Below are 72,089 nucleotides of genomic sequence, written 5' to 3' on the forward strand. Positions count from 1 at the left end.
ACCTGAGAAGATGTATAGAGGAAGCAAGCGTACCAGACTGAATGACAAAAGGTAGAAACACACTGCTACAGAAGGACACGGAGAAAGGAACCGTCCCTAGCAACTATATGCCAATCACGTGCTTACAAACTATGTGGAAGATACTGACAGCACAACTGAGGGAACAAATCTACCACTCCCTGAATAACCGTGGACTCATCCCCGAGGAGCAGAACGGATGCCAAAAAGGAAAAAGCGGAACAAATGACCTGTTATATATAGGTCAAAAGATCCTAAAGGAAGTAAAAAGGAGGAGAAAGAATTTAGCATGGCATGGATCGACTACAAAAAAGCGTATAACAGTATCCTCCAACCATGGATATTAGAATGCAAAAAAATGTATAAAATACCAAACAGGATCACCAACGTAATAGAAAATGCAATGAACACATGGAGGCTGGACTTGGCAGCTGATTGACACCACATAACAGAAATTAACCTACAAAGAGTCATCTTCCAAGGAGACACACTATCACCAGTACTGTTTATCATAGCCATGCTGCCCTTGAGCAATATGCTGAGAATGTGCCAAGCCTGATACAAGTTCCCCAATACAGAGGGGAAAAATTAACCACCTGATGTACATGGACGATCTAAAACTTTTTGCAAGGGCCGACAAGGACCAGGAGACACTAATTAACACTATCATGATCTTCAGCCAAGATATCCAAATGGAATTTCGAATGGAAAAGTGCGCACAACTAAGTATAAGAAAGAGAAAATTGGAAACGACAGAAGGCATGGAACTACCCAACCAAACAGAAATGAGGGCACTAGGGGAACAAGACGACTATACATACTTGGGAATTCTGGAAGCGACACAATCAGAGCAACAGAAATGAAAGAGTAAATTGGAAAAGAAATACCTCATGAGAACAAGAAACCTCGTGGAAACTAAATTATATAGCAGAAACCTAATAAAAGGTATAGATACGTGGTCAGTATCACAAGTAAGACACTCTGTACCATTTATAGGGTGAACAAAAGCAGAACTGAGGCAACTCGACCATAAAACCAGGAAATTCATGACCATGCATAATGCACTACACGTAAAGGACGATATTGACAGCCTCTACGCGAAAAGGAACGACGGCGGGAGAGGACTGATCTGTATAGAAGACTGTGTGAATGGCACAAAAAAGAACTGGAAAAATACATAATGCAAAACACCGAAAGGATAATTATGTCAGCGAGAGACACTGAAAAGAAACAGAAAGAAAGACAAATGACAGAACGAGAAAAGAGAAGTGGGAAGAAAAACAACTCCATGGAAGATTCAGAAGAATGACAAAATATGAGAATTAGGAAAACACCTGGACATTGATGCGAAAAGGGCACATAAACCGAGATAAACAAGATAACTCGATACGAAGCAACCATATGAAAGCAAGGTTCGATTAAACACAAGAAAACAGAAAATGCACCCGCTGTGGACAAAGAGACGAAACGATAAACCATATAGTAAGTGAATGCAGCAAACTTTCCTAAAAGGAATAGAAAAACAGGCATGGCACAGTGGGGAGGGCGGTACACGAGGAACTGTGCAAACCACTGCCTTTTGTGAGTGAAAACAAATGGTACCAGCATAAACCTGCAACAACACTCGAAAAGGAGAGCCGCAAAATTCTATGGGACATGGACATACAGACGGACAAACCCATCCAACCAAGAAACCCAGATGTCGTAGTAAATACCAAGAAAATAAAAGGCCTGTCAAATCTAGACTTTGCAGTCCCAGCTGACCACAGGGTTAGTACGAAAGAAAAGGAGAAACGAAGCAAATACACAGAGCTAGCCAGAGAGTTAAAAGGGATTTGGATGACGAAGAAAATCAAAATATTACCGATAATAATAGGAGCTCTAGGAACAATTCCGAAAAACTTCGAACAGGAATTGAAAGTAGAGGAATAACTGCAAAAGTACAACGACTAACGATAATGAAAACGACTGAATAATAAAGTACACCCTTGAATGCGGAGAATAATAGAATACAATATAACGAATAAGCGTTACAGGGAATGAAGAACACCGAAACATCATATCTACAAGTTCTACACCTCCCAATATGCGTCCTTCTATTGTTTCATCAACGTTTCACCCAATAAAAAACAAGGATACCACAGGGCAGAAAAAAGGTCAAAAAGGACTGAAAGACCGAGGAGCGAGCGCCAACTAGACCTCGGTTGGACAAGCGCAAAGAGAGCTGGGACCTTGGGGAGGCTTAATTGGTGTCTGGCATTGCGGTACCCTTTGCCAGGAAATCTCTCGTCACTACTCTGTCCTCGTCCCAGAAGACTGTGAGCATGACCTTGCCAGTGAAGGGCTTCACCCTTGCCTTCTTTGGAGGGCAAGTGTTTCCACTGCATTGACTGGGCTTTGGTCTCTGTATCATAGTGATGGACCCAGGTTTCATCCTGTGAAATTCGTCGTTTGAAAAACTTTGACTCAGCTTCTTGGCAAATCTCCAAAATCATACTTGAGCACTCGACGCGTTCTCGCTTCTGGAATGGTGTGAGCAACCTGGGGATCCTTCTGGCAGACACCTTATGCATATGTAAATGGGCATGAATGATAGTTTCCAAAGACCCTGTACTAATCTTGATATCTTGTGTTATTTGGCGTATAGTAATGCGCTGATCTCCCAAAATGGCAGCCTCAACTTGGTGGGCAGATGTATCATCAATGGCAGAAGGGTGGCGAACAGGCCTGGCAGCTGTTTCCACAGACTTTTGGTCATGTTTGCATTCACGATGCCAGCGTTTTACAAGGATTAATAATGGGGAATTATCACCATAAGTAGCTTTTATCTCAACAAAGGTCTCCTGTGGTAAGCGACCTTTCAAATACAAAAACCGGATCACTGCTCGACTTTCAACAGGCTCAATTTCACACCTTACTCAATTCAAACACCTGTAAAACAGAAACCGCAATGAGTTCGGAGCTGCAATTTGCTACATACACCGTAAAGATATACATCATTGCACATGCACACTTTCAGCATGCTCAGTGAACTGTAAGTGGATCAGGGACATTACTTATTGCAAATCACTCGTAAGAAAACACATCAGTAGGGATACTGTAACGTGTTTGAAATAAGTACATATGTTTTTTTATTCTACCGTTGGGATTTAAAATAAATATGGTTGAACAAAGAGGAGGTTAAGACTTTTCCTATCTACGTCATTTAAATTTTGGTAACGTAAGAGCTGACCCAATAAAGTAACGCCTGATAAGCTTCTTAATTAGTACAGTTGAAACGAAGCTATTATGCCGAATAAGTAATATCATCGACCTAATTATTTAAATATATTAAATTTGATATTATATTCTAATGACCGTAATTGAATCAATGTAGATATCCTTTGAAGTATGCTATATATAAAAATACGTATATATAATGTATAATACCGTGTATCCTTACGTATAAATACGTATATATAATAAATATAGTGTCTCCTTGGAAACACTATCCTATCATGGGCGTTAATATTTCTTGACCAAGACTGGTGTACACACATGGTTTTTATATTGCTTTTATCATTGGGAGATGTACAAAAAAAAAAACACCGACACGAACGCGACTGCTTTATATATTGTTTTAATACACTAATTATACAATACCTACTGACACTAGTAATTTATCCTTTTTAGGAACAATCAGAGCAGAGTGACAAGATTAACACCTGCCTATAGAGTCAAACCCGGCAATAGAAGCCATCTCTGGCTTCATTATCAATTAGTCTTCCGTTAACCGCGAAAGATATTGTTGAAATTTAAACAGTGTTTCTCAAATGCTTTTTAACGTCCGGCAGTTATATGGTGATCTTTATCTTATGATCTGGCATGAGAGCTAAATTGACTGACATTTTATCTAACTACGAGTGCTCAACGAGATGACACAAGTATCTTAAAAGACCTGACATAACAATTTACTATAATAAGTATTAAATACCTACATACACTTATGTTTCTTCCTTTAGAAATCATCAGTGCTGAGTGTCGCAATTCTCACTTAAGGATAGATTCGAACCCTATAGATTCGAATATATATATATATATATATATATATATATATATATATATATATATATATATATATATACACTTGTGCCCGATATTATTCATACCCCTCGGATCTTTGAGATTTCTATAAGAATATTGCTCAAACCAGAAGGTAGACAATATTAAAGGGATTCCAAACAATAAATCAAGCATAAGCATTTAATTTAAACTCAACAAATAAATAAATTATGCAAGTTTGAAACATTATACAAAGAAAAACAATAATGGCACTAGTTCAAAATTATTCATACCTCTCTTACTAATAGTCAATAGCATGTCCTTTATTCTAATAACTGCCTGTAACCGTTTTGGATATTTATCAACAAGGTTTTTACAAGCATCAACACTGATTTTTGACCATTCTTCAATGCAGTAGTTCTCCAAATCCCTCAAATTTCTAGGTTTCCGCTTTTTAACCTCAGTTTTCAATATGTGGCAGAAGTGTTCGATAGGGTTAAGGTCGGGACTCTGGCTAGGCCATTCCAAAACATTAATTTGATTATCTTCAAACCATTTCTTGACTATTTTGGCAGTATGTTTTGGATCATTATCCTGTTGAAGGACCCAGTTTGGTCCTAAATGGAGCTTCTCCGCATCCTGTCTAATGTTTTTCTGGAGTATTTCCAAATATTGCTCCTTCTTCATGGTTCCATCTATCTTGACCAAACTATCTGGACCACTAGCTGAAAAGGAGCCCCAAAACATTAGACTACCACCACCATGTTTCACCGTGGGTATGGTGTTCTTTGGGTTGTAAGCTTCTCCTTTCTTCCTCCAAACGTAAGAAGCATCCATATGGCCAAACAATTCCATTTTTGTTGCGTCAGTCCACAAAATACTTGAGAAAACGGACTATGGAGAATTCACATGGGTCTAGCAAAATTAAGACGTGCTGCAAGGTGGTTTCCGGTGTGCAATGGAGTCCTTCTTGGTCTTCTTCCTTTCAGACCATTTTCATGCAGAGTCCTTTGCAATGTTTGCCTTGATATTTTTATGCCAGAAGACTCCAGATTTTCTAAAATGTCCTTAGTAGTGGTGGTTGGATTTGCATTAACACTTCTTACAATATTCCTGGTGGCTCTAGCAGACAGTTTCCATTTCCTTCCTCTACAAATCAAGTTGTTTGTTGTGTGGTGGCTCTGGAATTTTTTGATGATGCTCTGTACTGTTGCTATAGGGACCTCAAATTTTTTGGAAATTGACTTGTAACCTAAACCATCCTTATGTGAATTCACAATTTTTGTCCTAAGATCATTACTAAGCTCTTTTTTCTTCCCCATTCTAATAATTTTTATTCTTTTATTGGTTTTCAGTTGATATCATTTTAATTTCTAAAAAATGCAAAAAAAAGAAATGAAATTAATCAAAGGTTGTATAAAAGCATTCAAAATAAGAATCAAACAGGAAACAAACAGTCAGAAACTCGATTAATACTGAAAAAATAAGGGGGTATGATTATTTTTGAACATTGCAGATTTTATAAATAGCTGTATATTTCTTTTATTACAAGTATCCCGAGATTTTAAAATGACGAAAATGATCAGAAGAGGTTTATTAAGAATATGTATCAATATGGACGTAAACAATAAATTCTTACAAAGTTACACCTAATAAACTCAATTTTCAAGGGGGGTATGAATAATATCGGGCACAAGTGTATATATGTATATTATTATAGTCTTCGCAAAAGTGTATATGTCAATGCCCATATATATGCGTCTATGGGACGGAATTATATGAAAATTTGTAAGCATTTTAAAAATTGTAACATACACTAGGTAAAGCAATTTGCTTTTTTGAAATATGACGCCATACAACAATTGTTGTTCCAAGGATAATAAAGCCAAACGTCTTTCAGAGGGTCGGGCTTAACGTTAAGTTCTTTTTATGCTATTTTCTTTGATGTTTATACGGCAGATAAAGCGCGTCTCAACGTTTTTATTTGCGACAGAACTCCCAATGACAACTCATCCAATTGAGGAGCAATTTGCATTGACTAGCACGGTCCATAGATTTGTGACAATGTAAATATATTTTATAGGGGTATCTGAAATCAGTTTCTTTCAACGATCGTCCGATATCTTTGCTCACCTACAAACAAAGAAATCCGTTGAGATGTAACCGACGAACCCACCGATATACTTGAAAGTGTTTACCGAACCTTCAGTGTTCGTTAACTCAGTTTATCGAAATGAATGGAAGATATCCTACTGATATCAAATTTACATCTGCGAAACAAAAGGTATGAGTAATGTGTGAGTCGCAGTTTTAATGATTACATGCATACGTGCAAAATTTCTATTTTAATTGTGAATTCAAATAAGCAAACCTATGCTATTTTAAAAATTCCATGACAATTGTTACAAAAGGCTTTGTATTTTCCAGGCAATAACATTTGCGGTAATTTGGGTAAATTTTATATAGAGTGTTCTGGAAAGAAGCTTCAGTTTTTCTCCTAAGGATTTCTCCACTGTCTCTTTATCTATCGCCGTAACTCTCTGTTTCTCTCTGTATATATGTATATATATATATATATATATATACACATATACATATACATATATATATACATATATATATATATATTTATAAATATGTACTTTGTTGTATATGTATACATCTGTATGTATATATATGTATGCATATATATATGTATAGGTAGACATATGTATGTATATGTATACGTAGGTATATATATATATGTGTGTATATGTGTATATATGTGCATGTGTATGCATATATGTATATGTACATATGTAAATGTATACACATATATGTGGCTATACTTGTATATATGTATATGCATATATATATATATATATATATATATATATTATGTATATGTAATTTCTACCTACGAAATATCAAAAAAACTTTCTAGATATCACTTAACTAGCGAAACCTATATTGTCAATGAAAAAATCAGTAGAACATTTCCTGAAAGAGCTCATTTTAGAACATGTGATAAAGGTGGGGGGTAAGCATCGAATTGATAGAGAAATTGTCAGAACACCATTTTCCTAGCAGGAAACAAATATTTACGAAGCATTAAGTCTTGGAAAAGCGAAGAGTTCGAAAGAAAATCCGTTTACAAGAATCAAACGAGATAGCGTTATCACCACTCTGAACAATATCTAAAGAACAAATTCAAGAACGTTGTTTTAGTGATGAATGCAAAACGACGCTGGATTGAGCAAGCGGATGGTCGTCGGGTTGGATGTTGATTGTCCCCCAGTCGCATGACGGATCTGTTTTAGGTATAATGTTCTGGGCAGAAATCAAAGTCAATGAGATTATTGTGTTATTTATGGCGCAACAAGGGAACGACGGGTAAAAATTGATTCTAAGAGTTTCTGCCTGCTTGTTACGGAATCTTCATTCCCTGGCTAAAAAACTAATCCATTATGGAGAGAAAATAGTTAGTATTTCAGCAGGATAATGCACCTGCGAACAAGTCCCGTTACACTGAGTTGGTAAGGCAATTACGGTTTTACAGAAACCAGATTGATAGTTTCGCTTCCCAACGGTAATGGCTTTAACTCAATCGAAATTTTTTGGGCATCATTAAGCAGTAATGTATGCAGATTGAAAGCAAATTTACACCATTGGGTGCTGACTGTAATGCGGTTGTGAAAGCCTGTATAAAAACTAAGCCGTGTGAATTCCAAAAACTTACTACTGTATTCAAAAGCATTATATTAAACGCCTCAAAAAGAGTAGACTATATTGATTCGTATGTGAATAGCATTGCAAATGTTTTCTTTGTTTTATTTGGTGGTTTATAGAGGGCACTATTCATTTGGATTTTGTATTTGTAAAATTAAAGCATTTGAAACAGCAAAAATAATCTATTTTTACATATACATGATTGTGCCAAAAATATTTATCGTATAAAAAGTAAGCTCAATCAAACTGTATTGGTGTCAATAAATATGTTTAGGGGTTAATGACTAAGTATATGATAGTATGTATCACAAGTAGGCTTTGACAAGAAAACTTTCAAGATTGAAAATATATTTGAGGAGGTATATAGACAACTAAGGGTTTTCATAATCGAGCCGTATATATATATATATATATATATATATATATATATATATATATATATATATATATATATACAGTCACGCTTGGTCTTCCACGTTAGATTTTATATCATCTAACATCAAATTGCAGACAGAAAGCATAGTATTTTTTTTTTAAATGCGCACTAATGTATCGATGGTTTTGCCACTCCTCAAATATGCCTTGTTTACTCGTATATAAGCATTATTGGTGCCACCAAATGAAAATTATTAATTTAATTTTGACAGATTTCATAGTATTGATATATTTTAAAAAACTTATTATATATATATATATATATATATATATATATATATATTTAATTGCTAATCTGAATGTTGTTGTTGCTGTTATTATTATTATTATTATTATTATTATTATTATTATTATTATTATTATTATTATTATTTTTATTATTATTATTATTATTATTATTATTATCATTATTACCTGGGACAGGAATGTAAGAGAGAATGAGAGTGAAAAGAAGAGCAATTATGCCCCATTGGCGTTGGGGATAGGGGGTAAACACGCGGTTAAAACACAAATAATCCCGGTCGTAATTGGAACACTAGGAGTAGTATCAAGTCGTCTGGAAGGAGAATTGAAAAAAAACTAAAAATCCCAGATGTTTTAGGCGGCCCTCGGACCTCTGCAATTATAGGTACCACCAACATCCTTAGGAAAACCCTTGGTCTTTGAAGCTCCTTTTTTTAAGCCGGGATTTAGGGGAATCATCTGGAAATGAATCCCATCCATTTCCAGAGAGATGTTCATAAACGAAATCAGAATTATTATTATTATTATTATTATTATTATTATTATTATTATTATTATTATTATTATTTTTATCATCATTAATATTATTATTATTATTATTATTATTATTATTATTATTATTATAATAATAATAATAATAATAATAATAATAATAATAATAATAATATATTCGACCAAATGTTACGCTTCATATCACAAAAGATAAAAAATTAAACACATTCAACATTCGGATTTTTAAAACACAAACTCACAGTTTTTTTTTTGTTTGTTTGTTTATTTTTAACAATTCTTTTTAGCATATTTTATAAACATAGAGAGAGAGAAGAGGGAGTTGTAGGCAATATATATATATATATATATATATATATATGGGGGCGTCTGTGTGTTTATATATGTATGTATATATGCATATATATATTTATATATATATATATATATATATATATACATGTATATGTACACTATGATAAAATTCGTTCTTCAATTACTTACTGATTGTTTACAATTTCGTCATTATTGGATGTTTACCAGATTTCTGGCAGATATTAAAGAGACTTCGCCAAATAAATTACTAATTTTTTCAGTTTTTCTTCCGTAAATATAAATCGCATTAATATTGTGATTTGCCAACTTCTAAGAAAAGTTCTGGTTTCTGATGAGAAAAAATTCAATCAAGGTTGTCGTAAAGACTTCCAATTATATTGGCATTAGAAAGCATACCTCTGAATAGTATCTGGTATGCCCGCAAGCAATGCTTCAGTGTAGTGTAAGAGAAAACGACGAGCTATTTGAAAAGAGATGAGACTTCATTTAAATTTACCGCAGTCGTATATGCTAATAACAATCCAGTAACTATCAGACTACACTTTCGAAAAAAACGGCATGGTAAATAAAAAGCGTAAAATAACCCTCGCTAGCGTACACGTAACAAGCTTAATCGTTTAATGTTTTGCTCGTGAATACACAATTTGAGGCGTTCAGAAGTTGGAGAAATTTTTGGTTTCTGATGTGAAAAAAATCAATCACGGTGGTCCCAGAGACTTCCAATGATATTGGCATTACGAAGCACGCCTCCTAAAATAGTATGTACTGATATTTCCTACATAAGTACGATGGATTTCCAGATTGTTTCTAGTCATCAAACAGTGGCTGGTTATGTTAGCATGCTACACAACACATATTTGATGACTGGTTGAGTCGTTGTTTAGTGGGGATTGAGAGATAATCACTATACAACCCATCTTGACGTTTCTGCAAGAAAATGGGGGCCATCACTTGCGACATCCCGCATGTTCATCGTATTTGAACCCGATTGAAAAATCTTAGGGATGGATGGAAATAGTTTTCTTTTTTTTTATCGATATCCCAAACAATATTCAATAAATAATGAAATTCATGAGGTTATCTTCAAAAGCTGGAACAGCATCCATTACACCTTCAGAGACACGCTGTTTTCTCGCATACCGAAGAAATATTTTAGGCCAACAAAACTAGAGGAAGTACGACTAATTATTAAATTTGCTTGTTCACTGTATTTATGCACTTCTGTACAATTTCTTAGATGTTATTCTCATTCTCGTTGTCTGAAAATTTACTTAACGTGTGAAATACTTCATTTTATAAAAATGTAAATTTTGGAAGTAAATATTTCGAATGAAGTTTTTTTTTTTCCATAAAATATTTGGCCGTAGTATTGATAAGCTGAAGTGAAAGGATTTAAATATCTATCTTTAAAAATAGCTTCTTCTAAAGGTTTTCTACATGTCTTAAATGTTTTCAGTAATATATATATATATATATATTTATATATATATATATATATATATATATATATATATATATTGTTGATTGTTATTAATTTTATCGTCTGGAATGTGTATGCATATTAATTTATGTGTACACACACACATACACACATATATGTGTGTGTGGGTGTGTGGGTGTACAAATAACATGATAGGCAATCAAATAATAAAACTGAACGAATTTTATAGTTGTTTTAAAATAGAGGGGGGTTAAGTTAATGTATGTTTTATACGGATTGTATTTTGTTTGATATGAATTCTTCCCAATCCTCAGCTTACAAAGCTGTCTTACTAGCCTATCAAACTGCCGGTAGCCTCGATCGCTCTGATTTAGCTGTCAGACGGTGAATCAGACAGCTATAATGTTCTTGGTAACCATCAGGGGTCGCCAACATCTAATGACGCTCAATATTATCACCACGGGCAATTACGATGCCCCTTTTGTAAACATATATTTCCACCAGCTCAATTTTCTTAGCAAAGGGTGGATGAAACTTCGCTTGGTTTTGTGACGTATATTGTGTATAAAATGGTGGCTTCATATTCAGTTAGTTTGCCGGCACCCTATTTGTACAAAAAAGTGAGTTAACTTTTATTTGCTTGGTCAGTCAGCTTGACGCTGAAGATGTAACTGTTCATCCAAAGATATCACATTGATACCACAAGCGATAAATGCATGCAGAGCAAATATATTTTTGTGACCTTGAAGAAATGTATATTAATATAATTTTACCCCTCCCATTTTTTTTGCTTATAAGATCGTTGTCATACACAATAATCGGTATTTTATTTTATCTTTCTAACTTCTCTATTTTGGTAGGATGCAACCATACTAACACTAGTTATTCGAAGCAGTGGTCGTTTACATCAGGAAGGAATATGGTCGTGTAGAAACAATAGCATAAAACCCTAACTACGCATTCATTAATGTTTGCGTCTTTGCATCTAAGTTGCGAGTTGAGCTCTCGGATCTGCTTCGGTAAGCTCTTTCTTTTCTAAACAAAAATATATTTGCAAGAGTACACATTCTGCCTGGCAGAAAATCGCTATTCTATTTCGACATAGGGTTGTTTATCAGTGAGAATATCGTGACATGCTTAGCGTCTGTCCGTTGTGAAGTTCTAAGAAGACGCTTCGAAACTCTTGCTCGTTCTTTGGTAAGCGTCTTCCTTTACTTTTCCTGTTCTATTCTCTCTTACTCCTGCTTTCGTATATAGGTCATGTTAGTCCCGGGTAATTACCGCTCCATTTTCCAAAAAACTTTGAAAAGAAAGGAGAAAAGGAAATTTGAATAAAAAAAACAAACTTTAACTTGATTTAACCATGCTAATTTAAATGTAATTTACGGTGTACTGGCCTTAACCCCACTTCTTGATTTCTTATGTCGCAATATTTTATTGAGATTATTTTGTAAAAAAGCGGAAAATACATGATCTATTTCTTGTTATTTACTTTTGTATTTTCCCTATCAATCAATATTTTTGGATGCGGGTTTTGCATATAGATTTTTTATCAGTAAACGCGATACATAAATAAAATCTACTCTCTAATAAGTCTCTGCATGATGGTAAGTATTTACTTTAACATTGCAGGCATTGGATTTTTGCACATTATGTTGCTATTGGTTCTAGTTTATTATTATGTTTTTGAAACTAGTTTTTATATCTTTTAAAATTGTGAACGTCTATGTAATGGTATATCTTATTTTACAATAACTTTGGATATTTTACAAATAGGGAGGAAATCTGCATTAAAGGCTAAAGAAACACGTACGCGATTTTCGATTAAATCAACAATCTATTGGGGAAATAAGGACATATGTATGTTACTTATTTTTTATTCTCTTATTTCGGAGGTGTATTCAATGTGTTTCTTTTTATAAATTGGAGACCTTAACACAATTATCTGCATAACAGATTTTTCCAAACAGCTTCTGGCGAACATGCAGCAGGCGTAATCATTTTGGTGGTAAATTTGATCGGCAGTTAGACTATTTGCAAAGATCGCCGCAAGAAGGGTCATCGACATAGAACAATTATTATTAGAGGCTAAGTAGCGTCAGTAAGTTTTCAGAGAAGCTGATAAAAATGTAATGGATAAATTATATGGCAAAGTAATTTTAAGAAAATAGCAAACAAGTAAAATAGATATTTGATTGTATATCCTAGGTGATGCAGAAAAATCATTTACTTATACGTTATGTTTTTTTATTATTAAATATAAACTTTGATACAGTACATTCTCGTATATTTAAATACAGCGAATTGATTGGTAGGAATCATGCAATAACATACATAAACTTTAAACCCTTACTGTAGCACCTACGATTTCCTAAGTAAAACAATTAATTATTATTATTATTGAGTTGAAGCGTTATGGTGATTGAACGAATTATATGATTGATCGAATCTTCACCAGCAGGCGTAAAAATGCATTGGATAATTTTCGTTTATGATTATTGCTTTTTTTCCTTCAGTTGTTTTTACTAGACTATTCTGTTCACTTAATATTAATAAGATACAATCTTTTATTTTACAGGCAAATTACTCTACTAGTTTCCAGTTGTTGATACGTTTTTCATCGCCATATTTTATACTCTCTTAACCATGTCGTATCGATATTATTATATCTCTACCATTATTGCATTATATTATCGCACGTTGAAAGGCAAAAATAATGTGCAGTTTCATGTAAGCGATTGTAACAATGGGATTTAAAAAATATTTGCGTTTTTTTATTGATCGCTTGAGAAATAGGAAAATGGGCTTAACCGTGTTACTGTTTTAAGGGTGCAAAAATAAATAAAAGGAAGTATACGATGCATTTTTTCATATCGATATTTCTTTATATGGAATAAAGATATTGCTTGCGGAAAAGTAATTGCTTAGCACATTTTTAGAAATACCATCTAAAAATGGTTATATTTAGTGTATCTATTGAATCAATTTGACCTATAAAATCCTACATCTTATTCCATTTACTTACTTTGTGTACATATATAAGGAAATTATTATTGCTTACTATTTTTTCTTCAAAAGTCTGTAATTCAAGTGGGTGAATATACAGAAATATTCACATAGATTATCAATATATATATATATATATATATATATATATATAAGATGTATTTAGATAATCCTCTATCTTTGAAAAAATGGCAATTGCATCACATTAACACCGCTTTGAAGATATTAATACGTTATAATGGATTCAGTACTTTAAAACAGTTTTTAACAATAGATGAATTAAGATTCGTGCATTATTGTTATAATATGTCACAAACATAAATGAATGGGAAGATATGAATTATATAAAAAATTCATTTTTAAAATAATTATACTAAATATAACACAAACTATATAGTGAATATAGTAATAGCATGTAGAATAATTAGGAATAATTTCAAGAACAAAGATAACTTTTAAATTAATATTAATAAGTCATATACGGAATTATGACAGTAATTCGAAAATTAATTTGTATTATATTATTAATTCGGTTTGCACGCTAACGTTACAAATTCTACAGGTAGCAACACCAATGAGAACGGTAAGAATTCATTAAAGGTTACTAATTGAAATCGTTATTTTATCTAATAGATACAGGTGTACTGCAATATTCACGAACATACCTTGTGTCATTTATTATAATATCACTAATCGCTCTTTTATGATTAGTAAATATTTAATATTAAAATACAGTAAATTTTAATGGATTATCGCTCAGGATTTATTTTGTTGTGACACAGGTAACTGTTTTTAATACCGTTTCTAAGCTGAGATTATGTTTCATGATATCGACCAATTGATTACCATATCGCTATGTTCACGTGCGTTCGATCTTAGCACCGTTTATCCGATAAAAACGGTGTGAATTCACATAAACCTAGACGATAAGTGTTAAGTAAGGTATGGTTTCCGGCTGCATGTATTTAGTGAGGAAGTCCATGTTTTCTAGATTCAGCAAAAATACGCATATCCCATGCAATTTATTTATGTACACATCCGTAATAACGGTTGACCGAAGAATGGAAAATTTGATTTCTATTTTTCAACTTGTTCATAAATGCTAGAATTGGCACCTTATACGTAGCTCGCAGTTAAAGGAGAAGAGAAGCCAAATAAGATACCTGTTAAACATGTAATAATATGATGTGGAAAAACCTGTATATCGTATAGCAACTGCATATTTCTACCTTTCTTCGTTTGCATGTAAGAAAAGAATGTGTTCCTTTATGCTCTTACAAAATATACTGAGAGGCCAGATTGCGAACTCGAGTGCTATGTTGTATTTGGAAAAGTATTTATTTGATTATATCACGTCTGCCGCTGTGTAACAATATATAACCAGACGCAATTACTAGTGATTTTCTCTAGTCTAATAATCTTAAATTTATCTTTGTGATCAAAATTATACTGCTTTCTAAGAATAATTTTCATCATCCATGTGTAATTGCCGAAGGATATTACATCGGCATATATATATATATATATATATATATATATATATATATATATATATATATATATATATATATATATATTCATACATATGCATATATATATACATATATATGCATATATATACATACATATATACATATATATATACATATATATATATATATATATATATATATATATATATATATAAACAAGGTAGTAAATAAAATTGAACACGGGGGCTTCCAAATAATAACATATTTAGGCGAATTAAGGCAAACCTGTTTGGAAAATCTACGTGGTCTGAAGTGAGTTTGTGAACATCAATTAAGTTATTGCCGCGTGTGTGACATGACTCGTCCATATTATTATTTTCTTTTAAATTTACTTTGGATCATGGAAATGATCTGCCTATACATTCCACGTCTAGATTTTTCAGTTCACTCGCACTCTTTCACATAAAGTGACATTTTTTGACTGAGGTAAATCTACGGGGTTACTTCCAGCAGAAGAAATATATATCGAGACCATTGTCGGTGTTCTCCCATGTCAGCTGGGTACTTTTTTGTATAGTAACCCTCAGAAAAAAATATGCCAATAAAATCAGAAAATCATAGACCTGTTAACGTAATAAGATACTTCTCATGGTTGACTAAATCACAGAAACATGTAAACGCTGGAGCGTCTGTTAATGAAAACTTGTTAAGTAATCGTTGCAAGATTTTGAGTCAGTTTGTATGGTTGCAAACTTCAAATACGAAGGAAAAATTGTCGTATTTCAATTAAATTTCGAAACTGACGATTCTTAAATGCAGTATTATATTTTCTGTGCAATTTCGTAATCAGCCAGAAGTAAATTAGAATACACACGTGTGCATATGTGTAATTGATATTTGATTATTCCAATATTCGTATTGTAGATTAAAAGAAACAATGCGACATGTAGATATTTCACTATACCTTTTAACGCTTTATAGAAAACATATAGGAATTAATAATATCCATCGCCACCAAGGTCATTTCAATTTTAAGGTTTGTCTTTAAAATGACAAATACTGTTGTTTTGAAAACCATTATTAAACCCAATAACGGCACATGCTTCATATCAAGTGATTCGATATGTACAGGAGGGGGGTAAGTGCAATGCGTTTGAAATTATTTTTTATATATCAAATATGAATTTCACTCATCACATCAAATGTCTTAGTCCTCATAAATATTATTCTGTCGACAGCGAAATAAATAGTATTTATGAGAATTTATTTTTATCGGAATGCACAGAAATGGGGCAATCATTTAGAACTAAATTTTCGTATGAGATTTTCGTCATCCGGGCAGCATTAAGATATGTATTATATGGATGGCAACCCACTGTCAGTTTGTCCCATAAACACGGCCAATATCCGATCAACATGGTAAATAATCTTACATCAATATATAAGTAGTGTTTAAATAAGTTCATTTCTTAATATAATATATTAAAGCAATAAAAATATGCCTAATGTAAATAAACCTTTTCCTTACAACTTCCCCTGAGCTGTGTTCATGTTATGTTCTATCTCCTCTGGGATCCTCTGACCACTCCGTTGTATCAGTTAAGATAATTAATGAAATGTAATAAGTATTAAGACGTACCTCTCCATCGTACTGTATATCGATGCTCTATGGCTTACTGGGATAGCTTCCGCGCATTCATATCTGACCTTCCTTTGCACTCCATGTTTAAATAGGATTTATCCTCTATAGTATCAGACGTTACCGAATGGTTAATTGTAGGCATTGACCGATCCATACGATCCAAAAAAATTCCAGCAAAAACCAAACAGAAAGCCATGGGTCTCCCGCTGAATTTGCTGCTGCCATCACGCACAGAAATCACTTTTTCCATAACCACCAACATAATAGATGTACTGAGACTAAAGCTGCTTTCAGCACTGCCAGCGACCACTGTAAAAGAGTAATAACACATGCAAGAGATGTATATGTTCAGTCTGTAAAATCCAAAGTAGCTGAGCAGCGGCTTGGTTCCCACCAGTTCTGGCAAATAGCAAACAGGATCTTGAACAGAAGCGTGCGTTCTTTTCCAAATATAATCAATGGACCTGAAGTCATCTCGTCAGCATCAGACAAAGCCAAACTATTTGCCAAGACGTTTGAAGCAAATTCTACCCTTTGCGACAATGACCATCAACTCCATGTATTTTCTCCTATAACAGACAAAACGCTATGAAGCATACACATATATGTGCGTAATGTCGCCAAGCTAATCAAGAATCTGGATTCCAGTGAACAATTGGCCCCGATGGCATTCCAGTTATAGTGCTGAAAAAGCTCCAACCAGAATTTGCCCCCATACTTACAAAACTGTTTAAGTGTTGCCTTAATTAGAATTGCTTTCCAACACCCTTGAAAACCTAATCAGCATGCCCTGTATTTAAGAATTCAGGTGAAAAGTAATTTCCCTCTAAGTACAGAACAACAAGTCTCTTATGTGTCATGGGTAAGTTGTTGGAATCTATATTAAACAAAGAAGTAGTCACCCACCTCAACAGAAACCACCTTCTTAGTTACAGGCAATAACGTTTCCGCTCTGCAAAGTATACAGCAAATGTGCTAACGGTTATATCACATAGGATTATTGAATCTCCTGACAAATAATTCCTGTCAAGGGCAATTGCTCTTGACATACCGAAGAGTTTCGATAAGGTAAGGAATAAGGTCCTACTTCGCAAGATGTCAAGCTACGGTATTACAGGAAATGTTTTCTCAATCATTAAATCATTTCTCTCTGATAGGTTCACAAGAGTAGTCGTTGATGGGCAGAAATCAGAGGTCCGCAGTATTAATGCTGGAGTCAATCAGTGGTCCATCCTGGGCCCAACCTTCTTCCTGATCTACATCAATGATCTCCTAAAACACATAATTACATCATTCGTTGATATCTATGCTGATGACACGACCATCTATGGCAACACATCAAAAGTCGTAAATGACTAAGTTATCCCTAATTCTTTCTCCTCTGATCTACAGCACGTGGTACAATGGGGGAAGAGGTAGCTGGTCACTTTTAATGCATCCAAACCCAAGCTTCTATATTTACATCATCAACGCTCTGATCCCCATTTGGCATCAATTGAAATGGATGGCTCTCGTCTTGAGGACGCTCCATGTTTTGAGAAGCTTCTGGGTTTGACCTTTACTCCTTATCTGAAATGGAACACATGCATCAAATCTATTGCCAGAGACGCTAGAAGAATGGTGGGATCCTTCTACCGCTCCAGAAGATATCTCACAACTGATGCAATTTCCTATCTGTATAAAAGCCAAGTACGTCCAACGATAGAATACTGCTGTAACATATGGGCAGTAGCTGCTAAAACAGCCTATCCTGCTTTTACAGTGTACAAAATAGACTTCGTGGCTTAGTGGAGGATGCCATTTTCTCTTCCCTGACACTTCTCTCCCACAGAAAAAAACGTTGCGAGCCTGTCTTTATTTTGTCTTTATTTCCATAGCAGGTGCTCGTCTGAGCTCCAATCCCTCGTCCCCCTCGCCAATCTCTCACGAGAAACACCCTTCTGGCTGAAACTACTGTCAACAATTTTCCCAACTCTTTATCTTTGCCTAAATCCAAACGTAGATTCCATGAGCTAAGCGTCTTTCTTAGAACTGCACGCCAGTGGAACTCTCTGCAGCTTGGCTGTTTCCCACCTGACTACAACTTGGAGGTCTTCAAGGCCAACATAAACACACTCCTGACACCCGCTCTTAAGTAGGACAAACTATCCAACCCCCAACACTAATGATTACTACAATACTATCTCATTGATTACTGTACACGCAATAACCCTTCTCCCTGAGTTTCCTTCGGGCCTTGATAAGGTGTGACCCACATGTAAAAAAAAAACAATATATGAAAATGCCCCTCGTAGACAGCGATACAATCTCCTGCACCGAGCAGATTGTAATGTATGCGTTATTAACATATATTCTCCACTATAAAACGTCAAATATCATTCAGGAAAAAATAACAACTTATTTTTTTACCCACAAGAAAAAACATTATGCTAACTCTACTTCTGTAACATCTCGCGGCATGGAATATTAAACTGACAAAATATACTTCCAAAAATTTTCAGCCTCATGTAAAAAAAACAGCATATATCTCCTAGAATATTATTTATTTAATACTTTACATTTACGAACAAATTGAATTGGTAGTAAACTCTCCTCTAATAATAGCTTTTATTTTATTCCAAGTATATAATTCTGATAAATATATGATTGGCATATTAAATGTTAAAACACGATATATACTAAACCATAACCTTTACTCTCTAACGAGTTTTTTACGCAAAATATTTGGAATCTATCCTAAACATTTTCCTTTTTTTTGCGAATACATATTGTTTTTGTTTTTTTTTCATAATTAACACTGCGGTCTTCTATACACATAAAATTTAAAATAGTTAAATATACTACTGTAAGATTGCGCATTGAATCTTTCTAAATATATACTATGATTATTGAATGTCGGTAAAATGAATAATTCTTGTCGCAAAAATGAATTATTAGGAAGCCATCAGAGATCTCATCAGAAATGCCCCTTGGGGAAATATGTTTTCTTTTCCCGCTAAAGAATCAGAAAATGAGATCACTGAATGGTTCAAAACGGTAATTGAAACGCATGTTCCGACACGGGAGAAGAGAAAGAAAATGGTGCAGTAAAGAGTGAGAACAGTCCCCTTAAATGTGAAATTGGCTCCGGATTGAAGCTCTTGTGTGAAAGTTCTCCCGGACAGCAGCGGATGACCTGACGAGAATTAATATATCACATACGAAAGCAAATTTTTTTTTTTTAATTATGCATAACTTGATGGTCGCAGGTGTAGGAAATTGCGAAAGCAATTCTAGTAATGTTTTGTCTTCATCCAAGGCCGGATGTGGCTTGAGGTCAGGGGATTGACCTATAAGGTATGTGAAAAAACATTATTCATACAATACTTAGGCGAATGTCATCCACAATTATGAAAGACATTTCGGGAACAACTTTTCCCAGTTGTATTTTTGAGTTTGAATAAGTTTGTTTGCTTCGAGAGAAGTCGCCAAGCTGAGTTCGCAATGCTTCTCACCCTGTCTGTTCCCGTCGCCACCTGTCAAAGCGGGGGAAATGAGAAAATTCGAGAGATTTCGAAAAGAATTATTGAAAACTTTTAAAACGAAACTGATTTTTTTGTGGACTGAAAACTAAAGTAGCAGAAAAAAAAACCGAAGTGTGATTTCTTTTTGTGAAGCTGATTTTTGTTCTTTGTGGGCTAGGTCGCGACACCGTGAGTTATAAAATTTTAAGTAACGACCGGTGCTACTAAACGGATGACATATTAAACCTAGATTAATGAAATGAGTTCGAAAACACCAGACAACTATTGAAGACTGAGAATATATGATCCGAGATCCTATCAATTTTGATTCCGTGACAAGGACAGGTCACAGAAATTCTATATCTCTCCCCACTCTCCTCAATTTTTTACTTCAACTTGTGCAGCAGCCATTGAACAAAATCAGTATACATATCGCAGATTTTACTGACACAAGTATTGTGCAAAAATACAAAATTATATGGAAGCTTGAATTAATTATAAGAAATAAATAGCTACAACTTAGAAAGTATATACGCAAACCCCAGAAAACGCATCGAAACACAGAAATAAGGAACTCGTGAATTCTTGAAAAGCTACGAACGTGTAGTAAATAATGGGCAATCTATCAATCCCCACACTTTCTAGCAATAATGAAGTTGCACGGCTTTCGGGAAGGCTTACCTGCTTGCCAGACGGTTTGAATCTAACCCAACATTAGACCAAGCAAAGAACGCTCTCCTTGACTTTCCTTTGCGGAGTGACACAACACTAGATGATCTGAAAGTAACCCCGTTTCATGTGCATTGTAACATAAGCACAAAGTCGCCACTTCTAGAGCAGATATTCTTATTGTAATCCCTGAACTTTTATATCATACACTGGGCAGAACAGGCAGAGTAGAGGATTAACCCTAGATATATCTACGGCGTTTGACAGGTTATGATATGATTATCTTCTCAGAAAAATAAGATCATACGGTATCACTAGACGAGTACTAAACATTATTTAATTCTTCTTATTTAAGAGAAGAATCTAATTTTCCCTCGACAGTCGCACATCTAAACAATATGAGATAATTGCGCGTGTACCGCAGGAGTCTATATTTGGGTCTTAGTTATTCCGTATATTTATGAATGATATTTTTTTGTGAGATGGACATATTTGTCTGATGCTCTATAACAGGCACAAGAGGAAATCAAATGAACTATATCTAATAAAATAGCCAAACACTAGAGGAAGGCCTCCGATCTGTAGTGGATAGGGACAAGAATGGATGTCCACATTCAATGTTGTCATGGCAAAGCTTGTCTCCTTTAATAATTACAAGAATCCTTCTCGTCCAGCAATAGGTATGATTAAAGATACAATACCATAAATGTACTTCTTCTAAACTCCTCGACTTTAGGTTCGCAGGAAACATGAGTTTGGATCAGATACATTGAGAGCATTGCCACCGGCGCTGCAAGGAATTTGGAGTCTCTCTACAGTACTAGAAGTTACTTACGCCGAAAGTATCCGTTTCCTATACAAATCCATCATTCATCCATCTATGAAACATTGATGTACCGTTTCGGCTGGTGTCCCTGCTACTAGTCTCTTGCTCCTGGAATGGGTTCAAAAGAGAGTCGCAAACCCGATAGCTCCTTATCTTTCATCCAAGCTTCAGCCACTGTCTCATGGACGAAATGTTTCATCTCTCTGACTGTTTTACTAGAATTTTAATGGTGAATGCTTTGACGAACTACAAGCCCTTGTGCACGTCGATGGAAATACCCCCGACAAATTCGTAAAGCAGTCAATTTCCATTAATATAGGTGAGCATTCTTGTATAATAGTTTCTAACCTAGAACATATAACTTTCTTTTGGTTCCTGTGTTCGCAACTTTAGTGACACACAGAAGTTAAAGTGCAATGTGAATATACCTCTTAGTGCTGGATTCCCTACATAATATCCCTGCATGTCCCATATTGTAGCTTCGTGCATCAAAGTTGCACTGTACCTTGTTTAGGTTAAAATGAAATAAAAAAAATGAAAATCAAATTTGGCTATCACAACTACGTAACCAATAATAATGAGAGCAGTTTATTTATGTAATATTACTAATTATTACACAATTATTCTTATCTTTTAAAACTCGCTGGTGATAAACTGGTGGCAATCGTCTATGTGTCCGATAGGAAGAAGTAAATATGCCCCATTGTGAAATTTCATTATAATATACAGCATAAGATCTTCCTCTATTTTATGAGACTTATTTTAAGTTAAAAATGAAAACCAACGGATTATTATTATTTCTTAAAAAAACAATGAGTATTTGTTCTGATTCGTAATTATAATCCTACCGAACGTTTTGTCGTCAAAAGTAGGATTACACTGATATTCTAGTGTTGTCTTGATACGTTTACAATGTGTTGCTAATATTCGACAATAACTAAGCAGAAAACTAGAAAGAGTAATAGAAGGCTGGTGTAACTTACTACTCTTTTGCATAATTCGGTGAAAATGTTCTTTTGGTTTGAAATTGATAAACGTTAGAGAAAAGAAAAGTGGCAAAAGTGTAAAGATTCAGAGGCAACGTTAAGTATTTGCACTAAACGTGAACATAACACTTGTAATTAATTTTTCCATCGCTGCACAGAAAAACCAATACGTCTAAAGCAAGGTTTCCTGACACGTATCTGACCGGATGTCAATAGTAGCTGTATTAGTAATCAATTAAATGCCATAAAATATAATTACATTTTCAGTGAACTTGCGATAGAGTTCAGCAATAATGGCACGGTAAAACTGTAGCGTAAATAAACATTCGTTGGATAGCAATTTTACATAGAAATTTCGATGCCAAGTATTGATGTCAATTTTCATTTAAAACTTTCCTAGTTTCAGAAAACTTTAAATAGTCTTATAAAGTAAAATCATATTTCATTTAAAATGGGTTTTGAATGGCCCAACAACATTATGAATTCGAACATAGATCATGTGTTTTTACCTATCAAGTTCATTATATATATATATATATATATATATATATATATATATACATATATATATATCAATATATATGATATATATACATATATATATCCATATATATGATATATATATATACGTATATATATATATATATATTTATATATATATATAGGGTGAACAGAAAGTCCTTGGACCAATTCAACTGTGGTTTATTAATAGAAAATTACAAAAATATAAATTAAACATGAATGAAAATTATAATTTAGGAAACCAAGAATAAATTCAAATTATTTATTTTCAATGTGATGTCCCTTCCTTTCGAGTAGACGTTCAATTTTCTGTCTGAAGTTACCAACCGAGGCACGCAGCGTTTCCTGAGGTGTTTTAGTCCATTCACTCAGAAGAGATGTCTTCAAAGCATCAACACTTGGATGAGCAACAGAACAGATCTTTGACTCCAACAAAGACCACACCGAAAAATCCATGGGATTCAAATCAGGCGATGCAGGAGGCCACATCTCCTTACTCCAGAATATTGGAAAATGACGTTGGCACTAGTCCTGAGTTTTTCTGGAGGTGTGGGATGGTGCTCCATCTTGTTGGAAGGTGAAAGGCTGATCTTTGAAGTGTTTCTTCATCTCTTCAAATGCTGGAACCAAAATATCGTTAATGTAGCGATCTGTGTTGATCTTAACCCCCTGCTCCACAAACACCAGAGGCGACTTCCAAGATTTGGAGACTGCAGCCCAAACCATTAGGGAAGTCGGCTTTTGTCGGCGAAAACTATTCTCACGGAGTCATCAATGTCTGCCGAAGATTTTGCGTAAACTCTGTCGTTCTAATTGTTAACAGTCGCTTCAATTGTGAAGAGTTTTTCATCAGAAAAAACGATCTCTCGCTCTGCCGTGCCAGCCTTCAGTTCTCCAAGAAGAAGCTTTGCTCTTTCAAGTCTCTTGTGCTTTTGGGCAGGTGTAAGTTACTTTCTCTTTCTCATCTTGTAGGGGGACAACTGGAGATCGTTTTTTACGATGGTTCTCATCGAGGTCACGCTCACATTAATGTTTTTAGCCATTTGTCTTGCATATCTCTTCGGGTTCCTCTTTACCCTCTCTCAGACAGCTTTAATCACCTTCTTTGTTCGAGCAGTGCGAGGTCTTCCACTCCTAGGACGGTCTTCAGATGTACCAAGTTCCTTAGATCTGTTCACAACATGGTACACGGTTGATTTAGCCACTTTCAAGAGCTTAATAATTTCTGAGTTTGTCCTTCCCGCGCAATGAAACTGAATTATGGCCTCTCGTTTGCTCATTTTTCTGAAAGTTTAAACAAAAGTATTTTAATATTTTTGTGAAAATAATTAGATCAATAGTTAGACTAAATACTTACTTTATTTGAAAAGAGAAAAAGTGGTTTTAACAATATTTAATTTTAAAAGTAAAAATGGTCCAAGGACTTTCTCTTCACCCTGTATATGTATATTAAAATAGACAGCGTCATAGTTTAAATATTATTTGTCTTAGAGCGATGACAGATATTAAATAAATCAAGAAATTCATATCCTTTACAACAAATATGGGAAACGTAATACGCATAACTTATATAGGCTCATTGTTTTTAAGACTCATGTAGATTAAAACGTTCGTCATAAGAAATCAGAGTTTGGAAAAGTAGTGGCACATAATATGGCATTAACCGGGATGAACAGTACGTTTTTTTTCTAAACCTTATTGTTAGTTAAATTGAATATGTAGGAAAGATGACAGCTATCTAATGTAGCCATCTCTCGAATCAATCAACACCACAGACGCGCCTGGACAAGTGAACATGCCTTTTCTTGGGGATAGCGGCGATCAGGCTGGCTTAGGCGTTGTGCGGGGCCATTTCGGTTATGTTTCCAGTCATGGTCCTCAGTTATTGTCTCAAGGATTCAGTGTTTCCTTATGTTTCATTTTTTTAATATAATCTTTGTGAATATGCAACTGCGCATTTTACTTCATTGATCGCACCCTACACATTCAAACACGATGACAATGACAGTGAGATATACCATACAAAGGAAACAATACATACATAACAACAGCATTGGCGACATCTATAACAACGAAATGTATTTTAACGTAACACATGTGTACGTATAATAATATGAGCTAATAAATGGGCAAAGAGTGAAAAAAAGAAGAAATCGAGTTGTCAATATTTTTCTATGAAGTCTTGTCCATTTTAACTGAATTTTTCTATTTTGCACATTATTATTAATATAGCATATAATATTAAGAGGAAACATTAATCTTAAAAACAGTAAGACCGCATTTGGCGAGGATATAACAAACGAATTGCAGGATTAAGGCAGACAAAAACAAGCAGATTTTTAATATTTTACGAAAAGAAAAATGTTAAAATGTGTCTTTTTGCTGTAAAGCGAATTGTTGAAAGGTACGAAGGCAAACGCTTCGTAAAAAGGAAATCTGAATTATGCCGCCGAAGACCATCCTTTTGAAGGACGACCATAGGCTTAAATTAACTGTTTTGAAGGGTCGAAAGAAAACTTATGTTGACCATAACAAAGCATTCGAAAATAAGGGCTTCAAATCCTCTTTCTAAATATACAGTATCGAGACGAATGAAAGAAATGGGATCTTCTATAAAAGGTGTGCAATTAAGCCATTTTTCACCTGAGAAGAATATCAGTTAGGAAGGGATTTTTCTCCTGTTATAGCAAGAAAGATACAGATTGCTTAAGAAATTATTTCTGGTTAGATGAATCGAAGTTTTGTCTCATTAGTGACGCTTTCGAACCGTGAATTCAAATGACGGGAGGTAAATTTTAGCCAAGTTGCATAAAAACGACTGTTAAACACGGAACATATGGATAATGGTATGGAGAACTGTTACCGCAGCTGAAGTTGGGGAATTTACTAAATGTGAATTGTCAATAAATGCAAAATAATAAATTCGGATATTAGACACAGGATTGTTACATCGTATCAAGAAGCTGCGGATATCCCAGAATATTATTGGTCAACATACTAATACTCCTGCACACTCTGCTCAAGTCACAAAAAATGGTTTTCTGATAATTCAATTGATGCGAAGTTTTGGCCAGGTCAAAGCCCGCTATGAAAATCCAATCGAGAATATGTGGTCCCTAATATATCGTGCATTGGCTGGAAAAAAAATTATCCAACAATGTCAAACTATAGGAAGCTGTGCAAAGCAAATAAAATAGCATCTCCTCTTCACAGTGTTCCACTTATGGTGAGAGAATGTCTTAAATGATTTACCTTATAAAGAAATCAAAAGGAAATGTGATTTGATACTAAGTATTTATTAAAGAACTATCTTGCCTTGTGTTATTAGTCTCGTTTAATTTTACTTGGGCAATTGTTATTTTTCAATATATATTTAAGTTAAATAAAATATATAAAATTTGTTTGATCTATTTGTTTGCTCAGGAGTGTATATGCATATATATATATATATATATATATATATATATATATATATATATACACACACCCACACACACACATATATATATATATATATATAAAGAGAGAGAAAAAAAGAGAGATATGTAAATACAGTGTATAGCAGACGTATTTGGTTCATTGTTTTTTCCTTCCATTACTGAAAGGATATGAAGTTAATTTGAATAAACTATCAAAAATTAAAACGGAAATGAAGATACACTTAGTTGACACATATTTATTACAAAAAAATTAAATCACCTATATGCAAAAATATTTAACACATTTACTAATATTTAGTTGTATATCATTTGTTCTTTTTACATAGTTGTTACTTACAAGCACTTGCTGGTAGTGACAGGCATTCTTCTTGGAAAACTTTTCTTTCATTTCTTGATATTCTTTGGATCCCTACGCTGGTCATTTAACTTCAAATGTTTTCACAGATCTTCCACTAATCACAGTATCTTTAAACTATTTAATAGTCATTATCTTGCTGAAATATTCAAGCAAAGCCAAATCTTTGATTAGATGTGTTGAGAAAATCTTTGTGTATTTCATCCATTCATTTTTTTCCTCTATGAATATAATTGCTGCAATGGCTTTTGCAGAAAAGCAGCCACAAAGCTCAACTCCCCGTTCGATATTTAGCAGTAGGAATGTTATTAGATAAATTATGTGCCCTTTTTCTCTATACACAAGTGTGCATATGTCTTTTCTTAATATAAATAACTGTGTGCAAAGAGGCTAAAGATTTACATTGATATTTATGAAAAATTTCAAACGTTCTTTCACATGCGTAAGACTTAACAATGGAGTTCTTTTAGATGATCTAGAATACAGGAATATGCGATTAAATTATATATTGAGTGTGTCTTTGTTTTCTTTCAGTATCTACTTCCTGCAAATCTTCTAAATTTCAGACCGAGTCAGAAATGGCTCTTTTTCACAATGGGAGTAATGTAACAAGTAATAACAAAAATTAATTTATTTTATCGACCATTCCTTAGACGATTTTAGTATTACAATCAGTTTATTTCTACAATGTTCATAATTGAAAAACTTATATTTTTTGCTTTTACACAAAATTTCTGACAATATTATAACCTCTTAAATGCGTTAAGATTTCAAGGAATGTAAGAAATTTTAATTGTCGCATGCGAAATACAGGAGGAAAACATTTAAAGAACATCCACAATGGTTGACATTTCTGAGTGGTCCTCCATCTCTACTGTGATGCTTTGCTAAAATTTAAATGCATTTTAAGACTTTGAGTGCCCGACTATTCTCAGTTGTAAGTGAGATAAAAAATATTATAATAAGCAGCCAGTGATGTAAGTGAGTGATGCTATTCTTACATATACAGAAACACATATAAATCAGCTTATTTTAGACTTGCTCTAAACTGTCCGAGCTCGTCTATTTTTTATCACTTGCAATAAATTGTATGCCGATGGGTAAGATGGTGATTTGCATATTTGATTTAAAACAGTCGTTATACTATAAAAGTCCGGTGAAGTTTTGTGATAAGATTTTTTGCATTTTAAGGTAGGCACATCGCACAAGATTTCTCATGAAATTTAAAAAAAAAACGTATGATTAGTTGCACAATTATATGCAATGAAGAATTCTTGCATCGTTGATTGAAACTTGTCTAGAAATCTGTAAATACAACGGCCGTCACCATGCTGATATTGATAAGATATTTCCAGGTAAAAGTACGGATATTATTTTAGAAGGTCGATGGATAACGTTTACCTTAAGACCCCGGGAAATTTACATTAATGTAGTGCCCGTTAGAAATTCACCAGACTGCAATTCGCACACGCATAAAATCACTTCCAGGTCCGATCTCAGCATGTTAACACATTACCTAAGAGCGTCCAGTTACCAAGCATAAATTTGAAGAAGTTGCAAAGAAGATCAGATGTTCTCTTATTAACACATTTTCGCTAAACAGGGAAAGCTAACAGCTAGATTAGAAGTATATCGTTCATACTCCGAATCTTACTTTTTCAAATACACAAGTATTTATTTTAAAAACATATATCTTTAACTCCCTATTTTTTGTGAAATGTCATTCTCATTACTTGTAGATTCGTTTTATAATCTTGACTATTTGTAATATATAGTAAATACAATATATTTTTCGTCAAATACTATTTTTAAATAAGAATAAATTCATCATTGTCTAAGGGTCAATTAACAGATTGTAATGCTGATTCGAGATATATGAGCATTAGTTCTTAGTGTAAATACATCGATAGAACTTTTCGACCGACCCACGTAATTATTTGGAACATTTTCAGATGTGTAAATGTTTATTTAAACATATATATATATATATATATATATATATATATATATATATATATATATATAACTACTTAATTTACTCACATAAAATTAATATACGAAAATCTGAGGATTCTTAGAGTGGATGAAACACCGAATATTCAGTGTAGCTTAATCGCCATACATATTTTATAAATTAGAATATATATATATATATATATATATATATATATATATGTATATATATATGTGTGTGGGGGTGTATGTATGTATATGTATGCACCTATCGCTCTCTCCATATATATATATACATATATATATATATATATATATATATATATATATTCATATTTAGAAAATAGACCTAGCGTCTAAAGAGCAGAGTTTATTTAAATGCACTAGTAAATGTATTAATACTATTAAAAGAAACTGTGTTCGTTTTACTATAAATATATAATAAGCTCGATAGGCATAGATACCCCACAGTATATTAATATTAAGAAAACCGATTCATAATTTTTAATTAAAAATCAATTTGAAAATGAAAACACACTAAACAATAGATTGCACGATATTTTCAGAAACGATGGTTTATTGAAATAGACAATACGTCTCCCATTGTGAATTATTCCATGGATTTCTGCGTTTTGATTATTATGGGCCATCTTCTTCCAATTACGGGTTTTACTTGTACAAATGGAAATTCTTTTAACTTTCTTGAAGTTTTACATTTGGATTTTACCGTCACTGGATTTTTTTTTAATCTTCCACCAGACTATCCATTAATGTGTTATCACCTTTTTCTTTATTATATTCCCTCTGCTTTACTTATTTTGTTTTCAAGTAAAATATCTGACTTATTTGTTGTTTCATTAAATACTTCTGCATGCAAAATCCGATCCTGCATTTTGCTATTTCCTACCCTCTGATTAGAAGGAGAGTATTTCTTAGACACTCCGCGGATTAAGGACTCTCCATTTATCTAGTGTTTTCTTTTCAGATTAAATATGTTTTTAACTCATTTTAAAGTGTTTTTTAACATATTTCATTAATTGTTTGCTCATATTATAAGCTATATTTCCTATTTGGTATTATCGAACTTTTATATCTGGCTGAGATAATTTCATAAATATTAATTCTTTAATATATATAATTTACTTTAATTTTACCATCTTGGATCATTTTGGTAAATTAAGTTGTAATTTTCATTATATATATATATATATATATATATATATATATATATATATAAACAGAGATGTGTGTGCCACAGACGATTTCTGATTGGTTAATCCAATAATCACATCTCCTAAAAAAGTATAGTTCTTATGCTCTTAACTTTACCATAAAATATTTTGGTCTTATTTATTGTCCATCTTGGAAGGGTTTAATTTTTTTCTAACTTGCGATTTACAACTTAAAAAATACGAAACTAACTTACAATCTAACAATCGAACCTCCGACATCACGGCCGCCATTATGAAACTAAACTAAAAAAATTTGGGGGGGGGGGCTAATTTGGCATAATAGTGTCCATTTAATAGTATTATCTTGAAAAATAAAAAATTAAGGTAAATTACCAAAAAAAAACCAAACAAGAACAACAAAAGTGTGCCGTAGTTTTATTGCGTTATTTTTATTAGCTTTTTTTATTTCATCGGTGAAGAAAATGGCCAATCGGAAATTTTGAAGGCCAAACTGCTTAAAAAAAAAGGCCAAATTCGCGAAATTTGGCCTCGCTATAAAAAAAAAAAAGGAAATCCCCCTACTTGAACTTTCTGTTTAATTTCGCTTGTAACGTTGATTTTTTTCTTTTTTCGCTATAAAAAAATAACTACTTGATGAAATTACGTGATTTTTCTGTAGGGTTTTGGTACTTGTGCAGTTTTCTATTGACATTAAAAAATGGAAATATTAAAAAAAAATATATTGTACGTACTCGTCATGGGATAAAGTTTTCCTACAGAAAAAAATCACGTACTTTCATCAAGTAGTTATTTTTTTATAGCGAAAAAAGAAAAAAAATCAACGCTACAAGCGAAATTAAACAGAAAGTTCAAGTAGGGGGATTTCCCTTTTTTTTTATAGCGAGGCCAAATTTCGCGAATTTGGCCTTTTTTTTAAAGCAGTTTGGCCTTCAAAATTTCTGTTTGGCCATTTTCTTCACCGATGAAATAAAACTGCAAATAAAAACAACGCAATAAAACTTTTAAAAATACGGCACACTTTTGTTGTTCTTGTTTGTTTGTTTTTTGGTAATTTTCCTTATTTTTTTATTTTTTCAAGATAATACTATTAAATGGACACTATTATGCCAAATTAGCCCCCCCCCAAAAAAAATGCACAAAAATTCGAGATTTAAGGTTTTGACGAGATAATTTAGCGAATTGTCCGGACTATTGCGAGATAACCATCCATTAGTTTTTCCTGAAATTTTGCCACAAATTGTATTTCATTACATAGATGTGCATAGTAACAACATTTTTTTGCCGAAAATTCCCGTTGCGTCTCCAGATTTCATCGGTGAAGAAAAAGGCCAAACAGAAATTTTGGAGGCCAAACCGCTTTAAAAAAAAGGCCAAATTCGCGAAATTTGGCCTCGCTATCGCTTTCTGTTTGGTTAAGAATCAAGATGGCTGAATTATTAATTACTCGCTTATAAGACTATCATTACACACAAACAATATAGATTTATTTTTGGGTAAAGTTCCCCCGGCTTTTCCTTTCACTTGAGTAAATAATGGTCTTTTGTTATACATATGGCGTACTATTATCCTTATATATATGATGTTTATGTTTATAACAACATCTTAATACGGCGCTGCTGATCCATAGTCGTTTCGACTGACGGATGCCACACACATGTTTAAGTGTCTGTGTGTGTCTGTGTGTCTGTGTGTATTTCCCTACGCTAAAACTCTGTCAATTTTAAGCCTAGAGATTCGAAATTTGATATACAGGGTACTGAGATTTAGGAAAATCGATGTGATAGGTTTTCGACGGAAATGTTGCGATTAAGTGGTCAATATTCAACGATTTGACCTTTGAGAACTCTACCAAACTCCTCCTACAATTTTGGGTCTAAACAGTAAACACGTGATATTTTAGATATAGATTCCTTGGACATGGATATAACTTATTAACTTTACTTGATCCCTAAACAATAAATGTTAAGAGGTCATAATAGGGGTCAAAGTTTAAAAAAATTGACCTTTTTTTTTCTCAGCAATAACCTCAAAACACCTGGGCAACGCCGGGCACCGATTGCTAGTATGTATATATATATATATATATATATATGTATATATATATATATACCCATATATATATATATATATATGTATACATATACACATATATATGTGTATATATATATATGTGTAAGAAATAGTGAAAATATTTTCTCTTACCCTTATTTTTTACCCTATGTTAGGTTTATGTTGTTGATTAACATGCAAACTATTAGCTTATTTGTCTTTATTTAAAAAAAAAATATTTCCAGGAATATATGCTTTACCACAACAAAATCCTAATTTTATTTAGGTTGCTTTACCCATCCTCTATCTTTTATGTTGGTACGGAGACTTTGTTTAAAGTAAATCTTTTATCAAATTATTGTTGAAGTCATATCGCCTATTTAAATAAAAAGCATCGTTTACGAATCGATCCTACAATCTATTTATTTTGTCTGTTTTCCTTGCGAAACTGATTTTTAAGTAAAAAATTAGGTATCGCTTTTTTAAAATGTATATATATGTATGTATATATATATGTATATAAATAAATATAAATCAATATATATATATAAATATATATATAATCAATAAATTTATATCAATGTATATATATATATATATATATATATATATATATATATATATATATATATATATATATATATGGCGGACAGAACAAATGTAATATTGAAAAAATAAATACAGCTTAAATGATTAAATAATCACTATATAAAAGTTCAATAGTTACATCATTAATGTTTTAAGAAAGAAACATATATTTGCAATACGTGTTTAAAAAAATATCAAATAGTTTTTCCATCGGACCTGGGATACATACAATACCAACATTTTTATGCTTACAAATCTGAAAATCTCAAGGAAAATTATGGACACACTTTTTATCTTCTTTCTTATTTCAAATTTCTTTCACCCCGCTCTCATTCAGGAACCCCAATTATTTAAAAACCTATATAACGCACCTTTGTTAAGGCAATCGAAACAATGGTTAGTGGAACTAGACATAGCTATTTTGCAGGGTTAAGCACGATGGACTTTCCATGAAATGATGCGTACTTCACATAATAAAATCCTTTAAAAATATAACAGTATTGATTTTCAACCTGGCTCATCTGAACCACATGAAGTAAATGTGGGTGTGCCACCATGGGAAATCCTCGGTCGATTATTATTATTATATTCATAAATTACTATTCAATAAAATTGTCTCTGAGATGGGTATAATAGCTGATAATGCAACTTCCTATACCAGACTCGAGGGGAAGACGCATATATATATATATATATATATATATATATATATATATATATATATATATATATATATATATAATGAGAAAAAAACTAAAATTTTAGAAGAAGGTGTCTTGTCTATAGTACAATTAGATGTAAACTGGGAAGTAACGTAAAATTTAGATAATACTTTTTTAATACTTACAAGAAAATTCTACACCACGGATTTTCATCAACATATACAAAGCAGTAACAACTTCCTTCAACTGCACGACTAAACATTAAGAAAATAACATGCATTGGATCAAATGTATCAACATCATTTCCAAGGTGCTACGAGGACCCCCCCCCTTACCCTGATTAAAGTTTACTCACGCCTGAAAGGAGCCTGCGACAATAGCACTATCTGCTGATGCATAGAATATTACTGGCACATCTGGCTGGTGCATCTCACATTGGAATGTCACTCCTAAATAAGATTCCAAAACGTGTATCAACCTAATCGGTCCCGCACTGTCGGCATCAATTCAACTTCTGCTCCCTAGCAGAAATGTGGCACCTCTCTGTTTGTTTTACTAATATTCAATTCAAAACACCAACTGACTCTCAGCCTAAATACTTCCGACAACCCCGACAGACAGTAAAATCCTACCCCTACACTGTAAAGCATTATAAAGCTCGCCGAATGCCGAAAAGACTTCTACTTTAATAGCTTTTTACCTCAAATCGCTGGATTATAAATTTCCTTCCCAGGTTGTTGCTTCTCTGACAGTACTGACATGGTGAAGTTCAAATGTAATGGGAGTAGTTATTTAGATTTCACAGTGCCTACATAGTGTCCCAGCAGACAAAAGGTCAAGTAGCCTCTTACGATTAGGTGGGGCTATGACTTTGTTTGTGGGAAAAACACAGTAAAAATCTAACTACGTATGAAAGGAACGGCGTTTTTATTATATGCGCAAGGGAGTTTCGAGACGAGAGTGAATGTTTTTAGGGCGCTAGACTAAATATGGAGGAATATAAATTAATCAGTGTGTGGCCAAGGTCGCTGGGAAAATGTTGGGCGCCTTCTACCGTTCCAGCAGATATCTCACTAATGATGCAATTCTCTCTATATATATAAAAGCCAAGTACGTCCAAGGATGGAGTACTGCTGCCACACCTGGGCAGGAGCTGTTAAAACAGCATATCCTGCCTTGCCAGAGTACAAAATACACTTCGTGGTTTAGTGGAGGATGACTTTTTCTCTTCCCTGCAACCTCTCTCCCACAGAAGAGACGTCGCGAGCCTGTCTCATTTTTATCGTTATTTCCATGGCAAGTGTTCGTCTGAGCTCCATTCTTTGGTCCGCCCTCGCAAATCTTTCACGAAAAACACCCGACTAGCTGAAACCACTTTCAATAGTTTTCCCCACTTTTTATCCGTTCCTAAATCCAAACGTATATTCAATGAACAAATCTTCTTTCTTAGAACTGCACGCCTGTGGAACTCTCTGCTGCTTTTCTGTTTCCCTCCTGACTACAAGTTGGATGTCTTCAAGTCCAACACAGACAAATTTATGATGAACTGCCCCTTAAGTACTGATACTTTATCAAATCTCCAATACTAAATATTACTACGGTACTATCCCATTGATTACTGCACACACAATAACCCTTCTCCCCGAGTGGCTTTTGGGCCTTCATAAGTGGTGACCTCCATTTAAAAAACAGTTCGGGAAAGAAATCGTTTAGTCGGAAAATAGAAACTGCAGTACACATCATGATGTATCATTACAGTTATTTTTCTATTTAATGCTTTATTTCAGCGTCCAGTCGATGAGTTTAAACTGTAAGGGATATATGCCTGTGGTCCACGCTTCCATATGTGCATATGTATATTATGGGAGTGTTATACATATGTAAAAAGTATCACTAACACAGATGTGCGCACTCGGTTAAAATGTGACACCACTGATACATACAGTTCAGGGAGACACGTATTGGTGTTAATATGCATGCACACAAATAATACTGTAAGACGATATACTAACGCCTGTATTATAAGGTCTGTATAATATGCATAGATAAACTAGACAGCATATACACTCATCCACAACATGACCCTATTTCGCATACTTATAAACTGAGAGATAGTTGCTATTCATATACACATAGCTTTGTTTTGAGTCATATACAATTTAATTATAGAACATACAAGTGTGGATATTGCATATGTGTTTCATAGAGTAGATACGGTCATGCAGCTCGGATGGAACATTGTGCTATAAACTTGTAAGTTTTAGCCTACAATTGATGCTCCTATTTAAAATCGGTGAATAATTACAGGAGTAATAAAAATGTGTAAGCAACGGTTGCGGACTTTTTTCCATAGCCATTAAAACCCTTTTCATTTCTTTTTGATGTAGCATGTTTAGATGAATCCATGCACACCTACTGAAAAACAAAGCTAATACCTTCTTATTTTTATATCTGCCCATTAGATCGTATCCTATAAATTACGTTTCCAACAAAATACATGTATATATATATATATATATATATATATATATATATATATATATATATATATATATATGTGTGTGTGTGTGTGTGTGTGTGCGTGCGTGTGTGTGTAAGTGTATATATATACATATATAATTATGTACTATATATATGTATATATATATATATATATATATATATATATGAACACATGATTAATAAAACATGTTAAAAGACATCTTGAAAAATAATTCAATCTTTATTGATAGTGATGTAATAAATGGTCATAAAATTATCTACATTGATATGCGTGTCATTAGAATAAGATCATAATAATGGATAATATTGCTCACCTATTCGAACGATATCAACCTATCAAGAGTAGTTTACCAGAAGTAAAGTACTTTTTGACAATCACCCGATTACTTAATTTACTGAAACAGTTCATGTGCATGCATTTTTTTAAATGTATCCCCTTATACATTATGATAATTTTTATTTAAATGTTACTGCATTTCTTTGCGCAGATTATATTACTTGGAAAACTGATATACAAAATCATTAAAAATAATTGAAAAATGCTCAGGAGTTGAGCTATCTGTCTGCACGTCTATAACCAATGTGGTTTAACCGTAATTGCAATTAAGCATAAAAAATATCCGTGGAGGAACATCCGTGGTAAAGCCGAGACAGTCTTGTCTTCTTACACAACGTTTTTTTTTTTTCTGTTACTTAATTTTCATGATCAGATATGTACGGATTATTAAGTAACAGCAATACAAATACTAGAGATATACGAAATAAATTTTGAAGTATGCACTTTTTCGAAAGAATCTGTATATTGAGTGTAGTATATATATATATATATATATATATATATATATATATATATATATATATATATATATATATATACTAGCATTGGCCGCCAGCGTTGCCCGGGTGTTTGGATGTGTATGTTGAGCAAAAAAAAGTGGTAGTATGAAGGCAGGCTCGAACCCGTACCACAAAGGAGGAAAAGAACGGGTTAAAACCTTACGTTTATGCTGTTACGACCACCGCCAAACCGAAAACAACATTTTTAAAATGAAGGCAAGGCAATCTAAAGGAAACGATAACTTTATAAAATATCGGCGACAAAATGCACCCCCCTGTAGAAAAGGTCCTAGTTGAAGGGGAAGGTAATGATGTTTTTAGCCAATCTTTCGATATGTGTCGTATGAAAGATCGAGCTTTAAAATGATACTGATCTTGATAAAATCCATTGCCTCCATTGAAAGTTTAAGGCAGACATCAAACAGATATACATACATACATTTATATATTGATAACTAAAAATTTTCAACCCAAACGGATTTAAAAGCTGGCGCTATCTCCGAATACCCTTTATGTAATATTTCAAATATTTAGACCAGGAATTGTCTGAGTAATTTGGAAGAGACCGCAGAGGTCAATTTTTTTTAACTTTGACCTAATTATGACTCCTTAATTTTTTTTTTTATTTTGGGCTCAAATTAAGTTATTAAGTTAGATCCATGTCCAAGTAACATATATCTAAAATTTCAAGTGAGTAGACTCAAAATTGTCGGAAGAGTTTGGTAGAGTTCTCAATGGTCAAATCGTTCAACTGTGACCCCTTAATCGCCAAATTTCTGGCGAAAAACACATTTTTGCACGTGACTACATGAAACTAAATCCCGATCGCTCAAATTGAAACGCTATCTTCCGAAGCTATTCAATAAGCAAAATACATAAATCTTATTAGTGAATGTAAGGACGTATCACACTTATAAGTGTTCAACATATAACATATGTTATAACTTCGTATTAATTTCAGTGATTTTTCATTTATCTATACTTAATGCTATAATATGTTGTGCATTTTATTACGTTTTAATTAATACTACCTAAATATTTTGGAACTGAAAACTTGTTTGATCCATGATTTATTATTACAGTTCTCTGAGAATCAGTTTGATCATTCAATGGGCCTATTAATGTTTCATATGTCTTTGATAGAAAGTCAAAATTCGCGGACTAATGTTCATGGTCGTTTTTTTATTTTGTCTAATGTGTTGATGATGCTGATGTTGATATCTGGTCGTTATCAATCGCTTTTACACTTTATCTTGGTTCTTTATGTGGTTAAAGATACATCACCCTCTAAAACGTGATTTAATGGTATTCCTTTAAAGTTAGCAAATGGGTCAAATCGGTGCCTATAAACGGTATCAGATGTAGAAAACGGCATTCCCTACTGTTTTATTGGTCAATAAATAAATGATTTAGTTCCTTAATTTACAACGTCGGTCAGGACGTGCGTGCCTGTCGAATGTAGGTCACGCTTATTTCAGATACTCTATGACGAAAATGATATTGTGTTTGTTCGCTATTTGCCTAGCTATTGGAGAACATATATGGAAATACGGTAAATGTAAAAAAAAAAAACATGCAATTTAAACTGGATTGGATATTCACGTTCGCATTGCATATTTGGGCTATGAAAAGAGAATATTCTGTTAATTATTTGACTCTCGAGTTGATATCTTATATGTTTTTAGATCGCGTAATATGGTTCTCAATTGATTGTCCGTATGTTACTGTGTCGGATATATACTTGTGAGTCAAAACAGTGAAAATAATATTCTCTTGTAATAGTCCCACGTATTATATCAGCTGCGATAAATAGGCCTCTTTAAAATCTATTGACAATCTTTTTCTTGTTTGTTTTATTTATTTAAAAAGCTAATCCTTTTTTTTTCCAAAAGGCGTAATGCGTATATGAATTAATACGGATATCAATCATGATTTAATGTCGTGCATTTGTTTAAGGGATGGTTTACCGGCATATCAATCTATTTTTTTAGAAATTTAATGCTCAGAAGAATATTTATTTACTAAATGTTTTATCTATTTTAATTATTAGAAATATTATCCTTGTTTTGGAATTACCCGGCATTAAAAGCGTCTTCATTTTTATAGACAAATTTGTTTATTGTGTCTTGGATTATGTACGATATTCGGCAAAAATAGATAGCACATGTAATGATTTTTAATTCATGATGTGTTATTGAATGTGCGCCGATGACTATAATATTTTCGAATAGCGACCTTTCTAAGTAATCAGAAAATTAGCGTGTTATGCTACCACAATCGTTAATTCGTACGGCAAAAACAAAAACGATTAAAAACGATTAGATAAATCGTATTCATAGATAGGGCAAGATTTTAAATCGGTGTGGGTAGAAAATTTTTGTTACCAATATATACATGTGTGTATGTATCTATGTATGTTTGCATGTCTGCCTAAAACTTTCCACACAAGGGACGGATTTTAAGAAGATCAGTATCGTTTTGAAGTTCGACCTTTTAGATGAAAAATACCGAAAAATTCGCTAAAAACATTAATATCATAACCCATAACTGGGCACTTTTCTACATGGGTGGTGGTTTCGTTTTCTATGCTTCTATAAATTCGTTTTTCTCCTGTGTGTATTGATATTCATACTAAAATCCCTCTTTTCTATAAGTATTTATTTGCTTTCCCACTAAAGGAAAATGTAGCACGATGTCGTTTTTAAAGTGGTAGTAAAATAGCTCCCCGAAAAAAGGGAAAAGAGGCACTCTAGTTGGGAAAAATAATAATTTTCCAGTAGAGAGGGTTTCCCCTCCATTGACTGGGACAAATTACCTTGTGCAGAATCTGCAGAAAGATACTACACATGGATCCAGGACCGAAGGCCAAAAACAACAGTTTATTTAGTGCTTGACCCCGGCCTTGGATAATCTACTGCTAAGTGCTCATTGGGAGTCCAAGACACTTAGACATGGAGCTGATAGGAAAAGTGGGGGACGAGTGCCTTTCTAAACTAAGAGCTAGGTCTTTGAGAAGACTTTATTAAGTTCCCTACACTAAGACACAATCATCATGATAACTCATTCTTAACATGGAGCTTATCTACTTAATATCTCCCCAGGGTATGAGTCGGCTTTATATACACTCTGAAAAATGTATATTAACATCTTAACAAAACACGATCGTATGTACAAACAAGAGGATATTTTGTTAATTAAATTTCTTAATTAAACTAAGTGAGGGATGAGATGATGGGGAGGGGGCAAGCTAAGATACACCCCAAAAGAAAGGAAAAAAACAAATAAACAAAATATCTATGGGGGCGGCTTAGTAAGGGATCCCCTCAACTTACTTCTACATCTTGAGCGCCCACTGCCTTCCGGTCCTAAATGTCGAAAGCAAGAAGGTCGTTTTCTAGTCGGGGATTGGGGAACCTAGGGACGGTATTTCGAAAAAGAATTAGATAGGGATGGGTACACAGGGAATACGCGGTATCTTCCAAGATAAATGTACGTATAGAGGCAACAGATCGGGGGGAAAACAAAGGGTGGACTGCGCATCTTTGGAAGCTCTCCTGAGGCCGATGAAAAATATAATCGGGTAGACGGTCAACTCTCATACTTGCCCTAGTCTAGCCCCTAATAAAGTAATTACCACTCGAAGTGGTTAAAACATATTTAACCCTACTCTAATAAAATTTATCGGGGCAGGGTTCCGTAAAACCTTAGCACCGCCTGACCAATACTACTAGGGTGGGAAAACAAACTAAAACCTAGCGCCTCATCGGATGCAAAGTCGTGCTGTTCACCTCTAGAAGTGTAAGCCATTTTCAGTTTCAGAACAGTTTCAGATGGTTCGCTGTTACACACAAGTCCTGGGAGGTGACTTGTTTGTAGTAGACAGTTCCACAGAACAAAATATTCTAACCGTGTCAAAACCCGGGAAAAGAACATCTGAAATTGCCTCAGAAAAGGTTTAATATTTATGAAGAAATTCTGATTTCTGATTGGTTGGTAGCAGAACGTGAATTAATTTGATTCGTCAGTTCTTAGCAGCGTCGTTTATAAATAGAATCGTCCGACCCTGTGGGATCATACCCCATTATACACCCAAAATATTTGAACATCCTCCCTATTTTTTTATAATGGGGAAGTCCCTTGTGTTTGTCCTGCTCAAAAATAAATTTATATTTTAATATTTACTTAGAAATAACAAAAATTAGAAATCATTTGGATCTTAGAATTGTAGCATTTAAAAAGACGCAATTTGTATTTGTGTTCAAATGTCAAAAAGGAAAATTACAAAGAGTTGTATTTTTGTTTTTATTTTTTTAACCAAAAGTATTAGTTACACATTAGTATGGTTAAAGTTTTAATACAAATAAAATGGATACAGCCCCCTCACTAGATCACTATGGGTTGCAGTCAGAAGGTTACTGGACCCTGGTAATCGTTTTAGCGTGGCTCGGCACTCTTTCAGGTAGGCTGAATCTCCCCGCGGCCTGCGACGACTCGATAGCGGGGTCGAGAATGAGGTCGGGAAAGGCGGCAGTGATCGCGGGGTGCCACGGTTGATCATCTTGAAGGTAGTTGCTAAGGAAGGTCAGCCTCTCGGCGTCTCGATGACACCTCAAGTCCGGCATTCCCGAACCTCTCTCACACGGACGTTGAATACAGACCTGACTGCTATCCAGTGTCTTCCTCTCTATCAAAGGAGCGAGAACAAGGGTTCGACGAGAGCTGTTAGGTGTTGTGCAGGCAGAGGAAGTACGGCCAATATCTCAAGGATAAGAGCGAGGAGGTATGTGGCGCCCGCCTCAGCTCTATCTACTAATTAAAATTTCCTTGGAACCACGCATTGACCGCAGCTGCCACCTTTGATCGTACCTCCGACCAATTCAAGCTGGAGACCGTGTCCGAACCACACGCCGAGGATCCAAACTGGGCGATCCGTGCAACTGACGGGCGCCGGGAGGTTTGCGATTCCACTCCAGGCGCCCAACCGCAGTCCGACCGACTTGCTGCGGTTTATCTTGGCCCCCGTAACTTTTCATACTGTGCAAGCGCCTCTGACATGATCTTAATGTCTCTGAAGCTCGACACAAAGACAGTGACATCATCGCCGAACGCGGATACCTTGGGAGCTGAGCCACCAGGCAGAGCCATTCCGCGCAGGGATGAATTTTCCTCCCCACGTCTCAGGACGTAAAGCAGGGGCGACAGCGGACAACCCCGACGAACCGGCCGAGAGATAACAAAGGGTTTTGAGCGCTTTCTGTTGATTACACAACATCCGTAGGCTGTCAATACATCACGGAGATTATGTACAGAGTCGATTCAAGGGTGCGTCTATCCGGATGTCTAACTTTGGCAATGTATTTGTCCGAGCCTTGCTTAGAAATCTTACGACGTGCAACAGCGTCAAAGTTGACTGCTTCGTTGCCTATATTTCTAAGCCTAGCTCTGACTACTTGACCTTCGTAGCGCTCACTAGTCTCACGCAGAAGGTCCTGCCTAGCTAGTTCCTAACAAACCCTATCACCCTCCCCCGTAGTCTGGGCTAGTTTCTGCTCTAGCTGCTTCTTAGTCTTGCCATTATCTAGTGGGAGGCGCTGGGCATACATGACGGATAGGCTTATTATGTTGGCTTTTAGACCTAACGACCACTTACTCCCGGTAACCGCCCCCACAAGTGCCTTTTTAATTAATTCTCTTAACTGGTCCCGGAAGTCTTGTATCTCCAGAAGGGAGGTGTTTAATTTCCAGTACCCCGCCAACTTAGGCTTATTTCATAGCTTCAGCCGGGGCATAACTAGTTTATTGTCTGACTCCCCTAACCAAGTAACGTGGGGCAAGATAGGAAATCTATTTCGCCTCTTCGAACTAGTATCCTGTCCAAATATGTATTCTGATAGGAGGGAACGCTATTGGTCCACGTCCACATCTCCTGCCCTGGATGCTCGAATCGAAACCTGTCGACCAGATCGCATCTAACCATCAGGTCGGCCAGTCTGGGCTCACATCTCTCCGGCCCTGTAACTTCGCTTCCTACCTTATCTAACTATTAGTCTAAGATGGCGTTCTACTTCCCCATTAGTACTACCCTCTTCCGACATTCCACAAACGCGTTAAGCTCAATGAAGAATGAGATCCTCTCGCGTGTGGTGCTGGGTGCATGAACCGCAACCACCCGAAACACAAAATCTTTTGACACCGGCCACGGCCAGCCTGCCCACCGTATGTCTATGAACAACGTCGACTGTCACGGACAGAGTTCGTTTCACTAGCAAGGATACTCCCTTCCCTGCGGGCTGTTATATGCCGAGAAAACTTCGAAATCCCGGTTCAGCACCTGACAATCCACAGAAGAAAGGAAATTCGTCTCCTGGATCGCAGCAACATCCACTCCCAGGGACAAGAGGTCGTACCGGAGGCGAGCCACCGTGCTCGGCGATCTCAAGCCCCTCGCATACAAACTGGCCAAATTTAAAGACATGGTACATATTTAGGGTGTGTCGCACTTGACTCCGAAGTCGGTCGGCGTAAGGACGCCGACGTTGTATATGATGCTCAAGAAGTTCATGCATTTCAGGTCCTGACCTTCTCTCACAATGGAAAAGGCCAATTTTAGGGTCCTGTAGAAAGACGAATGGACCCACACTGGGACCCTTCACTTGCATTGTTTTGACAGTTCGTCAAGGGAATAATCGCTTTTTTTAAACAGTTCCATTTCCGGAGAGGCCCCTTTTGCTGCCTCCAGAAGTGACCACAAGTTGCTCTTGCAAGCCTATGGAGTTATTAGGAGCGGGGCGTCCGGGAAATTTGAGGGGATGTTAACGTCTTTTCCCTCTATCTGTTGGCAATCCAACAGTGGTTTTAAAGTCTTCCTCTGACAATGTGAGAGCGCCGTTGCCACCGTCAGAAGGTCAATTTGACACAGTTCTTGTATTTTAGTCGGTCTTCGAGAGGCCACTCCCTCTCCCGGGTTTATTCGTTTCTTTTTCTCTTTGGGGTGGTGGCCCCGTTTGTACTGGTGTGGGGGGTGCAGTGTCAGATGTTTATATGTTGTACGGTGTTGGTGTAGTGGTCGTGGTGTGTGTGGTGTCTGGTGTTGGTGCTGTGTTGAGTGCTGGTGGGATAGTTGGTACGGTGTTTGGTGTTGGTGCGGTGTCTGGTTTGGGGGTGGGGATGGATTTTGTTGTAGTTGCTGTTTGGAATGGTGTATGCTCACAGGGGGTGATGGCCACCTTTTCCACCCCTTCAATCTTTTTAATTTTCTTTTTCTTTGTCTTTTGTTCCTCGAATGGACCGGGGAGTGGGGGAGTTTGTTTTCCCTCCCTGTCGATTGCAGACTCATCTTCTGAGGAGCAGTCCTTACCTCTCTTGGTCCTCGATTCAGTTCGCCGGGCGCCAGTCATTGTTCCTGGAATAGTGGGTTCTGCTCCTCTTGCTGTTGTTTATGATGCTTCTGCTGCTGCTTCTGCTCTTGCTTCTGCTGCTGTTGCTGCTGTTTGGGCTGTGACGTCTTTGGTTGCGGCTGTTGCTGGACAATGTGTTCTGGTCGCTTGTCCGGCATTGGCCGCAGCGGCTGTTGTTGTTGCCGCGGCGCTTGTTTTTCGTCTACATGTTGGCTTGAACTGGGGGAATTTGTGTTCCTCTTTCGGGTCATTGTGAGCCATCCAATGCTGGGGGATGTGTCCACTGGCTTGGTTGTCGTTTTTTGGGCACATTGCTTGTCGGCAGCTGTAGGGGCTTTGGTCGGATTTCTTTTGCGGCAATGCCTCTCCAGGTGTCCCTACTCCTGACAGTGCCAGCAGTAGGTATCCGTCCCTCTATTATGACGGATATTGCCCCCTCCTCACACCTCAGTGTCGCTTGTATTTGGTTGAAGCCAGTTTTGCCGAGGCGCATCTGGAGTCTGGAGTGTCCAGTCAGGATGTCCTTCTTGATTGTTGGGGCCACATGCACCACGTAACCGTACTGGCTTAAGACCGACCTTTTTTTTTACATAGGCTTCACCACTTATAAAGGTTTATAGGTCACTCAGGGATAAGGGTTAAAGCGTGTAGTCAAAAGGACAATATAGTAATCGATAGTAATGGAAGTTCGGTAAATTTGAAACGGCTCATCAAAAACTTGTTCATGTTTGACATGAAGATAACAATATTATAGACAGCTGGAAAGCAGGAAAACGGAAGACAAGTCCACAGGCGTTCAGTTCTAAGAAAGAAGCTTTGATCATGGAATATATGTTTGGGTTTAGGCACAGATAAAGAGTGGGGAAAATTATTGATAATGTTTTCAGCTAGTCTAGTGTTTCTTGTGAAAGTTTAACGAAGGGGCACCATAGATTGAAGCTCAGTAGAATACTTTCCATGAAAATAACGATACATCAGAGACAAACTCGCAACATCTCTTATGTGAGATAGAGGATGCAGCGAAGAGAAATGACATCTCCCACCAGGCTACGAAGTCAATTTTGAACCCTATCAAGGCAGGAGAAGTCTTTTCTAGTAGCTCCTGCCCAAATGTGGCAACAGTATTCCATCCTTGGACGTATCTGGCTCGTATATAGATAGATAATTGCATCAGCAGTGAGATATATACTGGGTCGATAGAATGATCAGACCATTTTTCCAGCGGCCTTGGCAACAGATTTGATGTACTTATTCCATTTAAGATCTGGAGTAAAGGTCAAACTTAGAGCCTGTAAAAACTTGAGGCCTCCCCAAGACGAGAGCCATTCATTTTAATTGATGCCAGATGGGGATCTGAACGTTGATGATGTAAAGATAGAATCTTTGTTTTAGATGCATTAAAAGTTACCAGCCACTCCTTTCCCCTTTGTACAACGTGATCAAGATCAGAGGAGAGAGAATCGGAGAGAACTTGGTCGTTTACTGTCTTAGATGTGCTACCATAGATGGTAGTGTCATCAGCAACAATGTCTACGAATGATGTAAGGATGTGATTTCGAAGATCATTGATGTAGATCAGGAAAATATTTGGGCCCAGGATGGACCCCTGAGGGACTCCAGCATTTATAATGTGAGCTTCTGATTTTTGCCCATCAACTACTATTCTTATGGACCTATCAGAGAGAAATGATTTAATAATTGAGGAGACATTTCCAGCTTTACCATAACTTGAGATTTGTGAAGTAAACCTTTATGTAATACCCTATCAAAGCATTTGATATGTCAAGAGCAATTGCCCTAGAAAGGTTGCCTCTGTCGAGAGTTTCGCTAATCATATGAGATATAACTGTCAGCACATCTGTGGATCTAGCAGGGCGGAAACCATATTGTGTGTCACTAAGAATGTTATTTTTGCTGAGAGGGCTGATTACTTCTCTATTTAATACAGATTCCAGCAACTTACTCATGACGCACAGGAGACTTATTGGCCTGTACTGAGAGGGGGACGAGCGATCACCTGAATTCTTAAATACAGGGCATACTCATGAGATTTTCCAGGGTGATGGGAAGCAATTCTCCTGAAGAACTCGTTTAAACAGTTTTTTAAGTAATGGTGCTAGTTCTGGTTGAAGATTTTTGAGTACTATAATTGGAATACCGTCAGGGCCGGTTGCTTTACTGGAATCAAGTTTGTTGATTAGCTTGGCAACATCACATACATATATTTGTATATCACATTGTGTGTTTTCTGATACAGAAGGAAATATTGTGCGTTGGCGGCCTTTGTCGCAAAGGGCAGAATTGGCTGCAAAGTTCTTGGCAAATAGTTTAGCTTTGTCTGATGCTGGCGAGATTAACGCATGTCCATTGATGATAGTTGGGATGGAGCACACGCTTCTGTTCAGGATTCTGTTTGCAATTTGCCAAAACTGGTGGGAACCAACCGATGCTCAGCTACTTTGGACTTGACGGACTGAGCATACAACTCTCTTGCGTTCTTTATTACTTTCTTACAATGGTTGCTGGCAGTCCTGAAAGCGGCTTCAGTTTCCAAACATCTATTTCGTTGGAATCAGTGGAAAAAAGTATTTTCTATGCGCCATAGCAGCAGCACATTCTGGAGAAACCCATGGCTGGCTGTTAGGTGTTTGCTGGAACTTTTTTGAGGGTATGAAATTGCCTATACCTACAATAAACCATTCTGTCAGGTCTGATACTATAGACGACACATCTTTTTTAAACATGGAACGCAGAGGAAGATCCGATATAAAAGTATAGGAACTATCCCAGTCAGCCATAATGTATCTATATACTGTACGATGAAGAGGTACATCTGAGGACTTATAACATTTCATATTTATCTTTATTGATACAACTGAGTGGTCGGAAGATCCAAGAGGAGACAGAACGGAAACTGAACATAGTTCAGGGCAAGTTGTGAGAAAAATTTCTAGGAGACTTGCATACTGGGCGTCATTGTCGGGCACTCAGTGGGTTCGTGAACAATCTGAGTGAGGTAAAAGCAACGGAGAAATCATGACAGAATCTCCCAGCATCATCCCTCTTGTTTTAGTGGGTCAACCATTCCACATTGTGAACATTGAAGTCTCCACATACGTGAATGTTAGCTGAAGGATTTGCTGATAGAACTTGGTCAATTTTCTCAGATATGCTTTTAAAGATAGTAACTCCGCTGTTAGTAAGTTGATTTGATCCCAGGAGACAGGGGGCGTTCAGTACGGCGACATTGGTGGCTGTTTGACTAAGGTATTCTGACTGTAGTTTGATGTTGTCCACAGCAGATGGGTCCCATTGGCTGTCTCTTCGGTCTCTCTTTGGTTTGGGAACAGGACGTCCCAAATTACGTAGCTCCTTTTTCTTATGTATTTGGCTGGGATCTTCAGATCCAGGAGGAGGTCCACTATGCTGTCTTTGTCTACGCCTGTGAGTCATCTTTTCTTTGTGCCTGAGGTGATGAAAGACACTATCCTCTTCTTAAGTTCCTCTGCAGTGACCGTAAGGGGTTTTATTACGTTCCCTTCTATGAGATCCTTGTAAGTCGTCTCGAAGAGGTCCCGGTATTCCTGAGGGGACATTTGGGTGTGTGGACCACATTCAGTGTCTTCATTACTGGCAATGCGGGTCCAGGACAATGTCGTCTGGCTTGGGCGTTGCTGTTGCTGCTTCTGCTGACCGGGGTTAGTGGTTTGCCCGGTGGATGAGAGCCGGATAATCTGTGTTGAATGTTGCCAATCTGCCGGTCTCTGCCTCTTGGGTCTCTTTCTTTTTCTTCTTGGGAGGGGATTGTTGGTTCCTGGGCGCCACCTGTTGTGCTCCAGCACTTATGGGAGTTGCCTCTGCTCCAGTGTTTATTTCCAGGCTTTTGTTGCTTGGTATCTCCCTTTATGGAGGGGTGGCTGGTTGCGGCTTGATCTCTTGGGGAGCGTTGAAGCAGGCTGGATCGTTGGTCACCCCACCGAGGATATTTAAAGACGCTATAGTTTCGTTGATTAGCGCTCTAATCCTTGTAGATACGCTATCCTAATCATTCCCCCTTTTTCCATGAGGGAGTCGTCCTCTTGGGGAGTCGGAGTGATATATTTGGATGATAGTGTAGTGGCCTGAGGAGCCGGGGTTACCATCAGCTCTGGTCCACCCACAGCGTCCATTGTCTCCTCGTCCCTTGCTTTTTCCGCGTCTGCTAGGTGTTTTCTCTCATGGGGAGCAGGAGTGGAGGGGTCGTCTTCGGTCAAAAAGGATTGAGGAGCAAGATGTGCCACCAAGTGTTGTTCTCCTGAAACATTCCTCGTTCCCTCGCCCGCAATTACCTTTACTCCCTAGTTCGGGGAGTGTCCCTCTTGGGGAGCAGTGTCCAAGCTTTTTTTTTCACCAGTTGATTGCTTCTCCAGGGTCGCCACGGGCGGCGCCCCTACCCTCGCTTTCTCCTCTTCTTCTGAGTTTCTGGGAGTTGCTCCCTCTATCGGTGAGCTTTCTAGGGGAGCAATGTTGTGCATCTGGGGTGGTATATCCTCTCTGCCCGGAATTGTGGAGTGGTTTCACTGGTCGCTGACACGGACCAAATTGTAGCAGGTAGAAAAGAAAAAATGGGGAAATGGGGGAAGGGGTGGAGCTGGATCCAAAGAGAACAGATGTTAGACCTCCCCTTGCTGGGCCGTCGGGTTAGTAGCTCGAATCCCCCTTGAGGGGAAGAGCAGAAAAGGAAGAAGCAGTGGGTCCGAGCGGGTCAGAGTGGTGCGTCGCAATTAAGAGAGAGTGGGGATAGACATCTCTGCCCACAGATGGGAGCAGAAACGAAACACCCGCCCTACCCACGTCACCCTGCCCGCAAACAACCCCAAGAAAGCGAAAAAGAGAGCCCGGTCTACTAAATCCCGGGCAACGCCGGACACCCATGTTAATACGTATATATTTTCGTTTAATCTAGAAAAGTGAACGTGTCTCTGTGTCTGTGTCTGTACATTTTCCTACGAAATAAATCTGTCAATTTTAGTTTACAAACTGGAAATGTTATATACAGTGTACTGAGATTTGGGAAACTCTTTGAAATCCGTGTTCGGCTAGAAATTTGGCTGTTAAAGGGGTCAAAGTTCAACGATTTGATCTTTGAGAACTCTAGCAAACTCCTCCGCCAATTTTGGGTATAAACATTTGAAATCTTAGTCATAGGTTCCTCGCATATGGCTCTAACTTTATAACTTGATTTGAGCGCAAAATAATAAATGTTAAGTGGTCATTATAAGGGTAAAATTTACAAAGAAATATGACCGCTTTTTATGCTCAATAGACAAATCCAAACACCGGAGCAACGCCGGGCTGAAATTCTAGTCTATCTATCTATATATCTATAACAGTGAACGTGTTTGTGTGTGTGTGTGTGGGGGGGTTCTGCCTGTGTGTCTGTCTGTGTACATTTCCCTACGCAATAACTGTGTTAATTTGTAGCCTACAGACTCGAAATTTGATATTACCGGGTACGGTGATTTTGAAAAGTCTATGTGCTCAGTTTTCGGCAATAAAATTGGCTGGTAATGGGTCAAAGTTCAACGATTTGACGTTTGAGAACCCTACTGAGCTCCTACGCCATTTTTTGGGGGGGGGTCTAAACACTTGAAATTTTAGATATAGGTTTATTAGACATGCATCTCACTTAATAACTTTGTTTGGGCCCCAAATAATAAACGTTAAGGGGTCATAATACGGGGCAATTTTTTTTAAATTGCCATTTTTTTTTTATTTTTGTTCAGCATACACCTTCAAACACCCGCGCTAGTCTATCGATGCTCCTATGAATTCGGTTTTCTTTTGTGTGTATCGATATTCATATTAAAAACCATATTTTCTATTTATTTTAAAAGAAAATTCAATTTTCTTATATCTCGGTTGTGGAATTGCATTCACTAGCTAACGATCTAGCTAATTTGCATGTTCTTTTAAACATTCATTTTAATTAATTCCCTATAGGTTGCTCCGATTTTTTAATGGGATGATCATCTTTTGTTAACTTTTACCTGTAGTTATATTCATGAAGATATTCTACATTATTTATGTTTGCATAATATTTGCGAAAAAGTTTATAGTAAACAAAAAATTGTTTCCATATATATTTATGCATACGTATATATTTTTTGCTAAACAAATCAATCAACCTCTCTCTCTCTCTCTCTCTCTCTATATATATATATGTATATATATATATATATATATATATATATATATATATATATATAAAAGTGAACGCGACTGTGTGTCTGTGTGTCTGTGTACATTTCCCTACGAAATAACTCTCATATTTTTTTAGTCTACAGACATGAAATTTTATATACAGGGTACTGTGATTTGTCAAAATCTATGTGACCTATTTTCGGCCATAAATTTTGCTGTTAAGGGGTCAAACGATGTAATCTTGGATTATCTACCAAACTCCTCCGACAATTTTGTGTCTAAACACTTGAAATTTTAGATATTGTTTCCTCGGACATGGTTCTAACTTAATAACTTTATTAGAGCCTTAAACAATAAATGTAAAGTTGGCATAAGCGGGGTCAATGTTTAAACAAATTACCGTTTATTTTGTTTTGTTTTTTGCTCCCACATGGAAATATCTATAAAAGTAAACGTGTCTTTGTATCTTTCTGTGTGTATGTCTGTGTGTTGTTCTATTTACATTTACCTACGACATAAATGTATCACTTTTTAGTCTACAGAATCGAACTTTGATATACAGGGTAGAGAGATCTGGGAAAAAGGATATGATCGGTTTTCTCCAGGTATGTGGCTGTTAAGGGGTCAAAGTTCAACTATTTTTATCTTTGAGAACTCTACCAAACGCCTCCGAATATTTTGGGTCTAAACACTTAAAATTTTAGATATAGGTTCCTTGGACATGGATGTAAATAATTACATTATTTGAGCCCCAAACAACAAAGGTTAAGGGGTCAAAATAGGGGTCAAATTTAAAAGAGAAACTTGACTTTTTTTTGTTTTTTTTTGGTAACATACACCCTTAAACACCTGGGCAATGCCGGGCTGAAATGCTAGTTCGCCGATCTTTTTAGAGATCATCCTCTCCTTTGCATTGTCTGGCTTTAATTTAAACATAAGTCACTTCCGATTTGGCGGTGTTAGTAAGGGCAAAGACGTCAGTGCGTTTCCCGTTCTTTTCCTCATTCGCGGAACGGGTTCAAGCCTGTCTTCCTACTTCAACTTTTTTTCTTTTGCTGAAGAGATACATCCAAACGCCCGGGCAACGCCGGGCTGAAATGCTAATGGTTATCTAATGATGATCACCCCATAGAAAAACTGAAAAAACTAATAAGGAATTTACTAAAGTTAATGTTCAAAAGAATATGCAAATGATCTAGATTTTGTGCTAGTTAAAGGAATTCCACAACCTATATATGAGAAAATTGAAATGTCTTTTTAAATAAATAGTAAAGAGTGTTGTTAATGTGAATATCCATACACACAAAAGAAAAATTATTTTATAGGACTGTATATATACATATATATATATATATATATATATATATATATATATATATATATATATATAGAACAATGCATATATGCATATATATATATATATAAATACATATATGCATGTATATATAAATGCATATATGCGCATATATATATATAAGTACGCATATATGTGTATATAAATATGTATATATATTTATATGTAATGCAATCTAGTTTGCTCAGAGAAGTGTACGAGTTTTCTTAATAGAAGGGTTTGATTCCTATCACACTGAAAGGACATGTTGTAGGCATATGGGGAAGACCATAACAGGTGATATCATATATATATATATATATATATATATATATATATATATATATGTGTGTGTGTGTGTGTCTGTGTGTGTGTGTGTGTGTGTGTGTGTGTGTGTTAAGATGTTTGTTCCTTAGAAGCGCTGATTGAGTTTTAATAAAATAAAATGCGTAGTATGTATGGTTGAAGCCAAAACAATGCATTATAACAAAATAAACATACTTTTTTTTCGTTTTAAATTTATATTGAAAGTCATAAATATATTCCGAAAGAAAACTTCATCTTCAGTATTCCTTTCTTACTTTTCTTGCCGTGTTGTTGTTGGGCAGAAAATCAGCAAGTAATGGTCCGTTTGTTGTTTTTACGGTTGTTTTTTTTTTTAATTTCGTTTGGTCACGCAGGATTCACGTGAAGATTGTTGTTCCTTATAAGTGCTAGTTTAGGTTGAATAAAATAAAATACGTATTATATAGGTTTTAAGCCAAAACAACACATTATTAGAAAATAAACAGACATTTATTCTGTTTGAAATGTATATTGGAATTCATAAATAAGAAAAAAATGATATACTGAAGATGAAGGTTTCCTTCGAAATATATTTATGAATGTCAATGTAAATAAATAAAGAAATCCTTCAACACAATACACACATCATTTCTATGCAGTCCGAACAACTTACTTGTTGTGGTGGATGCTCAAACGTTGAAATCGACTGGAAGGCTATCATATGTGTACAGTTTTTTTTTTTTTTATATATATGTAGGAGTTTTTCATTTCGGCCAACATAATAATTTAGAGTGAATTTTGTCTCCCGCACCGCCAGTTGCCAAAAGAGGGTGCGGCTTTGGAAGGAACCTACGGCATAAACGGCGGCTGACGCGAATTAAGCCTTTTTCAAAACGACCGGAATTCGAGACTATCGTTGTTTCAGGGGTCTTTAGTCAGACAGAACGTGAGCTCTCTAAATGTATTCGATTACAAACATTACAAATACTTCCCTTTATGTTATGTTTTCTCCTCTTTAAATATCTATTTTTGAATTGTTGTTTGTTTCAGTATTCACGAGAAAGATTGTACGCTTGATTAACACCAAAATAAAATAAATGTGTGTGTGCATCACAATAATAAACTGTAAGTGAACATGAGGAGTAAGGAAAAGTAATGATTAAGTGTAGCAAAATTATTCCCTTATATATAAGTATATAAATATATATATATGTACCTATATATATATATATATATATATACATATATATATATATATATATATATGTGTGTGTGTGTGTGTGTATTTATGTGTGTATATGTGTGCGTGTCTGTCATTGTGTATACTATTTGGATCATTAAATAAAATATGGAAAAGTAAATCCATAATCTTACGAATTTTCGATTTTTTAGTGTCAGTAAATTGTTGCCCTAGAAAATACAACAGGATTCCACTTCTCTTTGATGAAAAGAGATTTTATTTTTTTTGTGTGTGTGTGTGTGTTTTTTTTTTTTTTTGCAGACTGCTACTAGTTGATCAGTTGTATAAATTTCAAAGAGCGATAGAAGAATTGTATCATGCATGAAAGTGGCCCAAGGTTCACCGAGAAAAAATTGGCGCTGCGCCGCTGTACAACTCCTGCTCTCTACCTATCCCTGGTATAAAAACGAGCGTTTTACCAGCAACCTCAAAAAGGTACACTCAGACAGCTCAATACTTGAGGGCATCGATCACCGCATAGGTGAGCCGACGGTAATAGTATTTTGTGTTGATTTACAGCAGGGCCACATCGTGCAACCTCACATATTGGAAGTATGAATATTGGCTTGAATCAATATCAAAGTATACCTGGACGTTATGCAAAGTGTGAGGGTGCCTACCGCAAAACCAAATAGAACAAGGCTTGTTTTAGAAGAAGTCCTACGATTTTGCACCTCTCCACTTTCCCTTTCCTTCCCGAGCTGAACCCGCTTGACTACGACATTTTGCCATACGTCGAATATATCACTCACATGACCTACAACTACACAAAAGCCACCGAGTATACTTGAGTTCCAGCCAGCGCTGATAGAAAAATATCAGTCTTCCGGTTCTGCACCTTTGTGGAGGCGATGATTTAACCTGAAATTTGCTACATTGAACATATTCTACTAAATAATTTAGTTACCTCAATTAATTTTTCGATAATATTTTAAAAAATAGATTGTAGTGATATGTTTTTTAAATAGGAAAATGTTACCGTTTTGTATTGTAGATTTGAATTATATTAGGTGATTATAGCTAATTAGGGTTATTATCAATTTAGGCTTAACACTACAGCACATGGATTGCTTTATACTTAGATGTACTTTTTTTGCGGAAAAAATGCAATGCCTTTCTATTAATTGACACACCCACACTGACATTATATTCATTAGAGCACTTGCATAGAGTGTCAAGATCAGTGTTTTATGCTTTAGCGTGCATTTCCACTTGAAAACGGAGTTCTTATGCAAAGTTAATAGCAGTCATAATAAAAGCGTAGAAAAATACAATATTGGGATTCAAAGTTATATATATATATATATATATATATATATATATATATATAAACTTGTTTATTGTTATATAAACATGCTCACATCCCGCTGCTACAAATAGCCACTTGTTTCAATCAAACAACAGATATCATCAGGCAGCGACTTGACTATTCAAAAGTTCAATGAATAATGGATTTTTATTTTAGGTAGGAACTCTTTAAAAGTTGGAGTTAAAAAACTTAAAAAACAGAACTTTAATTATAAAATGTAAAGAGGGAGGGGCTATTTAAATAAAGTTAAAAGATTACAATGGAGAGAGAGTGATTGAGAAGAGAAAAAAGGAATAGAGAAAGAAATAGAGAAAGAAAATAGAGAGAATACATATATATACATATATATATATAATATGGAGAAGAAAAGAAAAAAATATAAATGGTTATTATAAAGAGAATAAGGACTAGAAGGGAAAGGAAAGAATGATGAGATCTAGTTAAAGGGAAAATAAGAATTTGACAGTATATAGAAAAAGAAAAAGAAAAAGATCTGCGTGTCAACCAATATATGAACAATTATACAATTCAGTAATGAAACATATTATTACAAATACAAACAGAAGATACACTCCAAGCGTCAGAAATGAACATGTCAAAAAAGACAGCGAATTCATTACTGAATTGTATAATTGTTCATAAATTGGTTGACACGCAGATCTTTTTCTTTTTCTTTTTCTATATACTGTCAAATTCTTATTTTCTCTCTTTCTCTCTTTAACTAGATCTCATCATTCTTTCCTTTCCCTTCTAGTCCTTATTCTCTTTATAATCACCATTTATATCTTTTTTCTTTTCTTCTCCATATTATATATATTGTTTCTCTCTATTTTCTTTCTCTATTTCTTTCTCTATTTTTTCTCTTCTCAATCACTCTCTCTCCATTGTAATCTTTTAACTTTATTTAAATTGCCCCTCCCTCTTTACATTTTATAATTAAAGTTCTGTGTTTTAAGTTTTTTAACTCCAATTTTTAAACTGTTCCTACCTAAAATAAAAATCCATTATTCATTGAACTTTTGAATAGTCAAGTCGCTGCCTGATGATATCTGTTGTTTGATTGAAACAAGTGGCTTTTTGTAGCAGCGGGATGTGAGCATGTTTATATAACATTAAACAAGTATTATCAGCTCTTTTTATTGAGCAATATCTAACAACCTCGTTGAATGCATTAGTCCATTACTTTTGAATATAAAAAACACGAGTATATATATATATGTATATATATATATATATATGTATATATATATATATATATATATACGTGTATTCCTATGTGTGTGTATGTGTCTTCTTACTTTGAATACGTATTGGCATATCAATCATTTAATAATTGGCATAAGATTTTAAAAAGTAAAACATACAAATTATATGAAGAATATTAAGAGAAATATCAACATTACTTGTTCAAAGGAAAAGGGTGTATTTTTGACCTACTATCAAAAATAAAATTTTCATCATAAATAAAAGACATGTCTAATTCAATCTACGTGCTATTCTGTTTAGTTTCCTATTTTTGTATATGTTTAATAGTTTTATATACTAATGTCTCAAGAAGTATTTATGCAAAAAATAGTTTTAAAGACGCATGCCTGTTAACATATGAGAATATGTATTAAATGTTATGAGCTAAACTGTAATCAGAGTCGGATAAGTTGTTTTTTATATTTCAATGTTCGGAATTAGGTTTACGATTCTACGTTAAGACGAGGTTTTGCAAACAAAAGTATGTGTTTGTTGATTTCTTATTAAAAACGTATTGCTCGGTATTCCTTCCTATTTGAGCCTATGGAACAGAAACATTTATCATTTTATCTATAAATATATAATTATTTATAGTTTGAGTTTACGTGTTACACACGGATAGAAGATGTTTTTTTTAGTATATTAATTTTATAGCTGGTCTCTGTTCGAGCTTAAGATTATGTGCAAGCCACAGCCACAGTGCGTGATTCCTGGATAGTTCGATATTCAAGATTGCGATACGATATACCCTGTGATGATCATATAGAAGTGAAACAAAGTAAGTGTGCAAGGGATAAGCCTATGCGAGGATATTATTTGTTTGATTCAAACGTCTATGGAAGACAGCGATAACGCAGTTTGACTAATATTCCGGGATCATGTATATACATATGTGTGTATACATATATATATATATATATATATATATATATATATATATATTATATGTGAGAATGTCATTTATGGAGCATAGATGGAATCAGAGAAGCTTAGGAGTGTACATCGATAAATACATTGCATATATGATCATATTTTTCCCTCGTACATATATTGGATATTGGATACAATCTGAAAAATAGACATGTAGTGAATAACAGTAGAAAACAAACCTTGATTTATGAACAGTTTCTTTTCGCAAATGTGTTATAGATGTACACGGAAATTTAGACAGCAATAATAGAAATGAAAACATGCCCGTATATCTATACAAAACTTAAAGAACATGACTCTATATGGTGACAGATGGTTTGCGTGTAACCTCGACCTTCGCTGTAATATAATTGTTTGATTGCTGTGTGATTTATAGGTGTTTATTTAATTCACACAATAATAGTTGAACACTAAAGCGTACAAATAATGTTTAACTTCACTCTTATAATTAAGTCTCATTTCACCAGGGGATACATGCGCGTACACACACATACACAGACAGACATACATACATACATGCACACATAGAGGCACACATACAGACAGACAGGCAGACAAACACACACAAATATATATATATATATATATTATATATATATATATATATATATATATATATATATATATATATATATATATATATACTTGATTTTTTTTAAAACTAGGTGGACCCGTAATTCGTCATTGCACGGTAAAGTGTGACACCCCTTCGCCTTATATTCCCTCGTAAAAAAATGTAAATACATTAGTTGGTTGTTGCCATTACGGAGCCTGGAATATTGCAGACACAACCATCCGCTCTTTTGAAGAGGCATTCAAACCTTCTCATGCTACAAACGGCTTTAGACATCGACACTCCCAACCTCCTCATGTTCAGAAAATATTTAGGAATAGATACCCACTTACTCCTCATGTTCCATAACCTTATGTAACGTAGAGCTTTCTAAATATACATCTCTAACTTTTCCATGTTAAAATCCTCTTTCAGGATAGAAACTCCAAACCTTCGCATATTACAACTGGCTTTTGGAGTAGACCGGGAGGTGTAAATCTATTTCGTCGATATTGGCCGGTGATATTCATTTTCCCCATACCACACCCACCTGCTATATAAAAAAATAGAGGCATAGCAGTGCCGCTAGGTGTAAACTTGTTTTATGTATCGTACATGTTTACATACCTATGAACTAGTGTATTAACATTCTTAATCCAAATATTAACAATCGAAAACTAATTGTTTGTGTGCTTAATATTGATGAGATTTTCCTTATCAGTATAGTCAGAAAATATAAAAGTCGTTATTTGGCAGATAGAGCTAATGTAAAAATTTACCACTCAAAACAAAAAAAAACAAAAAAAATAACTATAGTGGGATATATATATATATATATGTATATATATATATATATGTGTATGTGTGTATATGCGTATATATATATATATATATATATATATATATATATATATATATATATATACATGTCAATTTATTCTTAGTAAAATTAAATAATATTACAGCCAAACCTTTTCAATTCAGACCTCATTTGTGGCCAACCTTATAATAAAGCAAAACGTATATTATGATATTCGTATTAACCACCTCTTACACAAATTTCTGTAAAAAACGCACCACGACTCTGGATGAATTTGATGTTTGTTTGTTTTACACACGTTCAAATACAATCGTATTTTTTCATAAATAAATTAGTTTCTATTGAAATGATATCCAGAATGCATGAAAAAGTTAACATTGACAAAATATAAAATATTCTTAATGAAAACAGAACATATATATGCGAGTGTGAATATTGTTTTTTTACTTCGCTTGTATATATCTATCGAATATATAATTCTATCACTATCTCTTAATTTTTACTGAGATAAAGCGGAGAGGCTATGTCGTAAATATCTGTACGGATGTCATGATAAATTAAACTGAATAAAACTCGATACAGTAACGTGGGCTAAATAAAATTGTGAATTACATTATACTGCATCGAAAAAAATGTTTATTTTATTGTTTAAAATAATAATAATAATAATAATAAAATTCAATTTTACTTTTATATTTTCAATGCGATCTGTGATTAAAATTTGATTTAAATAGTTCTGTATAGAATATTGTGGGTTACACATTTATTAAGAGATTCACGAACACATTTTCCAAAATGACTATCGTGTATCAAAAGTTCTAACAGCAACTGCATTTATCTAACTTAATTCGCGACATTAAAACGCTAGTGAAAACTACATGATATAAATAGAATACGCATCAGGTGCGATTGAAAGTTTAAGTACAACACAATATTACGAAAATAAACAAATATTTTAGTTGTTTGAAATTTAGAACAAGTAAAATATTTGCTTATTTTTTAATATTTCGTTGTAAGTTGTTTTTCAAACGAAATTTATACGTAACTTATTTAATTCAAATTAACTAACATAAAATGTTTCTTTACAACGATATTCTGAAGTTAGTATTTTATAATTGTATCCTAATTGGAATGGTGAAATCATTCAATACTTAGGAATATCCAAGCCATAATTAAATATACATTTTCTCATTAAATAGTCCTAACGAAACTCGTTCTTTTTCATTTATAATCATCGTTTGCTTTAATGAAATCAATGATTGACGCAATAGAAATGTGTTTGTAAACGTACGCTAATTTAAATGTAATTTCATTCATCTTTTGTACTGACTTAAGAGTATATCTAACGTAATATGTGTATATAGGTCTAAAATAGCACAAAGCGTTTGAATGTAAGTAGCCGACATTTTTGAATGGGGCACAAAGAATTTTGGCGTATCATATATTTGATACGGTTTCATGTGATTCTTAAGGTCATGATATACACGGATGTGGAATTTAAATTCATATCAGAACATATACACGTCTCTTTCATCATCTATAAATAAAGTCGCAAATTTCGTAACAATTCAAATGTAACATATAAATTCTCAACATATACAATGGATTATTCCGCAAAAAAAACGCCTACTGGAATTTCAATCGTATTACAAAGTCTTTTTTTTCTTTTCATGTCATTGTAATGACGTATCGCATATTTAGTAAACCTTATATCAAGATTATCACTTTGTATTGATATAATTAGCGGGCTTTCCAAATAACCAGATGCACATATTAATATTTAAAAAAGTTTATAGGTCTAAAATAATTAGACTAAACTTTCCTTAATAATAAGTGGTGTTAGTGAGTATTAAATGTAATGTTTTTAGTCAACAGGAAAATACGGGTAACAAATTGTAATAGTAGATTATTATGCTAATTGTAATATCTGACAAACAAAATGTTATCTTAGACCAATAACTATTTAAAGAAAAGCTTATTTCTGTTAGGATGTAAGTAATTTATAATCTAAAAAATATTTTAAAAAATGTTGCCCTCTTGTTTGTTGACGCATACGTTGAGGTAATATTAAGATGACATGGACCTTAGTTAGTGTTTTGTAAAAATATACGAGGATTTGCCTCTGTAACTGCCTCGATATCTCGGAAGCTCCTCACAAAGACGATGATGCCATCGATGAACGGTGAAACTCTTCCTCTTGTTCTGTCACGAAGGGCGATCCCACGCAGGACCGAACATGCACTATCCCGCCGTAGCTTTTTAAGTACCGGTTCCAGCACAAGGACATAATGCTGGGGAGACAGCAGAGAGCCCTGACTCACTGGCCGGAAGATAGCGAATGGTTTTTAACACTTTCCATTTAATAAAGTTTGATCTTGCAAAATTGCCGAGGAAAATCTTTAAAACAATTGCAACCTTCTTCGATTTATTTTAAAAGAAAAACTACTTACTCGTATATTGGTAGTAGAATTGCATTCACTCGCAACCTGTTTAGTTAATTTGCATATTATTTTAAATATTATTTGTAATTAATTCCTTATTAACTTCTTTCCTGTTTTCTTATAGGATAGTAATATTTAGTAAACTTATACGCGTAATTATATTAATGCATATATTCTATATGATATATACTTATAAAATATTTGCGTAAAAATGTTCAGTAAACAGACATATGTTTCCATATATAAGTATGGACACGTAAATATTTACTTTTAAAAATTGGTTAAAAACTTCTCCAATAATTTTATGTCTACATACATGAAACCGCATATATAAGGTATTTGAACAAATGCAAAACTTTATATATGGGGTTTATCATGTGAAAATCTTTATAAAAATGTAACAATTAAAAGAAAACGACATTTCCTGGTGTAGGTCGCACCTAGCTCAGATATAAACAGCAAGGGAAAATAAATCGTAAGCAAACGATTGGTGGCGTACGAGTCATTTTTTTACTTTTTAAATCATCACTATATATTGGGTAATATCATAATAGATACAATATTTTCATGCATAAAATTATCATATTAAAGCGAATTTTTCGACTAAATAATGCCGAGCGTCATGCCAGTGGAATTAGAAGAAAACGTTAAAGAAAACATTATTTTTTGTAACCTAGAGTTAGTTCACACTAAACCCGATGTGCACAGATAGAGATCGAAATTAATTGATAATTTAAATTTTAAATATTATAAAAAGTTAAATAAAAATTATTACAAGAAACTACATTCTATCTCAGACAATATGCACTAACACATTGTTTTTAATAAAATGGTAACCAATTCATTAAACCTTACTTCATATATATATATATATATATATATATATATATATATATATATACATATAGATATATATATATATATACAGTTTACAACTGATAAAATTTACAATTGATACAATGTATATATATATATATATATATATATATGTATATATATGTATATATATATAAACTGTATCAATAGCTTTCTTGCAGATTAGTAAAATATCAATATTTCCCTAAATATACGTCACAAAAATACACATTTTGCTATCAAATGGAGGTTTTAATTTTATTTATTTCCCAAAGTTGTATTGTAATTCATGCTTTATTCACGAAGTTATGGCATGTTATTTATTATGAAAGAACTGTTACCGTCTATCACTTTATTGAAGATCTCTTACACTGCCAAAAGATCACGCGAATAAAAGTTATCGAAAAGCAAAGGATAATTGCTTGACTCACAAAATGATTGTCCATGACAATTTTAGCCACGAAGTTGGAATTGGATCCAAAAACCTTGGCTGCATTCTTGAAGAAACCAAACACCAAATCCAAAAAAATTAGGTAATCAGGAGAAACCTTTTACATCGTAATATTCGGAAAATTCGTAGGGACGTCAACCGCAACATAAACACCACCCGTGTTGTCGTGTTTGCAAAAGTTATAATCGCTTCAAGATCTAGACATTCCCAATACAATGTGTTAAAGGAGATTGATAGCCACATCAAACCTCGTCAATGCCTTCATTGAGCAAATATAATAAAAAAATCGAATGACTTGGACACGGAATTACATGAAAATCAATTTCCAAGAGGTCGTATTTAGGGATGAATCCCACGCTTATCTTGACGGTCCAAATTGTTTGGCCAAATTTTATACCTAAAGAAAACTCCGAGCCCTTACAGAGCTTATACCTAACAGGGAGGTTGAGACATCATGTTTTGGTCGGAAATCGTTGGGTATAAGTTGAGGAGACAATTCCGAGCGCCAGCCATGCGAAAACGGCCTTTTTGGAGAACCATTTGTCGACGTGGCTAAATGACCTACGATTGTCACGTCGCTTTAATAATATTTTTCTACATGATATATGTACCATCCCAAGCTGCTTGGTGCGACTGCATTCTCCCTGTAATGTAAGGAATTCGTTGAAGAAACTCTCATCATTTGACAACCGTATTTTCCAGACCTTAAACCATTGGATCTCTCTGGTAAACATTAACAAGAGTAATGTATGGCAGTGGAGAGCAATTTACTTCAAAGGATTACTTGTGGAGGAGCATAGTTTATGGTGGTAGAGGCGTAATTTCTTTTAAACTCAAAGAATTGATTTCTTCGGGGTCAAAGGTTGTTTCAAGGTTTAAAAAATGGTGGATATATCGATAAATACTTAATGCATATGAAATTAATACCTAGGATATGTTTATGTTATTATTCTTTGACAGAATGATATAAGAAAAAGTTATGTTCGTACGATAAGACATTGTATTTTTGCCTTAAAACGACATCATATGAGAGCTATAATTAAGTGATGTACGGACGACAAAGAATAAAAAATGTCATAACATCGTGAATTTCGTATGAATTTGAATAAAAGTTTTGGAAATACCAAACATTTAAAGAGTCGTTTTGATAGAGAGATAAGCGAAGTGGTGAATAATATATAAAATAAAGGCAATATAAATATTTGTTTAAATACATTAATTAGAATTAAAAATATTTATAATCCGCAAAAAACTTTGTAAACCCAATATATATATATATATATATATATATATATATATATATATATATATATATATATATATATATGTAAACCCAAGTCAAATTGGTCAGGCCTTACAGTTTCGTAATTCTGTGTATCCTGCATATTTTGCGACAGCACCATTACTACGCCACAGGATAAAGCTATATACCCCCATGATAACCCAAGACAGGATGAGAACAGAAGCATCAAACTAACTTATTCCTGTATTGAAGATGGGCCGTCCACGGATTTACAATCTGAATCTATCGCAAAATATCGGATGAATCCGTCGACAAATCTGAGTCTTAGATATATAAATCGATGAAAGTCACCCATGGTCAGGATAATCAGTATTCAAGGGTACTTTATTTATCAACTCAACCTACCCAATCTGCATGAGAGCGTAACTTGTATCATCTGGCCTCAGTCGAATTACGGAATATGGGTGGCGTTCAATGACGAGCTATTCTTCATTCTCAAAAAAAAATTAAAGGGATGTATCGAAAAGAAGTTGCAGTCTTTCAACAAAATGATTCATCAGTGAGTCTTGGTCACTTTCGTGCGGCAGAAACAAACAAGACAAACACTATTAAAACATCCAACCGAAGATAATGATTGAAAGGAAGACGCAGAGAAGAGCAAAGGTGTTTTAAGAAGAACGGCTTTATTAAAAACCAGAATACCAGGCGTTGGTCTAAATTGAAGGAAATGATACGTATGCTTCTAAGAGCTAAAAAAGCAAGAAAACGTTGACATAATAACGAAAAGCGACGTGTTACATTGAAAAAAAAACCCGGTAGAGTTCACCAATAAATTATAAATATACTCATGTAATATTACCCGCACTTGATGCGGTCACAAAGTCATTCATCAATGACAGCCCGATGGCAAGTCCAAACATTTATAAATTTTATTATAATAATGGTAATCTATTCCGTTTTCCATACACTTAATTAAAGAATTTGAATATGTTTTTATACTCATACTTACGCTTTCGCTCGTTGAAATTGATGAGATTTAAGAGGACAAATACCGAAAATTTGGCTAAAAACATTTATCCTTCTACTCTTAACATAATTCGGCACTAATCTACAGGGAGGGGTCGCTTTTTCCCCGATATTTTCGAAAGTCATCCTCTCTTTTAGATTGTCTAGCCTTATTTTAACCAACGTCAGTTCCGGTTTGACGGTGGTCGTAACAGCACGGACCTAAAATTTCTCCCGTTCTTTTCCTCCCTCACGATACGGGTTCGAGCATGGCTTCCTTCTACCATTTTTTTGCTCAACACACTCCTCCAAACAAGCAGGCAACGCCGGGCACCCATGCTAGTATACACACACACACACACAGACACACACACATATATATATATATATATATATATATTCAGACGTATTCAAAAGTTATTACTATTCAAGAGTTATTATTTATAATTTATTCGAGGTGTAAATGGTTAATAAAGAGATGAACATTTATTGTTATCAATATATATATATATATATATATATATATATATATATATATATATATATATATATATATATATATATGTGCATAGCCACGAAACTTAGCATGCTTAGTCTTCGGACTAATAGTTGATTAAAACTTCAGTGTAAGAAAAAGACACAGGTTGTTTGCATAGAAAAAAAAACGGGTTGCTCTAAACGACCATATATCCCAAACGTAAGTCTGCCCAGTGTCGCGAAGACGTACATTTTTTCATGACTATACATACATACGTATATATATATATATATATATATATATATATATATATATATATATATATATATATATATGTATATATATATGTATATATATATTATTTTTAAAATATAATTATCCACTGATACGTGTTATATTTATATATATATATATATATATATATGTATATATTTATATATATTATTTTTAAAATATAATTATCCACTGATACGTGTTATATATATATATATATATATATATATATATATATATATATATATTATTGCTTATTACTTTTTCTCATTAACTATGAACGTCTTTGATTTACACTGTAGGAATAAACTGAGTGAGAGTGATCTCTTGATTATAGATGGAATATCAAAATATAAAAAAATATCCCTTTAATAATAACCACTCATTGTACTTGTTTCGATGTTAAAGATGATCTTATCTCACCAGTTCTCCTTTATAATTTTGTTCGTCGATTATTTTGTAAAAGTTAGAAAATTAAACCAACGTTGTTGCGTTCTTTTTAGAATATTGTTCTGTGCATAATTCCTTGTCGAATAGGGTTGATTTCGCGTTAATTTTCGGTTTTCTTGTAACTTTCGGATCCGTTATTCCGTAAGCAAGCTGATAATGTCACAACATTATATTATCTATATTAAGTGGGGTTTTAAACAGTTCAAATCGACGAAGTTTGTCTCTTACGGCATTTACCTCGAGGGCAATACTTAAATGATTTGCTATTATAAAACTGAAACGATTAGATAGCAACACTTGCATATCTTAAAGATATCCGCCTGTAATAATACCCGCACTTGATGCTATTACAAAAGAATTCGCCAATGGCCGCCGGAAAGGGATGTCCACAATTGAAAGCTTGTTTGGCGCAAAACGATTCAGATTTGGCTGGCGGTTGAGATGAAATTAATGAATTGTTCCGATTTGAGACTAACTGCCACACTTTGGCAAGCAAGACACTTTTGTTGAATATCTCAAGTTATATATATTGCTCTTAATTAGACCTTCATTTAGCGCTCGCAAGAGATTGCCAGAATCAATTGAACACAATCAAATCTGCCGACTCTGCCTATTGGCAACAGTGATTGGGGTTGGGGCTTTAACATATGAATACATGCGCATAATTGTTTCCCTCGTTAAAATCGCTGAGCTTTGATGCCCTGGAACAAAAAAAAAATGTATGTGTATAGGAGTGTATATCTAGAGACAAATATGTGCTGCATTTGCGGAAATGTACATGTGTTAAGAAACTGTGACATATACGTACATAGAGAGAGAATGTTATAGGCAAACACGTTCTTAAGAAAATTATAAACTTTCATAGGGATAACATAATCGATGCGCATACATTTACATAGAACAAATTATTACACACGTACATATACAATTATAGTGGATCAGAAATGAAAGAAAACACGCAATGCAATTATTTACTGAAAAACGTTCGTTCTTTCAGAATATGTTTTGCCTTTTCTAAGGACACTTTGACATGAAATCCTTGAAAAAAACAGAAAATGTCAAGTAATACAGAGATGACGTTTGTTTTAAACCTCTTTCACTATATATAATTGGAATGTCAATTTTAAAAAGTCTCATCATCACGGCCCTGCTGTCCTTCCTCCTTCCTCTATCGATCGATATATATATATATATATATATATATATATATATATATATATATATATATATATATATATATAGAAATTCCCGTTCACATACACCTTTCAGGATAAAGCTAGAACCCAGAACTAGATAGAATTGAGCAATTGCATCAACAACGGACAACGCAGGACCCAAAGTGGGTTTCGATGTACTGCATCTCATCAGTGACGTGCTCCGACATAGGCGCGAACCCAGGACGTCGCACTTATGAAGTGTGCAATACTGACGAACTAACGATATGGGCTATGGCGTAATCTATTGATTATGCCTCGATTTTAAATTCTTATTTTTTCATCGAGTTCTACATTTTACGATGTGACAAGCAACGCGTCATATACAACTAAGATAGTTACTGCTGGTATGCAGGCGGTAGATATCACATCTACAAACATTAACTGAAATTAGGTGACTCCCCAGACACGATTACGGAACAACCTTACCTCTTCTTAATGTCTAATATACATGCATACATATATATATATATATATATATATATATATATATATATATATATATATATATAGATATAGATATATATATATATGTATGTTTGTATATATATATATATATATATATATATATATATATATATATATATATAGATAGATAGATAGATGTGGGGGGCGTACGTGCTTGTTTGTTGGTATGTGTGTGTGCGTGAGTGTTTAAGTATTGATAAATACCTGTTAGTATTTGCAGTAGATTTATTTAACGTTTTGATTATCTGACTGGTTTATATCCTGGTTATTCCTAATTTATTTTATATACATATTTCGACATTGAATTATGTTTGTTACATTTTATTTCATTTTCGAACAAACAAGAGACACTCACTGTGATGTAGAGGACAACTAACTGGGACATAAATTGCAGATATACTATGTTGTGAGTTGAGCGACAAGATGTCTATATCAAATAGTCTTGGTTTTAAATAAGGCATGTCTAACCAAGTAGACTCCGTCAAGTATTATATTCCTTTTAATTTGTTCACTATTCTTGTTATTTATAATAGTTCTTATTCCACGGGTTGTTTCAAATTAAATTTAATTATTATATCTCTAATAAGGAATTAAAATCAGTGGAAAGAGTATTTAATTAAATTAATGCATTTTATAAGAAAAACAAATGTATACTGCCCAGATGTATTTCGTATTTGAGATGATATTTTAGTTTTCATACATTATGGGTTTTTAACACTAAAATTCAACTCATTTTCCTTGAGCAAACTAGATCAACCAATGTTGCAACCTCCAAACTTTATTAACATAACGTTATTCTTACGTTGCTCAGGGCAGTAAAATCCTTGTAATTTAAAGCATGTAGATGTAGAAAATAGATAAGGCACACAGTTCTTTATATATAAAATAGTATCATAATACGGCATTATAAAATATGAGTTCTAATTATTCATGTCATTTCAAATTTAGTTAAATAATGTAAAGTACTCTCGGCTTATTCAGTTCAATATTCTGTGTACATTATATTAACATTTGCAACAGAGATGGTTTAGGTTATTTGAACTTTATCAAATATTTGAGGTACATATTATCATTCACACAACTCTGTGAGTGGTCTTGTGCTTATTATCTGTAAACTTTTAAATATATTTATGATTTTCTGTAAAATACATTGTTATTAATGCATTATATATTAGCGAGTATCGCAAATCCTTGCCACCTCGTTTAAAATAGTTAAGTATTTTTTTATGCAGATTTGCAGTTATTATTACAAATAGATAAAAAAAAATATTTGAAATATTCTATTGCGAGTTATGATAGAATTTGCGTTTGCCCGAATTTAATAATAAATTTTCGGTATGTTTATATGCATATTTTGAATTTAAACTTGCCTACTTATTTCAATACGCGTGGTATTACTAATTATAAACTATGCTTAGTCGATGATTATGTTCTGTGAATTTCAGTTTTGTGTGACCAGTAGTTTACCAATTTATCGTCTAAATATTCAGACAGAGGCACAGGCCTACAATCAGGTACTGTTTTATTTATATAGATAAATCTATTTTAATTCATGTCAATTTCATTTTTATTAATACAAGAAAAGCTTCATGATTTGACAAGCTTCTAGGTTTTGCTTTCACTCGTGGGTTGAAATGGAACACATATATCAAATCCATTGTCAAGTTCTCTGGTAAAATGGTGGGATCCTTCTACTGCTCCAGTAGGTATCTCACCCCCGGTGCAATTCTCTAACTTTATGAAAGTCAAGTACGGTCAATGGTAGAGTACTGTTGCCACATTTGGGCAGGAACTGTTAGAAGCCGTGTATCCTGTCTTGATAGAATTCAACATTGTTTTCATAGCTAAGTGGGAATGACATTAACTAATATATACGTATTAACCCTTATACTACCACTAAGAAGAGGTAAATATTAATCAGGTTCAGAAGATAAAATTGAAGCCAAAACATTAAACCTTCTATCCGCGTTTCTTACCGTTAAAGCCATATACAGATAGAAAAACATGTTTAAATGAAAGCACTTCAACATATGAATGAATTTACGAATGCGCAAAATTAATAAAAAAAGTCAGCAATTATAAATATGTTCCCATTTAAAATTACGTGCTTTTTATACAAAGAATTTATTCTTTAATACCTATCCTTGCTGTTTGATTAATGTTTTTTTTTTAAATTGTTATATGATAAGTAGTATAAAATTTTAGTGTTGCTAATTAAAATCAATAATATAAGCATGGCAGATGGATACCGTATGAGCGATTGGTTAACTATCATTATACTATATCGACGATATATAGGATGTGTCACGGAAAACGGATGTTTTTAAAACACGCTATGCTCTCCTTGAGTAAGTATAATGTAATAGCTTAGTAATTGTTTTTTATGCACATTAACAATTTCTTTATAAAATATTGTTGAGGACTTTTTCCCCTCAAAACATCCGTTTTTCGTGATCTCCCAGTATTTCCTGCAAGAAAGTGTTGTTTTTATTTAATAATAAATACCGGCAAAATATGTACCCTGTCAGCGTTTTGCGCAATTAGTATAATGGTGGGCGTTCATGAAATGAAGACACGAAACTATATATATGTAGATATAGAATGGATCAATTATTTGATAATAGAATACAGGCAAAATGTGGGGGATAGAAGGGACTCTTTAGGGGGGGGGTTAAAATTGAAAAGTAATATGCGGCAAAAATATATATGTATATATATAATTATAGGAGATTAGAACAATAGTCTAAAGAGCTGAGTGTATTTCAATGTAACAGTGACATTACAAGTTTAATTAAAATACAGGAGGGAGAAAGTGCTCGTTGTAATTTAGATATATAATAAGCTCGATAAGTAAATATCCTAGAGCTAATTCAATATTAAGTAATGTGAATGATAATTTAAAATTTAAAAATCACATTATCATTAAATTCAAAAACCCGTTTCATAAGAAAGAACAACAACAAAATCAATTATTGTAAGATCGTTTCGGAAAACAACGATTTTTATTGTGGTAGACATCAAGTTACGTACAATAATTATTACATAAAATTTTTTAATAAGCAAGGTCTCCTCGTTAGTAAATTTTGAAGGGTTTTAATATAATTTAAAAGACACCATAAATAAACCTAGCATTAAAATTAAGGCAAATGTATCTGAAAAAAATTGAAATAAAATGTCTGGATTTAAAATTTATAAGAAAATTAATATGGGTTAGCGATAGAAAAGAAATAGAGTAAGATATAGATTTGAATTTAAATTATAATTTTGCTTTAAGTACAACATTACAAATATATACATGCATATATATGAAAAAATAGACACATATATACATATACATATACATAGATATACAGGTATATGCATAAAAAATTTATAGAAATTTACCTTTTAATTTTTCGCCTTTAAAAATCAGGAACCATGGTTAAAATAATCATTTAAATGTTTGCTATAGCTATTTACCTTATTGAATGATGAATTTTAAAAAGGGGGGACTCTCGTGCAATAAATTATTTCCGTTAGCGTACTTTTGATTTAAAGACGCTACGGTTAATATTTCGAATGTTGTTTGTGTAATTACATAATGTAAGGGGGATAATTGTCATATTTCTGTACTTTTTTATTTAAAGGGTGTAAGGGAGATAATTAGACTAATTAAATTTATTAAAAAAATTGTAATCTATAATCACTATTAAGTAATTTTTAATGGTTTAAGGTGGTTTACATGTATTAAATTTAAACCAACGTTTTTGACTGAATGTGAATATTAGTTCCGGTCTGGAATTTAATAGTGTGGTTGCATTTTTTTATATCTTCATATTTTAAAATTTTTAGGGTCTCTTTTGTACATAGTGCACAGAATTTATCTCCTGGTTTGTATGGTTTGCATGACTCAATTACTCGCCATTTTAAGTTGAAATAAATATTGCTATTTTTTGTTGCCAAATATAGTGGGATAGAGTAGTTTGGTTTGACAGAGAGTTATTTTTAAAAGAATGTTTGTGCGTTGAAATTCTATATAAGATCTACATCAATTATTTAAAAATTATGGACTTAGTATAAAAATCGACCCTAATAAAAAATTGTTAATTTCTTAGACATAACCTTAAATCTTGAGAATTCTACCTTTGAACCCTATCATAAACCTAACCAATCCCTACTATATGTCCACAATGAATCAAACCACCCTTAATCAATATTAAAATCGATAATTCCTAATATCGCTTTAAGAATTTCTAGACTGTCTTCTGATAAATCGATATGTATCAAAAATGAAAAATATTACAATGAAGCCCTTAAAAAATCGGGATACAATTCGCAAATTAAATTATTAAATAAAAATCATACAAACATAAACTGCATTGAAAATAAACCTATTAAGAGCGTAATAACATATACTATGGCAATGTCTTCCCTTATGCGAGTTAAGAAAAATAACCAAGAGACAAAAAAAGATAAAACCAAACCACAAATATTAGAGAATAATACAAATAAACAGCAAACCAAAACCCGTAAACGTAAGAATAGATATAAGGAGACCCTATGGTTCAACCCTCCGTATTCCAAAAACCTAGAGACAAACATAGCCAGATAATTTTTTTTTAAATATTAGATAAGAACTTTAAAGCCCCCCATAGATATAATAATATATTCAATAAGAACACAATCAAAGTCTCTTACTCTACTATGTCTAACCTTCATCAAAAAATAGTTAGCTCTAATAAGAAGAAAATTAAAAAGCTACAAAATACAACTATACAAAATACATCAGACTGTAACTGTAGAAGAAAAAATAAATGTCCCCTACAAGGCTCATGTAAAATTAAAAATGTTATCTATAGGGGCACAGTATCAAAAACCCCAAATCTACATGAACCTATTAACAGCCACAACTCAACTACCAGATTAAATAATGACACCAACTTAAACCAATCAACCGATCAATTACAAACCAACCCACCATATAATAATCCAGCACCCGACCTAACGGAAAATAATCACAA

Source organism: Euprymna scolopes, chromosome 4 (assembly GCF_053919585.1).
Source record: "Euprymna scolopes isolate OS-2025 chromosome 4, ASM5391958v1, whole genome shotgun sequence".
NCBI classification, from domain to species: Eukaryota; Metazoa; Mollusca; class Cephalopoda; order Sepiida; family Sepiolidae; genus Euprymna; species Euprymna scolopes.